We start from the raw sequence: 72,089 nt of genomic DNA, 5'->3' as shown, positions 1-72,089 counted from the left end.
GTGTATAGGTAAAGGGGATCAAGAGGTACAATTTTCCAGGTACAAAATAAACAAAACATGGGATTGTAATGTACCACATAGGGAATGTAATCAGTAATATTGTAACAACTTTGTGTGCTGACAGATGGCAACTGGACTTATTCCAATGATCATTTCAATAATGTATATAAATATCAAATTGCCATATTGTACATCTAAAACAAATACAATACTGTGTGTTAGTTATTCTTCAATAAAAAAGATGAAACCAATTTGAAAAAACTACTGGTCCTTAAATGGGCTGGTTTAACCCATTTACAAATTTTCTCATAATTTATATGTATTTTTATCCTCTTTCTGACATTTTGCTGTTTCTTTGTCTTTTATTTGCTTTATGCAATACTTTTTTACTTTCTTTTTAAAATTCACTCTTTCAAAAAAATAAAATAAAATTTACTCTTTCTATTAAGGAAATCTTGAAAGGTAATCTTATTTTAAATTTTACTATTGGTTGTCTTTAAATTGTTTAAAGAACCATATTTTATATTCCCCGGCTTTTCAAAATCAAGAATTAAACCTTAACTTTAAAATATCTTTATATATGAGAAAGGTACCATAGTTTTATTTTTTCCCTCATTACTTCCCCATCTTTGTTAATACAAGCTTAGATGTAAAACACATGTTATCACTATTGTTTATATAACCTTTTTTCTTTTATTGATAATTTAAATATTTGCTTTGTTATTAACAAATTTTGCAACAATCGCTTAACATAATTAAAATATAGAACTTCTTTCACTGCTCATTTTTGCTAATTCTTCAAAAGCACAATAGTTTCATTCTTATTTATTTTGAATTATCTCTGAGTTCTTTCCTTGTGTCTTTTTTCTTATTGAGGCAAATTAGTATACAGCATGATAGAAGTTTCAAGTGTACAACATTGTAATTTGACATCTGTATAGGCTACAAAGTGATCATCATCCAAAGTCTAGTTCTCAACCATCCTCATACAATTGACCTCCCGGAGTGTTTTCTGTGATTTTTTGCACAGGAAAGATAATTTGTCTGGGCGTGACTTCCTGGATGGTAGGAATGTTATTTCCCTCTGAACTTCAGAAGTTCTGTGGATGCTTCTAGATATGTCTTAACATGTTTGTTTTGCCTAGAATGTAGTGGATTGGTGATCTGCAAACTGAACTTTTTTTTAAGGTTAAAAACATTAAATTTTTTTGTTTGATTATAAATTCTGTTCTGTCTCTTCTAGTATTTCCTAAAAAACATATACAGTTCTTAGGTTTTCTGTGTCTGTTACCCTCTCTTTTATTGCTTCATGATCTCTTTCATTATTTTCATCTTTGTTCTTTTCTCAGATTGGTCTCTGCTTTACTGACATGATTATGTGTGTCATTTCTGTACCACATGACTTCAAGAGCAAGTTTTAATTCTATCATTCATTTTGATTTTACTTCAATCTTTTTCTCTTTCACATTTTCCTTTTCATTTCACCTTACTGTCTCTTTCTCATGACCTGTTCTCTTGTTATGGGTATCTCTTCCTGTTCCATTAAAGCCACTACTTCTTGAATTCTGTTGAAGATTGAAAAAAAATTTCTCTGAAAATTTCTTTTCAATTCCTGTGGCAGATCATTTTCAGAGGCTGTGCTCCCTCTGTGTCTTTAGGATAATATCCTCTATCTCTACCTCTATGTCATTTATCAGAATGCATCATTACTGATTCTTCTTTTCACTTCTCTTAACACAGGATATCTATCTGGACTGGTGCCTTCTTCTGTCCTCTTGAATGTCGGTTTGATTCCCTTCCTAGAGCTACATCTGGAGGGCAAGCTGATGTTCAGAGCCGCTAGCCAATTTCTGGTGTTTAACTTGTTTTCATTTCTTAAGTGTTGACGTTAGCTCTTGCCCTGCTCCCATTGCCTTACTTTCTGGCATGGAAGCTGTAATATTCGGCATACCTGGTTGTCAGAGATCTTTCATTCTTTCTTCTCTCCTGTTGTGTTTTGTTTTCATGGGTACACCTTCCTGGTTGGAATCAGGCACCCCAAATCTTGCTTCCTCATTCAGTCTTGTTGACCAGTTCTTTTCCAGATAGTGGTCCTGATTGTTCTCAAGTAAAAAGCTGATGGCCGAGGGTTGGATATAGAAGGAAAATAACACTCCAGCTTAAAAAGGAGCACTTCCATAATAGAAGAATGTCTGTCTGATTTAATGAGCCAGGTGGCAGACAGTGGGGAAGGTATAATGGGCCTTTCTAACTTCAGACAGGTGGGCTTTCTCTAGGTCTGGTGGCAAGCACAGGTGGGCCACTAATTGCCTTTAAAAAATCCAGGTTCACTGACCTTACAGTTAGTGGGAAGGAGTTGACTGTCAATCTTAATTTTTGGTGGCAGTGTAAATGTTTGCCTGTGTGTGTGTGTGTGTGTGTGTGTGTGTATGTGTGTGTGTGTTTTAGTAAAAGATGCTATATCAGGACTATTAGCCAGATGCCATTTTAAACTGGAAGTCCTGGGGGTCTTTTTATTTTAAAAGCTAATTACCAAGTTGCTTTTATCTACCAACTCCTATGGCATATGTGAGACATAAGTACGTGAAGAGCTGGAAGATGCCCCCTGGAACAAAGTGAGAAGACAGATTTGGGAATTGGGCTTTGTCTCTTACCTCTTTACCTCCCACTTCCTCACTGTCCCTGGTGCCCTATAAACTTCTCTTTGTTCTCACTCCTTCCTTTTCCTTTTCCCAAGCCTGGATTTAAATCTTATAGCCATTCTCTCATGTCCCACTGATACAGGCACCATGTTCATTTCTTTGCTGCCTCCCCAACTCGGGTTTTACTCTTCAGGATCTCCGTAGGTCATGACGAATGGGTACTCCGCTCCTGCAGAAACAGCATATGCTGGGATGGATGTAGCTTTTCTTTCCGCCCTTTACGGAGAGGACCATTGTGTCAGCTCATGCCTCAGTTAGGAAGCGTTTATGGGTAACAGATGGAGGAAAGGCTGTGCTGTTCTCTAACACTCTGCTTCAAGACTGGCCCCACTTTGATGCACAGGTACTGTGTGTTTTGTGGGCAGAGGATTTAGCACCGGCATCCTGCCTGTCCCCCAGGTGTGGTCACTGCTGCTATGATTTCCACCCTGGCAGCATGGCCTGAGCTCCCAATTCATGGGAGGCTGAAGCCAAGGACTGGTTTCCACGTACTGTGTATGAGGTCAGAATGAGTCACCCACATCCCCAGTTTCAAATGCTTTTGTCTTATTGGTCAAAGTGACAAGTTGCTGTAATTGTGCAAGTCAAGCAGATATATAAAAAGACCTCTAAAAAACAAAAATTCAAATCTTGGAAGTAAAGGCACAAGACACCATTAAAATTCCCTTCATGATCCTGATGTTGAGGGCCCAGGTTATTTTCATATTTCAAATATGTTAAGGGTTTAATGTACTGGGGTTCATAGATAAATCCCATATTTAATCTCTCTTCTTTTACATTTCCATATTTTTTATAGCTGTTGCCAGCATGAATATCATCCTCTATAAAAGTGGAGTAATTTCAAGAAATATCATAAAGGTTGTATACTTCCACCATACTTTACCTTTTTATTGGGTTGTTTTGTTACACAAAGTAAAAATGTACTTGCACATTTCCTGTTTTCACTGGAGCAATGAGTGTAAGCATATCAGAATATCAAATAATTTTTCCTAATAATTTTTTTTTGCCTTTCATTGTCTTTAAAGAAGGGATAGGAACACCAAATTCCAAGTATTTTAACCATGGATTATTGCTTGGTTAATACTTTTTCTTTTTTCTTTTTAAAAGTGTACTGTTCACAGAAACATTGTAAATTATGCCTACACAACCGCAAAGAAACAAATCTTCCTAGATAACTAAGATAAGTTGTCTAAATAATACTGTGGTTAGATTGTGTTGTTCACTGTTGTGTGCTCCAGTGCCTTGCACATAGACATATTAAATAATTATTTGGTGAACGACTGACTATCTGGTGTGTTGATAATACAACTTAGATGGCCTCTGATTTCTAATAATCAATAACATGAGACTGAAAAAGTAGGAGTGATCATTTTGCAGGTAGAAGAATACATTTAGACCATAAGAAGTCAGGAGATGCAATTGTGCAGTTTCATCTGTGATATACTTAGTTTTTATGAAAGCAATGGCCTTGCATAGGCGTAGGCAAGGAACCCCATATGTGTATGTGCCAAGGTTTCTTTGGTGCCTAGGCTGGAGGAGGTCTTTGTCCCTAAGGGAGGGGGCATCCCTGGGTACATGGTACTTTCTTGCTCTGTTCCTTTCTTACTCATGGATATAGGCAAGCATGCGAGCAAGTTCATCAATTGACTATTTAGATGTCTGCTTGTTTTACTTGTTTTAAACAAAATGGTGGGTTTGCTAGCAGACATTTTACATTTTTAGTTTGGTTATGAAAATGTCCCTTTCAAAGAAAGACTGAGAACCCTGGAATATGGCAGTAGAAAGCCAAGACACTATGACTCCCCTGAATGTCATCTAGTTGTTGTAAATTCAGAAAATCCAGAGGACCCCATTTTCCTCCTACAAGCCCATAAGAGGCGAGACTGGTGATCTTTCAGCCACAAAATGGAGACAATAAGCAGTTTGTGTGGTTAAAAAAAGGACAATGTAATTCTCAGATCAAATAATATTTTCTGAGTACCAAAAATGATACATCTGTAGGCTACCTTAAATGTGTTATTTATCGGATCTTCACACCAACAGAAAATTGGTAGGGAGTATTATTTTTCTAATTTTAATGGGTGAAGAATTTGAGGCTCCAAGACTTTAATTGACCTTCTTAAAGTCACTGATTGGTAGAGGTGGAACCAGATTTCAGTTTTGCTCATTTCTAGCACTATATTATTCCTTTTGCCCTAATATGATATTAATAATGCTAATAAATTATGCTATCCAACATCTATTGAATCAGGCATAATTTACTTTTTACAATCTCCTTTACTCCACATTATGTCTATAAAGTAAGTGCTATCATCCCATTCTGCAGATGGAAAAACTAAGCTATGGAATCTGCTATCGCATGGGGACACTCTGAAGTGAATGATACAAAACTTGTTCTCAAGGAGTTTATAATCAAATCAGGGCAATAAATTGTGCATGTATAAAAGACAACAATAATGATATGTTTGAATAATACTTTAATCCCAGAAAAGCAGTGTCACAGAGAAGTACAGGATTATAAAATGCATTGGAGATTAAGTACTATAGTGAGCCCTTGAACAATGTCGGGGTGAGGGGTGCCAGCCCTCACATGGTTGAAAATCTGTATAGAACCTTTGGTTCCCCCAGAACTTAACTACTAATAGCCTACTGTTGACTGGAAGCCTTACTGATAACCTCAACAGTCATTTAACACACATTTCATATGTTACGTATATATTAAATACTGTACTCGTACAATAAAGTGAGCTAAAGAAAAGAAAATGTTATTAAGAGCATCATAAGGAAGAAAAAGTCCATTTATAGTACTGTACTTATAAAAAAATCCGTGTATAAGTGGAACCACACAGTTCAAACCCATGTTGTTCAAAAGTCAACCGTACAGGAGTTTAGAGGAAGGTAAGGTGGTTTCTTAAGGCCCACGTGGTCATGAGGACTAGAGAGGGCACCCAGAGTGTGAGCTGCATCTGGAGGGGCTGGTAAAGGGGACCAGGAGGCTCTTCCAGGTGTGAGTCACAGTGAGCAAATCACAGAGCTGCAAATGTGTCTCAGTGGGATGTTGTGAGTCTTATTTCTACCAAAAGGGGTCTACATGAGAGGATACGAAGCTGGAGGCTCGCCCTGATAGGCCCCTGATGAAGCTCTTTTCCCTTAACCTGAGCAGACTCAAAGATGAGCATTGTTTTCAAGCTTTGAACTAAAGTTCTGTAGACTAACATTTATGCCCAGCCTCGCATCTTTCTCAACAAAACAAGCTTAAAACCTTTAGATTGAAAGGTGTCTAGCCCACACCCTGATCATTTTATGCATGGGAGTAGGAAGGCATGAGACAATAGAGAAATCCAATAAGGTCTACAAGGTTATCTAGTCAGGGAACATTCAGAGGAGAACCCCATCATTTGACTCAGCTCAGAGTTCATGGCAAATAATGTTTCTTCATTCATTTCTAGAATATCTGAAGTTTGAAGAATAGAGCATTATGATTATTAATTCTTGTAAATATGGGCTCAGCCTGGAGACCCTGATCTGGCTGGTGGTCATGGTGACAGCAGGGGAGGACATATATGATCACTGACCATGCCCATATAATATTCTACCCTTCATCAACCTTTGAGCCATGTTTGCTGCGATCTTCATGAAAGTGAGTTATGGAATGTGGAATCTTCTGATTTTGTCTGCACTCCTGGGTCCTTTCCCTGTATTCTTTGTCCTATATTCATTGACCATTTAGAGCCATGGTTTCTGTATCCCTCCTTCTATGGAAGAAACATGAAAGTACTGATTTTAGTCATTTGCCTTCTTCAAACAGGTTCTAGCCAATGACAAAAACTTGGTTATCTTAAGGTTGTCACGTAGAGGAACAAAGCAGGAGTGCCATTTTGTTAATGTCAGATATAAATATTTTTATGAACCTTATATGTCTGGATTCATTAGCCATTTAATGAATTTGATGCACAGATGTTCAGGAAATTAGGAGCACTGACTTCATTGGGAAATTATAGCAAGCTTGGTGCCATCCAAGATATCAAAAACATGCTGTTCTTACAGTCTGCCAAGAAATCAGGTATAGTAATGGTCTCTGTGTTATATATAAGCTCACTATTAACACTCAATAAATGTTAATTGTATAATAATAAAAAATATTGAGCATGACTCTCCCTGGTGGAGATCAGGTTTGGACATAAACGGATGCCCTCTGTGTTCAGCATATATATTTCCTTTGGACTTACATTATATACACCTGATGGAAAGTAAAAGAGTTGAGAAAAGCTAATTGATGCCATAGGCTGAGAGTATTGATTTTGAGTCATAAGAACTGAAGTTGGCTTATAAAACTTATCATCAAAACAACTATATCAAATGTCTTGATTTGCTCTGCCAACCCCTGTGTGCTTCACAGGCAGAGTGGATGGAGTAAGTGAAGAGAAAGGGCAGAATCAGGCCAGAATGGCCGTTGAAGTTGAGGCTGTACAGGGAAGTTCACACCTAGTGTGGAGGCTGGCACCATTTGCCTGTGTATTCGTCCTCCAGTTGTGAACTTTGTCGTGTTATGTGCTTTGGGGACAACACTATGGAGGGAGAAGAAAGAGCCCAATAACTGGAAATGTACTTCCTTGGTAGCAGTGTGTTGGTAAATTTTTAAAAAATTGATTTTCTCTCTTAAGGGAAAAAAAAAAAAAAGCCCTAATGTGTAGTGTTTGCCTATTTCCATGGTGTAAATACTCCTACTGTGGCAAATTTCAAGCTACCAGTGTGACAACTGCTTGTACACTTCCTGAAAATTCAGTGCTCAGCCCTTGCAAGCTGGTCCATGTGGTCCAGCAAAACCCTGGTCCTCAGTGTGTAATAATCGTGGTGATGCGTGCTGGGAAGTGATTAAAGAAGCTCTGCAGTAAGTAATCCCCAAGGTCAAGTTCTAATTCTGTACTTACTAGCTCTGTGATATCCAGTCAGCTCTTTAACTTCTCTGATCCTGGGTCTCCTTAGTGGCAAAATGGAATAGTATCTTTTATAAGGTGGATAGCTATATAAAGAAGATAGTAAACGTAAAATGCCCAGCAAGGTTCTTGGCCTGTAAGTGCTCAGAAACAGTAATTGTTATTAATATTATTATATCCCGAGACTAAATGTGACAGCCCCCTAATCTATGCAGAAATATTAGGATTATCAGAGAATATGGAATATTATAGATATCAATTGACCCTGGCATGGGACTTGTGGGAAAATAATATCTTAGTGTCCACCAGATATTTCGTGTAGTAGGCTTGTATACCCGGGTGAAAAAGTGCCTCACAGATAGCCTGGGGAAGGAAAAACATGGGTGCTTGATTTCTGAGAAATAGTAAGAACAATCTGTACATACCATAGGGCATCAAAAATCCCGGCTGCAGTGTGGACGATATTTGTGGCGCCATCTTCCTTGGTGAGGGGTTAGCAGCTTTTTTACCTTTAAAAATGAACAGTCTTTTGAAATAAGGTGGACATAAAGAGGAGTGGGAGGTGTCAAACCATCCGAATGTCCTGCTTCTCACAGGCTCCACGGGCCAGTTTCCTTCTGCAGCTCAGAGAAACGCTGCGCTGAGCATCTGGCAGAGGCCACCCTGCACATCTCTCCCGCCATGGTGCACATCTCCTTCTCATCAGGCAGACAGCAGCTGGAAAAGGGAACTGCAGAGAGGATGAGCCTCTTTCCTAAGGAAGCCAAGGAAATAGGACTCTATTTCTTTATATCCCTCTTTGTCAGCTTCCTTGCCTTCTGAGTCAGGTTGTCGTGTTGAAATTGGTTGAATGACAATTGATGGGGAACACAAGTGTGTAATACTTTGTAAGATAGAAGTGTGGGTCAGGGAGAGAGAGTCTGAGCACTGCCATTTAAATACACTTTCATCTTACAATACACCATTAAACATCCCAGACAATTCTGTGGCTTTCTCCTTCCCACCATTATCTAGAAAAGCTTGTCTGCTGTCACCAAATTCTAACATAAACTGCTCAGGGCTCTGTATTTGCCCATTGCAGTTTACTATTATATCACTAATTCTAATTTGATTCAGATTGAGTGAGCTCTTTCTCTTCATAACACGAAAGCCTTTTGGCAGCCATTAGCTCCATGAGTAGAATCATGAACAATCACACACACAAAGAAACTGCAAATTAGAGCTTATATTCCTTATATCTTCACATGGCTGGCTGAAGTAAGACAACTCCACAAACAATGCATTTTAAAGAACATTTGCAGGGTGAATATATTACAAATATGGCTAGGAAGTGGGCTGCAGTATATCTTCAAAAGTGACTGATTTAAACCCAAACTTAATGTATTTTGGAGACCAGCAATAATTTGACTTGCTGAGTGGATGGAATTTATGGGTATAATGCAGTGCAAATAAAAACATCCTCTTTCAGTCATAAAGGTGTATGCTGTGTCCATGCTGGGAAATATAGCTTGCCTTACCCCTGACTTCTGGAAAGAACTCAGGGGAATAGCTAAGTCAGACCCAATGCCTTTTCTTTGTGGCCTTATGGAAATATCAAGTTTTATTTTTGTATTTAAGAGGGTTTATAGTGCCATCCCTGGATCTGAGCTTTATGTTTGAGAACCAAATAAATAAGAGAAACCTCAGAAACGCACCACTGAGCTCTGAGTTGTTTTCTTCATGAGGTGACCCAGACCAGAGTAAAGGAAAAGCAGAGGGTGGAACTAGGGTGTGGGGACATGGGATGTTCGCATCCGTCCTTCCAAGAGATGACCCAAGGGGAAGACAGATTTGTAAGAAACCCACTGTCAAGGGACTTCTGACTTTGGGGATTTCCTTTCGCTGGCTTGTATGCTTCTGATGTGTGACCTTCAAGAAGAAACCTCTCATGGTATATGTGTGGCCAAATGTCCATGACATGCTGAGTTTGAGGTTGGAATGCAGGAAGTGAGAAATTTCTGTGGCTGAATTGTCATGAAGTAAAACAAAGCCTGCAGACTCCCTGCTCCATACCCTCAGCGGCTGGGAGCATCCAAGGTTGCTCTGCCCTGTAGCCCTCAGCCTGACCTTATACCCACTACACCTCTTTGCCCTTCCTCTCTTCCCTGTGTCCCCAGCACCTCAGCCTTTGCCTCAGTCCACCTGTTCCAGTTCTCTGTGGAATGCATCTCAGAGATGGAACCAGATCAGGTCTGAGAAGGTGGATCACAGGCACGAGAATAGGTCGTCTTTCCTGCCTTAGGTTCTGTCCATTCACGAAGGACCTGTAAGCTCCAGGAGGAAGCTTGACCCTTAGATCTGGTAGGCTGATGGTGTAATGGAATGCAATGTTTTCAGCGGCTAGGGAGATTCACAGAACATCAAAGATTCATGGTTCACATGTTTGTAATGAAGGCAGGAAGAGAAAGTACAGTGTCCTCTCTTAACTTCATCAGTTTCCTAAGAAAAATCATAAGATCTCTGAAGTTGATATTTGTTTTAGAAGTCTGCAACAAAAACATACAGGGGTATATGTATCCTCCCACCTCTTACCTCAACGTTTCCCACTAATCGTGTTGGCCCACCTAATGGGGACAGGTAGAGCGTGGGAGGAGATGCTGGGAATAGATGTAAGACGATGATGAAATCATGACCTATTGAATAGCCATAAGATATGAGGTGTCCCACTGAAAAATGCAGAGTCCAAATTTCTGCTGAAATGTCTGCTTAAAGGTCTTTTTCTGTGTTGTGTATATTATTCCTTTAGTTAATTGCTAAAACAGAAGTTATAGTACCTCCTTTTTGTTAAAATTCATTTGGGATTTCTAGGGCACATCTCAGCAATAGTTTTCCCAAAGGAAAGTTTCAGCTTTAAAAATATATATGTGGTACTGGAGGGATAGAGAAATGGCACTGACTCAAATGCTTCTGGATTTGTTGTTAGTTACGGTTATGATTTTTTACCCAACTGCTAGGCTAGGGAACTGCATGACCTCAGGTGTGTACTGCTGGTTTCTTGGGTCTGTGACCTGTTTGGTTGAATCCTAAGCTGGTTCTGGGGTTCAGAAGACCAAACCTAGGAATGGAAATCCATATTACAGCAAGCTCAAAGAGATTTAATGCAGCGGCATTTGGTTGAAATTTCTTGCCCTGTACCACTAATATTTCTTTTCTTATCCTCTCCTATTGTCCTCTTCCCTACTTCCCCAAGCCTTGGTTATCCAGACTCAGTAGGGTTCTTGGCCTTCAGAGATCCTTTAAGCCTTGGCTAGGATGACATTCGATTTTGGGGGACCCTTAAGATAGCCCAGACTTGGGCAATATATGGGCTGAAGGCGCTGGAAGTCTTCATAAAGGACACAGAAACTACTCACTTGGGGCGGGGCCTTCCTGCTTTCTGGTTTGACACTAAAATTTGACATTTTTAAAATGACTTCTCTCAAGATCTCAGGAGGGAAATGTCCTATTTAAAATATCTCTAGATGATTTTTGCCAGCTAAAGTTTACTTCCCACACTTGATAGGTAGCATATCTCTGTACTTTCCTCTGGGTCTGGCATTCTGTTAGGGTGCTATGCTTTGGGAGTGCATGTCCAGGGGCTGTCTTATAGGGTAACTGGAAGGGAGCTATGGGGACAACAAGAAGGGTGGTAATCAGAAGACCTTGGTTTCTGTCCTATTCTGATGTTCCACTAACGCATGTAACCACTTGATTTTCTCACCTGTAAGATAGGAATGAAGGTAATATCTTCTGTCTTAACCAAACATCATCAAAGTTGGCTCCTGGAGGTAACTTTTGGCTTTCTAGTAACTAAACCCACCTGGGTGGGTTCCAAGAATAAACCTTCTTATTCCAAATCTCCCTGTGAGAGAACAAGATTGTGGATAGCATTTATGTAGTTCTATCCAGTTTATTGTTTCCTTTCTCTGTAAAATAGTAAGAGTTCTCATTTATCGAGCACCTGCTATGTGCCAGGTACCCTCCTATGTCATTTGTTACGAATCATCACAGGGATTCTTCAGGTTGGAGATCACTAACCTGAGTTTACAAGCTCTGAGGGCCAAGGATGCTGTGCTCTCACGTGGGGGTGGTGAAGAGGCTGGAGCCCACCAGAAACATAAGCCTCTTAAGACCTGTGGTTTTCCCACAATAGTACATGGATTCCACTTACCTACCTAAGTTGTTCATCTGTGTATTAGTCTGTTTAAAGCAGTTCTGGTCAAAATATATTCTAAGAGATCAGAAAGCCCCAAATACCACCAAATTATCCTGCAATTTATGCAGACCGTGAAAAAAAATTGCTTTCAATAAAATGTTCTTTCAAATTTAAATAATGTCCTGCAGTTTACAAAACATTTGTACAGAGATGTATAGAATCTCATTGAATTTTCAAAACCCATCAGAAGGGAAGATGTGTTTTTATAATGTATTTAATAGATGAGACTTTCAAAGGCTACTTGCTACAACTTTCTAGAGGTCCGATAACCAGTAGGAGGCAGAGGTCTGGCATGGGCCCAGGTATTCCAGTGTTCTTTTATTGTATCACACAGCTCACATTCACTGGCAGAGAAGGAACAGTGGTTAGGGAGTGATGTCAGCAAAATGGTGGAATAGGAATTTTCTCCTGTATTCCCCCTAAAGAATACTGATTTTGACAATCTTTGTCAGATGATAGTGACTTTTTTGAAGTCCAGGAGTCCACTGGAGAAGTTCCAGCATACCGTCACAACCAAAGTGGGGGAAAAAGTGTGAGGCATTGGGAGAAAGCACATAAACTTGAGCATTCTGCAACACCTTGGGGAAAGCAAACAGAGGACCTGGACTGTCTTTGCTTAAGAATGCCCCCAAAAGAGAAGGAAAAGTATGGTGCAGGCATATCCATAGAAAAGGTGTAAGACAGCTTCAGAATCCCCAGCAGGGCTGACAGAAGAGATATCTCCAGAGCCAGTCAGTAAAGACTAGAAGAGGTAACTGCTTTTTCAAATGCAAAAACAGCAACACACAATTTCAAGGAACATGAAAAATCAAGGAAGCATGACACTATCAAAGGAATATAAAAACTTTCCTGTAACTGATCCCAAAGACTTGGAAATCTGTGGTTTTCCTTATAAGGAATTCAAAATAGTTGTTTTAAGGAAGCTCAATGAACTATGCAAAAACCTGGAAAGATAGTTCAACAAAATTAGAAGGTAATACATTAAAAAATGAGAAGTTTAACAGAGAGATAAAAATAATAACCAAGGACCAAGCAGAAATTCTGGAGCTAAAGAATACAGTTAATAAAATGAAAAATGCAATAGATGGGCACCTGGGTGGCTCTGTCAGTTGAGTGTCTGACTCTTGGTTTCAGCTCAGATCTCAAGTATTGAGAACAAGCCCCATGGGACTCTGTGCTCAGCAGGGAGTCTGGCTGAGATGCTCTCTCTTCCTCTGTTCCTCCCCCCAATCACACTCACACACACACAAAGACACACACACTCTCTCAAATAAATAAATACATCTTAAAAAAAAAGAAAAAAATGAAATAGCATTGTAGACTTGACCAAGTTGAAGAAAATATCTGTGATGTCAAAGACAAGTCATTTGACACTATTCAGTCATTGAAGAAAAAAGAAAAAGGAATGGAATAGAGTAAAGAATCTCCACGAATTATGGGATATCATCAAGTGAAATAATCTAGACATTATTAGAGTCCCAGAAGGAGGAGAGGGAGAAAGGAGCAGAAAGCTTCCTTAAAGAAATTATGGCCGAGAACTTCCCAAATCTGGGGAGGGATTGGGCCATCCAAGTTCATGAAACTCATAGGTGCCCAGAAGGATTCAGCCCCAAATGATCTTCCAAGACACATTATAGTAAAACTGGCTAAAATCAAAGACAAAGAGAATTTTAAAGGCAGCAATAGAAAAAAAGAGTTCTCACATATAAGGGATTTCCCAGCTGAAACTTGCAGGCCAGGAGAGAGAGGGATGATATATTCAAAACTCTGAACGAAAAAACTGCCAACCAAGAATACTTTACACAGCAAAGCTGTGCTTCAGAAATGGAGTCAAAGACTTTCTCAAATAAAAGCTGACGGAGTTCATCACTAGTGGACCTGTCATACAGGGAGTCCTGAAAGGAGTTCTTCAAACAGAAATGAGGGGATGCGAACTAGTAACATGAACATATATTTAAATATAAAACATGCTGGTAAGGGTAACAATGTAATAAATGTCACCCTGTATGTTATGTTAGTACTGGAACACAGTAGTGAGCTAATAACTTAACTTTAGTATAAAGGTTAAATGACAAAATTATTAAAAACAGTAGCTCAATAATTGTTAGTAGACACAAAATATAAAAAAATGTACATTATAATACCAAAAACATAACATGTTGGGGGGTATAAAAGAGTAGAGTTTTGTATGTGATTGAAATTAGGTTGTCATCAGCTTAAAATAGGCTGTTTTAACTACAAAATGTTTTCTGTAAGCCTCTTGGTAACTAGGAAACAAAAACCTATTGTAGATGGACAAAACATAAAGAGCAGGGAATCAGAGCATTCGACTGTAGAAAATCATCAGTTTACAAAGGGAACTAGCAAGAGAGGAAGAAAGAAACAAAGGAAATATAAAAGAATAGGAAAACGATTAAAAAATTGGCACTATCTTACCTGTCAATAATTACCTTAAATGGAAATAAATAAACTCCCCCAATAAAAAGGCATAGAATGGCTGAAATGTCAAAAAAAGGCACCAGACTCGACTATATGCTGCCTACAAGAGACTCAGTTCAGCTTTTGGACACACATAGGCTCAAAGTGAAGGGATGGAAAAAGATAATCTATGCAAACAAAAACTAAAGAAAGTGACTTGCTATACTTATGTTAGAAAAAATAGTCTTTAAGTAAGAAAACTGTAACAAGAGACAAAGAAGGTCATTGTGTAACCTTCTTCCTCTTTCTTTTTAACACAGATGACCTAGTTTGCGTAAGCTGGGAATGGCCCAGGCCCAGAAAGTTGGAGATTCATACACTAAAGCCAGAATTAACCTTCTCATGAACGTTCTTCCATGTTATCTCACTTACAGAGTACAAATTACACACACACACACACACACACACACACTCAGAGATAGAGATAAATGTATTTCAGAATATACCAACACATCTATTAATGAAGGTGTAAATCTTGGCACCTGAGTAATCTCCAGGGTAAAGTAGGAAGGTACATTATTCTAAGTTAGGTATTGTATGGATAATTTACTAATAGTTTTTTTTTTTTAATGGCTCCTCAGTACCTATATGTTGATAGAAAGCAGTATGCCAGGGAAGGCCTTGTTTGGGTGTCTGGCAGAATTGTGTTTATTAAATGGCACTTCGGTGTGGTCACAGAATTTGTATGAAAAGCCTTACAGCTTATTTAGCCTTACAAAACACAGTGGTGTCTTTGCAGCCACTGTGTTGAGGAAGATATTCCTTACCCCATCGTCAAGGTCTGGTTTCTAAGGACCCAAGGGAGAATTCTCTCTGGTCTCTTTACCAGGAGTCATTGGGCCTCTTTTGCACGTCTGCTCTTTGTTTAGCTTTGTTTTCTTTTAATTTCCCAGACATGGAATCATGTGACTGATTATGTTTCCTTTTTTATATAGGTTGGTAGGAAGCTCAGAATCAAACTTAAGGTCCATTTTAAATCCTTTCTATAGCAAAACAGCATATAGATATATAAACAAAAATCGCTAAAAGAGACAAAGGGAGAACATAGATTAAGGAACTAGAGACCACTTCTTTCCTGAACTCCCTGTTCCACATGGCAAATGATCCTTACCACCTACTGCTGAGAGCTGGCCTTACTCAGCTCTTCCCGTTGTGCAGACCAGTATCTGGCATTCAGTAGGTGCTCAGTAAGTACTTGGTCTATGAACAAGGAAAGCTCATTTCCTAAAAGACAATGATTGTCTTCCAGAAGACTAACTTAAAGACTTAGCTGATTGAAAAAGAAATATAACGGGATCCAGACTGATTCAAATACTGTTTTAGACGTTACCTGGACTGATACTTTACACTAATTTTTATTTCTAAGCTATCTAGTTAGGATTTTAAAAAAATCAATAGCTAAGCTTGGAGAATATCCTTTTTCCTTATATGAGGAGGAGCTTCTTTCAAGCAGGTGATGAGTTTGTTATTACCTGACAAGAATCATTCCCCAAGCCATAATTTTTCAATTATGGCAATAAAAAGTTAGTGCTACTATCTATGTATTGAAACAGATTTCATTCATAGACACCTACCCTTCTTTGGCATGGAGCCATGTTATCCAAGTGCTTTCTGAAGTTTTATAACTTCAGCTGCAAAAATTAATTTCCAGTGCCTGTGCTGTGGTCAATGTCACTGCAGTAAACTGGCTGACTGTCTGCCTTGAATTCTGTCTCCGAATGAGGAGGGCTAGAAGTAAATAATTTTATAGAATTGCTTAACTTAAGTTCTTAACAAATCAGTCTAAGAGTAGGGATCATTGGCATGTATTTTTGTTCAGATGAGTGACAGATGGGTAACTCATGATCTTTTTCAACACAATTCGACATTTTTCACATATATATTTGTAAGGAGAACACTTATTTTATGAAAGACATCAGAGAGGCCATGTCTCCTTGTTTCCTCATCTGTAAAAGGACAGGGTTGGATGATACCATAGTGAAGGTTGTTTCCAGAGAAGATTGAATAAAACATCTGTGGACAATAGAAATATTACCTAGAATCAAAGGCTTACAGAAGGATTCTGCATAACAGTGTCCTTATTTTCACTACTCCTTCAACTGAGGTTGGAGAATCCATCCTTTAACAATGACGGGGGATTAAATCCTAACTATTTTTTTTATGGAAATCAGACCTATGTTATTTTTTGCTTTTGTATCTTCAGTTGTTTAGAGACAACCATCTTATCAGCTGGGCCAATAAGATCATTAATGGAAAACAGTGTTGTGCACCAGTAGATCTTTACTCCTTGATCAATAGTTATTTACTTCTGAGGGGTCACAGCTTGGTTAATATAGCAGAATAGTTTTATTGATAGATAACATAACAATGAAAAATAAAGTTTAAAATAGAAGATGAATGAATATAGCACTTTCTTCAGGCATGAATATTATTATTTGAAAACTATAATAGCTGCTAGAATGTTGGAAGGGCAGACAACAAAAGCATTGAATAATTGTCCTAGGACTATAATCAGACTTCCATTATTGACCTCTGTTAATATTCTACTGTAACTGTCTGCTAAATTGGTTCCTTGGGGCTTGAAATATACAGTGATGTTATGAGTTCCTATCGTAAATTGCCACACAGTAAAGTAGCAAGTCTCTGAAATAGTGTTGGCCCTAGTTTGATCAATACTCAATTCAAAGCAGTGCAATAGGCAACTGTTTCCATAGAAACATTGATGTCACAGAGGTTGAACAGCGGCTGTTACAACAAATCATTTCCTTTGAGCAGTTGTAATTGACTATATGTACAGTTGGCTGTCACTTGAGACCATTTACATCAAGCAAGTAACAGAACCACATTAGTTATTCCAGGAGTAAGAGGGTTAGCTCTTCCTTTTGTGACCTTACAAATACCTAGGAGGATATTGCCATAGCAACCAGCAATATAACAGGATGAACATTAAGGTAGCTAGCCTTAATGCAGTAACATTCTTTGGAAGCTGAAAGGTAGTTTTAATAAAGTTTACCTACTCGTTACATTAACACAAATCCTTTGTACCCCACAGTAATGACTTAGTTCCTCTCTCACAGAGATCACCAATAACAGACATTACAGTTCCATTTGCACTTCATTTCCTGTTTCTCACCCTTCATTTTCCCTCAGCATCTAGCTGCTAAGGCAGCACACATGCACACTTGGCAAAATCTTGTTTACTGAATTCAGAGTTGGACCCTGGAGAGGTGCTGAAGTCTGAAGTGATTCAGACTTGAAAAGAGAGATGAGAGAGAGGGACCTTCGACAAAAACTTAAATTTTTACTCTGGCTAACTGATCTCTTGATTTTAAGGACACAAAAGAGAAAAAAACAGATGCGAGCTTAGTTGACCTCTGTTGTGTTCCCTTAAGCTTAAATCACTGGCACAATTGAGTTTTATATTCCAGAATTCTTCACATTATCCCACTACCTTACCAAAGGTTTCCAGGGGTGGCTAGACCCAATGGCACATATATTTCTGGAGAAATTAAGAGGTTTATGTGTGTTTTGGTAGGTCAGTAGGCAGAAAATGGTATCAGTGTGTTATCAAGCTGCCTGTCAAATCAAAGATCATAGGCTAATGGGTGTATTTCTAGAACCATGAGAGTTCTGTTTGCCCAGACAGAGTATCTAGTTTCCTGAAAATCTTGCCAGTATCTCATGTAAGCTTTTACGTAGCAGCTGAAATTACCAAGAATGAGAAGCTGTAATGGCATTAAATTGTGTTCATTGCCATTCGCAATGGTGTCAAGGATAGAGGGTGTTTACGGGTGTGTCAGGGTCTAAAACAGCATTTGCAGGCACAACCTAGAGATCAGACTTTATGTGCAAGCAGGCTGGAAAGAACGTGCACTGCCTGTCTGAGCCATAAGTGCAGGTATGATTAGCAACACTGTCATCTTGGTGTCTCTGGGAAAGAAAAAAATATACACGGTCATCAATGAAGAGAGGAGGCAAAAACCCTTAGAGGAGGTGTTTACTTGGAAAGGATTTTCCAATACAGACCCACAATGATCAGCCTATAGATTTTTGGCCAGGCTGCCCTATCCTCAGGGTGAATCCTCAAAGGTAATAAAATTGAATTGCAATCAGTATTCTTTGATGCTAGCCTGCCACCGACTGTTATTCACCTTGAACTAGAGAGCAACTATTTATAAGATTGTTTAGAGACACAAATCCAGTAAATTACTCTGTTTGGCCTTAAAAGAATGTTTGACTTGAAGCATAGAAATGGCTATAAATCTTACAGGAATAATTTATAAGACAACATAGTGAGTGGTGATCCTCTGGTTACAATGAGTAAAGAAAGACGGTTTGAAAGGAAAAAGTGTTCCCCGTCCCCCGCAACCCCTGCCCGAGGTCAGTGAACTTTTCCAGGGCCCTGGATACAGGAAATTTAGTAATGGCACCTGGATGTCCTGAGAGAGAAGGGAAACAGCTGCCCTTTTGCACGTATGCCCCTTCCTGGAGCAATTTTTTTTCTCATAGTTGGCCATCTTTCCTCTGACAACATGGCTTGGCCAGTGGAAAAGGAGAATGAGTCAACTGTCACTGGGCACCCAGAGGGATCTGTCTGTCAACAGTCAACAGCAGTCAACAGCCCAACAACCTTCCAAAGGCGCCCTAGTCAGAACAGCTGGTTAGGGTGTGAGTGTATGTGTGCGTGTGTGTGTGTGTGTGTGTGTGTGTGAGAGAGAGAGAGAGAGAGAGAGAGAAAGAAGGAAAGGGAGAGGAGAGTGAGGGAGAGAGAGAGAGAGAGAGAGAGAGAGAACAGGAAAGGCACTGTGCATTCTAGCTAAATAGCTAATTCCTAATTAGGTACAAAAACATTTGGGTCAGTCTTGATATATGCAAACGTTCATTGATTAACATATGATGTATTAGAGTAACACATCTTAGTTTTACTGCTAGAAGAGTCTATTATTAGTTCCTAGAGACCATGCATGAAAAAACAATATTGTAAAGTAGAATAAAAAAGAAAGGAAATCATGAGAAATGAATTATCATTTTGGTTTCTCCATTTACTGGTTTAATACCTTCTTCCACATCCCTCAGATAGAGCACCAATGATGTATGCAGTGAAATAGTCAAGGGGTACAAACTTTTCAGTAGGACCCCTTTATCTAAGTTAGAGACTTTAAACCCTGTTTAAATGTGTTGTTTTTGAGTCTAGGGGAATATAAGAAAGCATCCCAAACTCATTACTTTTGTTTTTCATTTTGTATCTCTACAATTTAAAAATTGTTACAAAAAGGAATGAAATATTTCAAGAAGTCTTTTCTCAGACTATATAAGGCTAGTTTCTCCATAAGTTATTTAATTTTTTATTTCCGCAACTCACAGAAGTTCCAAAGTAATATTGCCAGAGTAAACTTGCTGTGAGACTACCTGTTACCCAAGGTTACTCCATTTGTTTTGATTAAGCTTAATAAGGTTAAGATAAAATAGAATAGAACTTTTCCAAGTATAAAGTTTTGGTCAAATAAGGTCCATTAGCGTAAATATTTCTTCAGTGGTTGAATCTTTTATTTCAGGGTTAGTATCCCAAACATCCGTTCTTAGTATGGCTAGAAAAGGTATCAGGGTTGAGTCGGGTCTGTATAGATCCTATATTTCTTTGTTGACTAGATCTCTAAACTGTGTGTGGGGTTGTTGTTGTTGTTGTTGTTGTTTTTGGACAATTTCTTCCCTGTTGTAGAAGTGGAGGGTAGGTGCATAAAGTCATAAAATCTGGTTAACTAGAGATTCCAGGTAACTGGCTTTCTGCTGCTCAAAATGCTGGAAATATTATTATCATCATTAGGCTCAGTGGCACTCCTCTGAGGCAGTGTAAAGTGCCTGATACTAGAATTCTCCAGTGGTAGTATGAGCACAGTGACATGGATGAATATAGTCTTTTGAGTATTTTCTACATAATACTGACTTTACTTTTCTCAGTTTGGCCACTTCAATTTGGGGACTTTTTGGACTAGTTTCAGCCAGTTAGTCTCTGGCCTCCCGTCACTGTTGGGGTCTGCCTCCTCCCCGGCTGGTTCTGACCACTCCTGCCCACCAGCGCTCTCCACGTCATCCCGTGCCTGCCTGAAGATGAGTAAGGGGCTGTGATGTCTCTCAGTTGCTGGCCTTCTGCCAACGGCCATTCTCTGCCGCTGTATCTCTTCTCTGCCATTCACACTACAGCCCATCCCCTATTCTTAAAAGCTGTCTTTCCACCTTGGCTTCCCTGATATTTCTCTTGGTTCTTCCTCTTTCTCTCTGATTCTTCTTCTCTTACCACCATCCCTTACATATGCCTTCCCCAGAAATCAGTCTTTGGTCTTATTCTGACTCTACCTTCTCTGTCTTTTCCCCATAGCTTCTATTCCCAGGCAATGATTCCCTATCCAGTATCCCATCTGTCAGTCTCCCGGGGATTCAGAGACATTTGAATAAAGTCAACAAAGGAGGTAATCCAAGGTGAGGGATTTGGAATCTGTGCTTGGGGGAGGGCTGATGTCCGTGTAGGAGAGAGCATTTGAGGGGAGTAGTGGAGCCTGTGGAGGAAGGCTGAACCTATAGCAGCTTAGAAATCTTCAAATTGCTGGCATTATTACTACACTAGAGGAGTATTAGTAATAGTATTACTATTATTGTTACTACTATTGGAGCAGTAGTAATGCCTATGAAAATGTAAATACCCTTTAAAAGAGTGATATTTTAAAATATTTAGAGGTAATCCCTTAAAAGGATGAACTCACCACTTTCTATGACTAAATACATGTTTGGAGAGCGTGTGAGACGCTGATACTCAGGCAGCACAGAAGGTGGCGCCAGAGAAGGAGCCAGGGAGGTGAAGGAGCAACCTCCCGGACAGCACGGCTGACGCGATGACGTCATCCGCTCAGGTGATCGGCTGCATTCCCCCTCCCCTCCCACACTCTGGCCTGTTTTCAGCAGCCTCCTGTGTGGCTGAGGTAAGGGCCACCTTCCTGTGACATCGCCAGGTCTCCAGTCACAGACCATGGTTTCCTGCAGGAAGACTGGTGATTCTTTCAACAAGCTGATGTTCCGGGTTCTGCTGACAGTGCAGTCCCCCAGACTGGGTTTTCCAGTCCCCACTATGCTATTTGCAAACCTGTCAAGGAGAGACCGGAAAGGGGACTTCCATGTCTTCTCCAGTCCAGACTGAGTCAAATTCTCAGGAGGGAAAATATGATTGGCCCATGTTGGGCCAGTGTCCTCCCTGGCTTCGAAGGGAATTGATAATGTATAAACATGGCTGCTGAGGGTGTACGTTAGAGGGTGAGGCAGGCTGCTCCTAGACAAGGGTGCTCAGTGAGGTCAGAGCAGGTATTTCAAAGGCCCCTTCTACATTGGAGCAAATTAATAAGATAAATAATATCATTTCTATGTTCTTAACTTAATAGCATTGATGCCTAGAACATTATCAAGTATGTGTCATTTTATGCAGTAGTGGTCCTGTATAATACAATTTAAAATGTTTCTAAGGGAGCACACACACAAATTTAATGCCTAAACGGTCTGTGTGACTTGGGCAATTCTCCTGAATTCAGTCAGTCTGATGCTAATGGCTCTCGAACAAGGGCCTCAGCTCAACACCAGCTGAGCTCAGTCTGGCAGGGGCCAGTAGTACCCATCTGTAACCAGGTAAAAGGGCAAGACAAATGGTTCAAAAAAGGCCGAATTCTGAATTTTGCTTAAGGCTATGAGCACTGCTTCCGGTTAATAGAGGTGAATCTAGGGGGTAGTGGTGGGGATGAGAAGATGGTATATTTGGGGGATTTTACATGATATTTACTTCTATTATATTGAAATAAATTCATAATACAGATTTCTACTACTTGCCTGTTTGGGATGTGGAGCAAGATTTTACAGACCAAGGTTTTTAATACCCGGTTTTGTTTTGAGTATAGATGTTTTTGAAGTGTAGCTGGTAATCATGACCAGATAATAACATATCCCAGATGAAACTAACAAAATTGAAGAATGACCTGACGATTTGATTTAAGTCTAAAAGATTTTTACAGCTTGGCCATAAGAATGAGATGTTCTTTCCTTCCTCAAGACTTGTATGCAGCGTCTCTTTGGAAATAGTCCGGTAATCTTCCGGAGCAAAATGAACCTTCGCAGGCCCTATGTCCTCTTTGTGATCTTGTCATAAAAAGAAGAAGAAACACAGCAATGGAAATGTGCAATTTCAGCTAAAAGAAATTTTTGGTTTTGAATATCAGGACAAAGTAAAGAAGGAGATTATGGGAAGGAGGGGGAAGGGAGACCTTGATTTTGTTTGAGGTTTACTAAGCTAGTTTAGCTTTTATTTCTAATTTAATGAGATGGCTTAGGGGTGACTTCTGTCTTTAAGGTTTCAATTACTGAGTTGTCTGTGATTGAAATCTAATACTTATGCAGATGACTGGGAGCTAATTTGCAATATTGGTGCCAGAACAATATTTATAGATACATATAAATGATTAATATGTGATGAATGGTATCCTAATACTTTGCATGTGTTGATCATTTAATCTCCAAAACAACCTTATATGGTAGGGATTGTTTGTATCCCTGTCTTGTCAATGAAGAAACCACAGAGAGGTTAAGTTCATTGCTTGAGGTTGTGCTGGTAATAAGGTTTGGGGTCAGGATTCAAATCCCAGCAGTCTGACTTCAGAGCTGAAACATTTCACCACCATGTTAAACTCCCAGGAACCATTTTGGTTCTGAGAAAGTTGTTTAATCTTTGTGTCTAATTCCTTTGTCTTTAAAGGCCTGCAACAGAACTTCCTGCCTCCCCAGCTCAGAGAAGTGTGCTGAGATTAATAGCAGTGTGTGTCCATTTCAGCCTCTGTGGGTCTCTCCTGTATGCACCAAGCTCCCTTTGAAGTCAATAAAAGCCCTATGTGTGTGTGAAGGGAAGCAGGGCCCTTGGCAGTTGAGGGGATGTGTAAATATTGAGGGAACATAAATAAATCACTTTTATTTTCTTGGAAAATAATCTATATAAACATCAAATCACGTGAAATGCTTTGTATTGTGTGTTTGCAGGTAACATTCTCCCATATGGGAGATTCTCATTTTGAAGTCACAATCTATGGAAAGTGCCCTTAAGGGAATAATTTTTATGTTTCTAGTGTTTGCCTCTCAGGTAAACCACAAATTTCTCAGGGTCAGGAACCAGGTCTGATTCATCTTTATTCTAAAGATTTCCTTATTTTTCCCTCCTTACTCCCTTTGGTACTTGGTACATAGTAGGTGCTCAGTAAAGCCTTGCTGAGGGAATGAAAGTTGGGGGACTTGGATTTTGTATAGTAATTTCTTGGTTAGTTTCATTAGTAGTGAGGGAGATTACATAGAAGAGCAAGAACTGTTTTGGGAGAATTTTGACAAGAGCAATCTTAAAACACTGATTACAAGAGAGAGAGAGAGAGTATGAGGAATCGAGGCTAGATGTGAAAAGAGTTTCTCGACCAGCAGGATTGTAAAAAGTTGGAAATTGTCTTATGGGACAAAGCGCCCATCTTTCTTTACAGATTTTAAATATTAGGTCATTTGGACTGGACTCAGTTCTGTCCAGAAATAAGGGGTTTGAGAGAGGAAATTGTGGTCACCCTTCTGAGCTCAGGTTCTGTGACTAGAGGCATAGAAGCAGCAGAGAAACCATTCACCATGGATGGAGTGCAAAAGAGAGCATCTTGGTAGATACTGTCTGTGCCATAAGAAATTTTTAGTATCAATTGAATTCCAGTTAGACTTTCTCGGATACAGTGATATCTCCCAAGGGGTCCCATAGAAGGTCTGCTCTTCACATGTTAACCAATCCAGTGCATTTCAACATTTGTCAGGTCAAGGAACATAAAAATCTTAGAAGCTAGTAAGAACCTTCTCCCAGGAATTGAGACCCAGAAGAATTTCATCTTTGGCATCCATTGCTCCTAAAGCTTATTATTTTGAGTCCTTGTTTCCTCATTATTCTAAGGAGGACAACATAATCATGGCAATTTCAATTTCAATTCTTAATCATGGCAATTTCAATTTCAATCATGACAGAGAGTATCAGTGACTTCTTTTTTCCTTTTCCAGTCAATTAATCGGTCAGTCAATACTTTTTGTACCTGTTCTGTGAAGGTCATTATGCTACAGTTAAATTCAATATTGAAAGAGTGATGTAAGGGTAAAGAGTGCTTCAGGAATACAAGGATAGGTTAATATTAGAAAACTTGTTAATGAAATAAAGGGAACCCTCACATAAATCTCATAAGGCAGAAAAGTGCTTGGTAAAAATCAATATTTAATCTTAATAAAATCTTTTAGTTATATGGGATTTAGTGATACTACTTTTAAAATGATAAAAAGTGAAGACAAAAGCTAGAAGAATTTGTGTAAAAAGAATAAGACAAGAATGTCTACTTTTACCATTAACATGCAATATTGTTTGGCAGTCCCAGCCAATGCAATCAGACAAGGCAAGGAAATAAGAGGTATAAATATTGGAGATAAAGTAAAAACATTTTTATTTGCAGATAAGAATCAAATAAAAGATTATTAGAATTTTAAAAAGACTATTAGAAAGAAACCCAGAAAAGTGGACAGTTTTAAGTAAACAAACAAAACAATAGCTTTTTAAATTGACCTTTTGTGTTTTTAACTAAAAATTTCAAATTGAATAAAATGAGAAATTCCATTAATAGTAGCAACAAAATAGAAAATTTGTAGAAATTGTAAGAAAAGTACAAGACTTAAATGAACATATATATAAAAATTAACTCTAAGAAATAAAAGACTAGAGTAAATAGAAGTATAAGTATATAAATATAGATTAAAAATGTCATGTTCTTGGAAGCATTCAATATTGTGAAAAAGTAAAAGATTTAATGCAAATGCAATAAAAATCCTAATGGGATTTTTTTGGAAACCCAACAAAAATGATTGTGTAATTCATTGGAAATAATAATACACAAAAATAGCCCAGAAAAAATTTATAAGAGTAATGGGAGAGATGTTCTAAAGGAAATAAAATGTATTTTAAAGATTCACTATTTAGTGTAATTTACTGGCCATAAAAAATAGAGATAAATCAGTGGGCCAGAAGAGTGACTGCAGAACAGATCCAAGTAATCATCAGCCTGAGGTATATTGTAAACATGGAACAGAAGGATAGTTTATTCAAATAAAAGGTATTATGACAGGCTAATTTTGGGTTTTTTTATTTCATACTTTATTCTGTTGTGGAAAGATGAAAGTGCTGGAGTAAAATGTGAATATTTTTATAATTTTCTGATAGAAGGAGAGCTTTTTAATATAATGCCAAAGGCTGAAACCACAAAATTTTGATAGATGTAACTATATAGAAACTTAAAACTTTAGTAGGAAAAAACCCACTCAACTGAGTAAGGGTACCATGCTCCAGGTGTGCACTTATACTGTCCATCTTGTACCAGACCCAGTGCCTAAATTGTCAGAATTTTGTGAGCTAATTGATAAACAGAGCCATCACTAAAAATTAAATTATATATACTTATAGTTTAATGAATTTTACTAAGAACAAAGCTAACAAATACACAAACTTACCTCTTCTTGATTATTTTACTACTTTTGCTATTATCTGTGCTCTTGAGTTTATGTCTATTATATCTGTACAGTTGGAATATAATGTAATCAGTTACAGGGAGGGAAACAACTGGAACCAGAGGCTGGGATGCCACCAGCACCTTCCATCTCTATTCCTGGTTCTGCTCTGGTTCTTGATACAAGTCAGTATCAGCCTCTTTTACTGAACAGCAGCATCTTTACATGATTTGGACATGTTAGCCAGCAACTATGAGACTTCCATTTTTAATCTCACTGCCAGAGAGGCAAAGAGGCGTTGAAACTTGTTATCTTATCTCAAGAGAAAAACAGCCCTGAGAGCACTCTGATTAACCTGTTTGGGGTAAGTGTCATCCCCCAAGCCAGTCAGAATGGCTGGAAGTCTTCTTGATGACTGGCCTAGGGTTGGTTGGGTGGCTGGTCCAAGATCAATGTTAAGTGGGAGGTTACGATCTTTTAGAATAGAGTCACTACTTTTTGAAACACATATTAGGAGCATTTCCTAGAGAAGCATTTTGTTCTGGGCAGGCAAAGAATGAATATCCATGATGCTGAGCTTCTGTTTAAGTTTTATCCAACTTCTAGAGAGATCTTTCCTTGAATTACAGAAGCTTGTGAACCACAAGAAATTGGGTCTTGTATAAGCCCGAAGCCTACATTATTATAAAAGTGATACCAGAGATTTTGAGATACAAAGATGCTTTTGTCTTTTCTTCGAAACCGATGCTCCTCTACTAGTCCTCACTCTCATTGTCAAGTGAATTCATAACCTCTGAAATCCTTTTTTTAAAACAAATCCTTTGTTTTAAAAAAATTATTAATTATTAATAATATTAATTAATTATTAATTATTAATCTAATTAATATTTTGAAAACTGTAAAGAAAATAAAAACTATCACCATTTTTGTATTTACTTTCCCAAATACTTATCACCGATTTGAGTTTAGTGAACATTTATTGCATACTTACTACAGGGTGACACCAAAGGAGGGGGAGAAGTAACCTCTTCCCTCAGAGCCCCCACTTATTGGGAGACTCGGTGTGTGTATATTTGGTCTGTTGGGGGCTGAGATTAGCTCTTGATCATGATGAGAGACAGAAGAACAGCCTCCTTCCTTTGGATTCCCATGAATCTAAGGTTCTGAATGACTTCTTGAAACTGCATCCCTGTCCCTGTGTAAAGAGTCATGACTCCAGTTATGAAATTGAACCCTGGCCCAGAGATCATGGACCTCAGTGCAGTCATCCAACACCTAAAGAATACTAAGCAATGGGCTTAAAAGGAAATCAACGTAATTTCACTGTCTTTCTAGTTTGGTGCTGTGGTGATTTCATAGCCTCTGGTGTTGAGCAGAGGAACCATGATCTCTTTCTCCTGTATTTATTTATGCTCCCTTTATAACCAAAAATCTTTATACAAGGAAACCTTCTGAGTTTGTCACTTAACACTGACAAAGTGGCCATTTAGTTCAGGTTATCGCCAGATGTTCTTAGGACTAAGTTAAAGGCAGTGGTTGGGGATTATGGAAATCCAAGAGCATCTTGAATGATGGTATTTATTATGCTTCCTCTGGATGTCTTGATTTTGGGAAGAAATAGTTGAAAAGTATTGGATGACTTCAGCATTTTATCCAGCTCTGGAAAAAGTTAAAGGAATGTATAGGAGGTGGAGGTCAAGTGGAGAGGTAGTACTCAAGGTGGAAAATTTTAATTTTATGGACATGGTGGAAGTCTCAGGGGCCTGGCAATTTTGGCAAATCCATTCCGGGTTGACACATTCAAGCCAGTTTTCATGAGCCACTGTAGCAAGGCAGGACTGGGGCCTCTTCGCTCTGACTTTGAAAACGGAGACTGCTCCAGGCCAGAGATGTCAGTGTATATAGTTAACTGTTATGGATCTTACAATAAAAATTTGTTGAAGGTCATTAAACACTCATCTCTCTATGTTTATTACTTTAGTCTTTTATTTGTTGGTAGACATGGATCGTTTGATGTCAATTACCACCACACTTGGCATTTTATGCAGTAAAGGTCCTTATGGTTCTTGATGGGTAAATAAACAAGCTAGTGAAAAGCTACAGTGACAGTGGTTCTTCCATTTCTGCGCACTTAACAGCCCGAAGCCAGTGGGAAAAGGTCTCTCTACAGTTGTGTCTTCTGTGAGTGATGCTTTGGGCCTGAATCCACAGCCCTCACCTGTCCCCCTTTGCCCCCCACATGCTCTTCTCCCAGATGCTGCAGGGACTTTGGCAGCTCTGGATGAATTTGGGATTGGGCCTTTTCTTTTCTTTTCTTTTCTTTTTAACTCATCACAAACCACTTGTTTATATGGAATGTCACTTTCTTTAGTCCTGTGTGAAGAGGGAAATCTGTCTTTTTGCTCAGAGTAACAATTGTTTTATACTTATTTTAAGGAAATTTCCTTTCCCTCCTGGTTTTCTCCCTCCTTTCTCCTCTCCCTGCCTCTCTCGTGCTCTCTCTTGCTTTCTTCTTTTTCATGGAGTATTTAATTCAGAGCGACCTTCCTTGTGTTGAATCCATCTGAGAACATTTTTGCTCAGCTTCGCCCTGACTACACACGATTAGCTGTTTTCTCATTTTTCCACAGTAATAAACCAAATATAATATATCAGTTATTCTCTTGGAGTGTGTATCTTATGCCCTTCTTTGTGCTAAATGACCTGATAATGCCCTCATGACAATCCTATAGAATAGGTACTAATGTAATCCTATTTTACAGATGAGGAAACCGAGGCAATCACCTAATCAAGGTCACATGACTAATAAGAGGCAGAACCAGATTCCTAAATCAAGTCTATCAGATTTGCCAGATATGCCCACATGTAAATATGACCATTTTGCTAAAGAGCTCAGGTTCTTTTACCCGCATGCTTGATGTACCAGTTTTTCTGAAAAATAATATTATTATGTATAAATACTCAATTTTCAAATTATGCTACAATGTGCTTAGCTCTAAAATGATACCTACCGTACTCTATTCCTGACTTAATGTTTTGTAAGAATCTTATTCCACTTTAGGTTCATTGCCATGAAACATTAATTATCCTTGTCTTATAAAGGAGGCTGGGTAACAGAAATTTTTGTTTTAAAAAATCCAGGTAAATTCTGCCAAACATTATATGACCAAGAAACGTCTGTTTTTTAAATCAGTACTGTGAAGCTGAAGAGGAAAAAGTTACTCAGAGGAAACCTGACTTTCTCCTCTTTAGCGTCATGGTGATGAAGAAGGAAAAGATCGTTTTTTTCTGAATAACTTTAAAAGAAAACGTAATGAACTTCATGTTGAAGAATAGTTAGTCTGCTGACATTCAGATAATCATTCCTCCCCCTCCCCTTTTTTGGGAACTCCATTTCACAGTGATATTCATTCATTGTACGTTTGGTCATGTAATGATCATAATATGATATAGAGAATCATTAATATTTGTTTTAAAAAGAAAAATAGTCTGGGGAACCAATTTTATTGATTTATTCATTAGATTTATTAGACTCCCACTAGCTAAAAGCTAGCAGTAATCTGTGCTTTCAAATATATAGATTGTTTTGAAGTTATACCAAATAGTGAAAACAAGCTTTCTCTGAAAAGGAAAATGCTTCCAATAAACAAACCCTTCATCCTGGCCTGTGAGAAAGCAGAGGAGTTTCAGGTCTTTACCTAAGAACACTTAGATATATCCTTTGTGACTTCCTCTTGAAAATTAATTGCAGCTTCAGGAAAACAAAACAGGCGAGCCAAACCATGCATGCCTTTGTCTTCGGACCTGGAACATCTCCCCCTTACATTAGCTGTAGCTCTTCCTTCTGTCATCATGTTCTTATTACTCTTCTCTTGAGCACTCACAACACTTAGAGTAGATTGAATTCGGAGAGTTTATAAGGTGCTGACTAACATTGTCGCCTTTTATTTACAGGTGCTTTTGGCATGTTTATTAGAACTAGCCACTTCATGAAAAATACTTTCCTTCTAACATTAAGTATAAAATGTTATTTGTCAACAGGTGATAAATTAATTGTCATATTTAAATTCTTTTTGTGCATTTAGGCATATGAACGTGTCTAATGCATTTCATTTGAAGTATATAAATCTTTAAGTGCACTGTTCCATTACGTGACATAATTCTCTTAACCATTTTACGTACATAAAAAGCTCACGTTCATATTAAATAAGTTTTTTCTTTCCCCAAATGGGAAGGGCTGACCTAATATAGCATGTGCTACACATTTCCTTCCAAAATAGTCCATGACGGCCTGAAGCCAAAGTTTTAAGAAAGTGCCATATAATTGATATTGTAAAAGAGAAATGGTCACCTTGCATCAGTCCTAAATGTGGCAAGAACATCCTTTAAAATGCCAGTGGCCGTAATCTGAAATTTCATACTCATTGGTATCAATCCATGAACAAGTCACCCTTTTGTATCAAACTTTCCTGAAATATAAAATGATCATAATAACCACAGTACTGTAATTGTATAATGATAACAAGGGATATTCTTTAATATCTTAACCTGTAAATAGGAAACATCAAGTTTTAACTAAAATGTATGTTTTATAGTACAGAACATTTCCAGTAGTCACCCTTTCTACTTAAGTTAACATTCCTGGAAAGACAATTTCTGCTTGTTCTCCTTCTAGAAAACTGGACCTTGATTCAGAAGATTCAGGTTCCAGTTCTGACTCACCATCTAGAGTTAAGTGACCTTGGCAAGTCACATAATCTGTTGAAGGTCTAGTCTCCTCTTCTAGGAGAGATTATGTAATATATTCCATATCTTACTCTGCCAGTTCTGGAAGTGTTTATGTATTGTAAAGGGATGTTTAAATGGCAAGTGTTAATTCAGTGTTTCTGACTATCTCATCTTCCAAGAATACTTTGGATGAACTTTCTTCAAGTCTTTAAATAGCAGGGAGTCAGATTCTTTCCTTCTTTGTGTTGTGAAGATTTCATTGAAGCAAATACGATTAGAAACATTTTAAGAAAAGAAAAGTCAGTTCAAGGTCAATGCCCCTTTGTTTAACTCAACAAATTTCAAGTGCAACAAAAGAATTTGGAAAGCTTCTTGGAGTTGAAATAGATTTTGATCCCTATTGTGCCTAAGAAAACTAACTTTGGTCTACAATTATTGATAAAAACAGCAGGATCTAATATAAGCAATGCCTCGTAGGTCCAGAATGTTCAGGTTTGATTAGTGAGACTCAACCTGCAAGGGGAAGAAAATGAGGAATCTCTAGCTGGCATGGTGTTAAGAGCATGTATTTTAGAGCCAGGAGTTTGGTTTCAGTTCTGCTTGGCAATGAATTAACTGCATGCCCTGTGGGTAAGTTGCTTAGAGGAGCTAAGCATCAGCTTGCTTACTTGTAAAATGGTCCAGCATCCAGAGGTGTCAAGAGGATTATTTGAGACAATGTTAGCTAAGTGCAGAACAGAGTCCTGATATGTAGTAACTGCTTACCCTGTATAGGGTAGCTATTTTTATAGATGCCATTCTTAAGGGTCCACAGATGTAAGGGGCTGTACTTGGGACTTTACAGAGCAAAATCAAGATATGGCAGTGAAGGGGCGTTTGGGTGGCTAGTTGGCTTAGTGTCCTAACTCCTGATATCACTCAGGTCTTGATCTTAGGGTTGTGAGCTCCTGCCCCACGCTGGGCTCCACACTGGGTTTGGAACCAATTTAAAAACAACAACAAAAAAGATACGGTATTATAGAAGCTTCACTAATGAGTCATCCCAAACCCCTTGAGGTTCTCCTTGGGACAGGCCTTTGGGACAGAGACTGCTATTAGTTAAGTTAGTCCAAGTGATGGGCATTTATGAAGGCACAAGGCCCCCTGTTTGTAGTGAATTCCACTTGCTACAATTATTTTCCAAACATTGAGCTGCCAGTGTTAATGAAGTATTAAAGAGATCTTTAGCATGTAGAAGTCCCTGCTTTTCACTGAGATGTTCTATTGGAAGGTGAATTTTAGGGTGAGTTGTCATAAACACAAATATTAAGAAATTACAAACATTGCTGAAATAATCTAAATTCTAAAAATGGGCATGGATGGTATATCTGCATTTTATACAAAGTGCCTTCAATGTCCTATAAATTTGTTTATGTACATGGCATACATATAGTACATGTTTTTATAATTGAAGAAGAAGTTCTGTGTGCCAAGTATTAACTTCCTTTTACGAGGAAAAAGAGATTTCTTTTCTTTTCTTTTTTTTTTTTTTTTAGATCTTGTTTACCTGACACAGAGAGAGAGATCACAAGCAGGCAGAGAGGCAGGCAGAGAGAGAGGGAAGCATGCTCCCTGCCAAGCAGAGAGCCCGATGCAGGGCTTGATCCCAGGACCCTGAGATCATGAACTGAGCTGAAGGCAGAGACTTTAACCCACTGAGCCACCCAGGTGCCCCAGAAACAGAGATTTCTAAAAGTTGCAGTAATGTTCTCAAATTCAAATGCGTAAAAATAGGGGAGCCAGAATTTAAATCCAATTCTGTCCAAATAAAAAGCATTCTCATTCATTCTAACTTATAATACCCATAGCTAAAGAATTCACCAAAGCTCAGTGGATGGGCACATGTAGGAAGGAGTCATTCTTTTTTGTTTTGACGCTCTCAGGTGGAATATATAGGCTGTGGATATGGCAAAGAGCCTTAGTAAAGAAAGCCACATTGTATATCAAAGTTATGTTCCAGGAAAATCCAACTTTTATCCAAAAGACATGTAAGGAGCAGTTCTTTACTTAGGAATGAATGAAGTGCAAGGTCTATATTCATTTTCAGTTCACTACCACCCACCATTTACAACCTATCAGCACTGCCCTGTAACATAGTAAATAATACCTAAAAGACTCTACATAAATAGTGAAGAGGTATTTATAATTCTTACCTTAAAAATGTTGATTCTTGGGGCACCTGGGTGGCTTAGTCAGTTAAGCATCTACCTTGGGCCCAGTTGATCCCAGGTTTCTGGGATCAAGCCTCGCATCTGGCTTCCTGCGCAAAGGGGAGTCTGCTTCTCCCTCTCCCTGTCTTTCCTCCCACTTGTGCTGTCTCTGTCTGTCTGTCTCTCTCTCTTTCACATAAATAAAATCTTTTAAAAAGATGTTGACTCTGGGCATGATGGATGAATTTTGCACTAAAGTAATGACTGTGTGTGTAAAGCTATCTTATGCATGGCGTGAATTAGGTAAAAGGACAGGATATAAAGATTTTCCCACCTTCACACTTTCTTCTGCCTTTCTTCTCTTTATCATTCTTCAAGGCAGGCAGGAAGGAATAGTGTCCATCTGTGCACTTACATGGAGAATAGCACATAACACGTTGTCACCTACAACTAAACATTGCTGCTTGATATAGTGTTTACGTAGCTTCACTGTTTCCTTACTTAAAACATATAAATGAATGGTTCAAGTGTGGGACATATAATGTAGACCCTCCTTTGTTCCGTCCACGTTTGTTAATCACACTTCCTTTCTCTTGCCTCTTTCTGCTGTTGCTATCCAGTGTGCCATCTCAGTGTTGCTGCAGTAGCAGTGACAAAAACAACAATAACAACGAACAAAAATAATAACAGCAGCTAATATTTGTTGGACACAGTACAGTGTTCTGAGAACTAAGTACGTTACATGAATTGTCTCCTTCGTGCTTCACAAACTCTAACCACAAGTTGCTATTCCCACTTTAGAGATGAAGGGACTCAGGCTTGGGAAGTATCCAGTCTTAAGTATCTGGTACATTCTGGTTCTTATTAAAATCAAGTACACACTGAATGCAGTTATAAAACTGGGATAGAATGCATGGAGCAGTTACTTGAGGACTCTGAAAAATGGAGAGTGGTTGGCAGGTTGGGGAAGAAGATCAGGAGTTGAACTGCCACTAAACAGGTCATTGTTTTTCTCTCCAGCTGAAGTCATTGCAGCTCCACACCCAGAAGTGGATGCCATGGTGCAGAGAGAGCTTCTGGAGAAATCCTCCACATCTGGTTTGAATAGCAGGAGAGGGAACTTCTAACATTCAGAGAGAATGGGGAAATTAACTTTTTTTTTTTTACACACAAAATCTTTTCTCCATTCACTTGCACCTTAGTCTTCAAGCAATCCTGTAGCAATGTGGGTATGAGAACCAAAACTCTGAGAAAGGGTAACTTTCTTCCCTGATCATTAGAGCTTTGGTCCAAGAGAGTTGTCTAATAGGACCAACCTCTGTTGCTGTGCTCTCAGAGTAACTAAAGCCCCAGTTTTCTGGTCAGAGTACTGAAAGTATGGGAGATTATTTTTTCAGGAGTTCTCACTATGAGAAGCTCCTTGAAAGATCATGAAGAAGATGCTATGGAACGTAAAATAAAAGCATACAATTCTTTATGAACTCCAGGCTCCACCCTGCATGCATGGACCTGGTTCTGATCAGCATGTAGAATACTTTGAGAATAAAGTAATAGATGCTTCTCAGGTCTCATCTGGCCACTGGGGGGTGGGGGTGGGGGTTGTACATGTGGGTTGGATCTGAATAGCATTGTTAAAGCCTAACTTACATCAAAATCTCAACCCAGAGGAAACAGGTTACAGCTTGCAGCCTGAACTTAAGGGGTTGATTGGTAGCTAAAACAAAAATTCAACATTCTCATAGGAATTAAATAAGACCAAGAATTTCACAAGATGATACTGAAAATGTCCAGGTACAATTCAAAATACTTGGCATTCAGGGCACCAGGGAAAATCTCAGTTCACCTGGGGAAAAACAGTCAACAGATGCTGACTCTAAGATGATACTGATGTTAGAATCATCTGTCAAGGACTTCAGAGCAGCTATTATAAAAACCTGCCAATACAGAATTGCAGCACGTTTGAAATGAATAATAAAATGGAGAGTCCTAGCAACGAAATAGATGGCATAAAGAATCATCCAAAGCAAATTTTAGAACTGAAAAATAACAATAATTAAAATAACTGAGTAGCAGAACGGGCCAAATAAAAGAATGAAGATAACAGAGTAAAAAGTCAATGAACTTAACGATAGATCAATAGAAATTATCCAAGCCAAATAACAGAAATAAAAAGGAATAAAAAAAAAAAGTCTTCCAGTTTCAGTTCCAACATGTAAAGAGCTTGGACATCCCCACTCCTATTTTAGAACAAGAAAAAGCTGGAACAGCTAAAAGTTGATGACTTTTCTTGGACTCATCAGACAACTGAGGTCATAGGACTAAGCACAACCCCCAAATCTAAAGTAATAGGTGTATCCAGACAGGCACAGCTGAGATTTGCTTGCCTGAAGCAAAAGCCACTGGAGTCATAAACTGGCAAGATTACTTAGAAGGTAATTTTGACAAATTGCTTGAGGTGGAATGTGAGTAAGTGTGACAGTGCGGAGTTCCTAGGAGGCTTCAGTCTTTCATGGGCTTTACCTTTAGGAGTCCCACCAAGTTCTTACAAAAGATATCTGAAAAAGATCATCATGTGGCTTTGGCAGGAACAGGAAGAATGATCATTACAAAATAAACCCAGAGCCTTCCCTGTAATAAAGGCCCATTCTACAGGGGAAAGCACTTGGCCAAAGACTTACTCCAGTTGGAGAAAGGCACTTCCCTCCACTCCATCTTCTCTCCAGCCTTTCTGTTTCACCTGAGGGAGAAAATTCATAGTCACCAAGGATCAGGGCCACAAGGAAACAGAATGGAATATTTAAGCCAGGGAAGGGAGTAGAAGGCAGGTGGGAAAAAAAGGCAAAAAGGCTACTCCACTGGAGAAGCACTTACAAAGACTGCCATGAGACAAAGTCGACTACATGACAGAGATTTAATTAGAAGATTATAGATGCTCTTCCTCTCCCCTTTTACGCTAAGAGCTTACCACCACACCAGAGGACTCCAGTGTAAGTGAATTACAGCAGCAAGAACTGTAAGACACATACTCTTAGCAAGAGAATTGAGGGACGTTCAAAGGTAAAACAATGACACGAAAGGGATTGAAGCCTCTGGCACCTGTAACTATAGCAAGCATTGAACACAGCTCAATTCATACCTAGATTAACATAAATCCTTGCATAAAGGCCTGTTTTCCTAAGTTCATGTTACTCAGTGCAACATGTCTGCTCTCAACAAAAAATCACAAGGCATGCCAAAAGGTAACATATAACAATATGAAGAGATAAGCATTCATCAGAATAAAACTCAGATATAATGTAGATGTTAGAATGATCAGACAGGGAATTTAAAATCAGTATGATAAGCATATGAAGAGCTCTAGTGATAAAAATAGACAAGATGCAACAATAGATCGGTAATTTAAACAGAGAGATGGAAACTCTAGGAAAATTTTTTAAAAAAAATTCTAGAAATCAAAAGCACTGTATCAGAATGGAGAAGTCTAGGATGGGCTTATCAGTAACAGTGCAGCTAAGAAAAAATTCAATGAATTTGAAGATAGAGCACTAGAAACTTTTGAACTGAAATGCAAAGAGAAAGAAAGAATGAAACAAATAATCTGTAACAGAACAGAACATCCAAGAATTGTGGGATGATATAAAAAGGTATAACACACACATAATTAGTATGGGAATAAAATAGTGGAGCAAAACAAATATTTGGAGTAATAGTGGTGAAACAAACAAACAAACAAAAAACTAATAGATACCAAGACCACTGATCCAGGAAGCACTGGGAGAACAGCAAGCTGGATAAATACCAAAAAACACACACCAGAAATGGCAGAAAACCAAAGACAAGAGAAAATCTCAAAAGATGCTAGAAGGGGAAAATCCCATTTCACCTATAGGAGAACAAGGATAAAAATTACAGTGTACTTCCTATCAGAAATCATACAACCAAATAAAGACTGGAGTGAAATACTTAAAGGGTTGAAAGGAAAACATCACCAACCTAAAATTCTATACCCAGAAAAACTATTCTTCAGAGTGAAAGAGAAATAGAGACTTTGTCAGACTAAAACAAAACAAAACAAACAAACAAACTGAGGGAATTTATCACCAACGGACTTGGTCAACAAAAAATGTTTTAAAAATTTCTTTAAGCAGAAGGAAGATGGGATAGGTCAGAAATTCATATCTAAATAAAGAAAGGGAAGAGTGTCAAAGAAGGAATAAATGAGGATAAATAGAATAAATAAGAATCTTGTTCGTACTCTTAATTGATTTAGAAGACAGATATTTAAGTAAATAATGGTAACAATATTGAGTTATTATAGCATTTGAATAAGAGAAAGCCATGACACCGATGTCATGAGGGATGTAAGGGACAAATTGGGAATTATAAGGTAGCTGAACTACACATGAAATGCTGTAGTGTTTTTTAAAGGTGGATTTTGATTAATTAAAGATTTATATAGTATGTTCTAGGTAAAGTTAATTTTTAAAGCATAATTATGCTGAGATATGTTGAGAAGATATAAAATGGAATCATGTAAAATGCTCAAAACCAGAGAGGGCAGACAGATGGGGGGAAAAGAAGCAAGGAGCAAATGCAATGAATAGAAAATAGTTACAAATATGGCAGATATTAATACAACCACATAAACAATAACTTAAAAAATGAACAGAAAGTCAGACACCTGTAGGACAATAACAAAAGATTTTAGCATTTGTGTTACCAGAGTCTCAGAGAAGAGAAAAATTGTGTTGCTGAATAATTAAGAGAAATAATGACTGAGAATGTCAATTTGGCAAAGGACAAAAACCTACAGATTCAAAAAGCTCAGGAATCCCCAAGTGTGATAAACCCAAGGAAATAAATGTCCACACACATCATAATCAAACTGCTGAAAAGTGAAGACAAATAACAAATATTGGAAGGCAGCCAGAGGAAAATAATGCATTTGTTATGAAGCAAATGTCTATGAAAACACATAGAATGTGTTTCCCATCAGAAGCCAGGAATGACAAAAGAAAGTGGCAGAACATTTCATAATGTGCAAAAATAAAGAACTGTCAGCCCAGAATTCTGTATCAGGTGAAAATATCTTTTAGGAATACAGGTGAAATAAAGATCTTAGAATAAGGCAAGCCGAGAGAATGCATTGCTAGCAGATCTGCTTTAAAAGAATTGCTAATGGACAGGGGGACATAAGGCTGAAAGACACTGGGAACATCAGGAATGAAAAAAGAGCAGTAAAAATGGTAAATATCTGGATAAATATAATAAACTATTTTATCCACTTAAGTTGTTAAAATATCTTCCACCACTGAAAACAGAAATTACAACATTCTGTAGTAAGGTTTTTAAGTATATAAGTGTAGTATGTTAGACAACCGTAACATAAAGTGGAGAGAGCAGAAGCCCATGTGGCGCCAAGTTCCTGTAATGCAGAAGTGGTAAAATACTGATGCTGAGTCAGCTTTGAAAAGTTAGATATGTATATTGTAATCCCCAGAGTAACCTTTAAAACACACAAAGAGATACAGTGGAAAAAAAAGATAAGTTAAAATGAAATACCAAGACTGTTAAAATAATCCAAGAGTACAGGAAAGGTAAACAGGAACAAAAACTGAGGGAACGAATAGAAAACAGGTCATAAAATGGCACATTTAAATCCAGACATACCAATAATGTCAATAGATGTAAATAGTCAAAACACATCAATAAAAAGAAATAATCAGAATGGATGAAAATTACATGATCCAACTGTATGTTATTTATAAGAAACTGACTTCAAATATAATGACAATATAGGTAGGTTAAAAGAAGGAAGAAAAAGGTATACCATTCAAACACTAACTAAATGAAATCTGTTTTTTTTTAAAGATCTATAAAATTGGGATACCTCTAGTAAGATTGCCAAAGAAAAAGAGAAGATAAAAGCTACCAATAACAGGAATGAAATAGGGAATATAATTACAAACCCCACAGACCTTAACAGGTAATAAGGAATGCTACAAACAACTCTAGATACAGAAAGTCATCAACTTTTAGGAGATGAATCAATTTCTCATAAATCACAAATTAGCATGGTTCATCCAAGATGAAATAGATGACCTAAACCTAACTATTCAGTCCTGTAGCTGAATGATTATATTGAACTATAACTATTTAAAGAATTGAATTTGTAGTAAAACAAACAACTAACCTTCCATAAAATAAATCTCCAGGCTCAGATGATTTCGCTGGTCAATTCTACCAAACATTTAAAGAAGAAAGGAAAGCAATTCTACACAGTGAGTTCCAGATAGTAGAAGAGAGAGTAAACTTTCCAAGTTGTTTTACAAGGCCAATATTACCAAGATACTAAAGTCTGATAAATACAGTCCAAAAAAACCTCACTGCAGACCAATACTCCTCATGAACATAGACACAAAAATACTCAGTTAAAAATTAACAAAATGAATCCAGCAATATGTAAAAAGAATAGTAAGTAGTAACGGAGTGGGATTTATCTAGAGATGTAAGGCTGAGACAATATTCAAAATTCAAAACCAATGTAACTCACCATATTAAAAGTTTAAAGAAGAAGCACCTCATGGTCCCATTAATTGGTGCAAAAAAAGCGTGTGACAAAATTCAACCTGCATTCATGACAAAAACTCTGAGCAAACTAGAAATAGAAAGAAACTTTCTCAATTTAATAGAGCGATCTATATGTATAACGATATATAATATCTGTCTGTCTATCTATCTAAACCCTACAGCTAATATATTTCATCATAAAAGACAGAATTCTTTCTCTTTAAGATTGGGGAAAAGGCAAGGATGTTCACTCACACCACTCTTATTAAACATTATCCTGGAGTTCCTAGCTAGTGTAATAAAGCAAGAAAAAAGTAAAAGCCATGCAGATTGGGAAGGAAGAAATAAAACTGCCTCTATTCAAGGACAGCATGTTTGTTCATGTAGAAAATCCCAAGAAATCTGTAGATAAATCCAAGAACTAATGAGTGACTTTAAGAAGGATGCAGCTACAAAGTCAATATATAAAAATTAATTCTATTTCTCTTTATTAACAATGAGCAATTAGAAATAGAAATTTAAAAAACAACACCATTTACAACAGGACAAATATGGTGTAAGTCTAGCAAAATACATGCAGGATCCATATGCTGAAAATTTTAAAATGCTGACAATAAAAATAAAAGAGGACCTAAATAAATGGAGAGACATATGTTTATGGGTTGGAAGGCTCAACATAGTCAAGATGATAATTCTCTCCAGATTGATCTACAGACAGAATGTACTTCCAGTGAAAATTCCAGCAAGAGTAATATAGATATCCATAAACAATTTTAAAAATAAGTGGAAAGGCAAAAGAGGTAAGAAAGCTAAGATGGTTTCAGAAAATAAATACTTTTGGAATAATCCTGCTAGCCAAGTTGAAGATTTCCTCTCAAGCCATAGTCATGAAGATTGGGGCACGGCGAAAGGACGGACACAGCCCTGGAACAAAATGCAGGCACAGAGATAGACCCACTCACACATGAACACATGGTTTCTGACAAATCGAAAGGCAATTAAATGGAGAAAGTATAGTCTTTTCAACAAATGAGGAAAAAAATTGGACATCCATCTCCTCGATAAAGAACCTGAATCTAAGTGAGTAACAGATTTAAGTGTAAAACCTCAAATTATAAAAACTCAGGAAACCTCATGGGAGGAAATATTTGCGAGCTGGGTTAAACAAGTACACCTATCCATGGGGCTCAGAAAAGAATTCCGGCAATATCAAGTCCTGGAGAGGATGGAGAGTGACTAACTCTGTCCTGTGTGGCTGGTGGGAATTTAGAATGTACTCTGGAGAACGGTTTGGGAGGTTCTTAAAGTTAATACACTAATTGTGTAGCCCGGGAATCCCACTTCTGGATATTTACTCTAAAGAATGGAAAGTTAGGTCCACACAAAACCCACCTCCATGCATAATCATCCCAAACTGGAGACAACCCAAATATAGCCCTCGAACAGGAGATGGGCAAAGTGTGGCACAACCACGTAACGGAGTACCACTCAACCCTATACAGGAATGAACCTATTGATACCTGTGGCAGGTGGGTGAATCTCGAAGGCAGTCGCTGAAGGCTGCATGTTGGATAATTCCACTTACATAACGTTCTCGAGAAAATACAGCTGGAGTGATGGAGTAAACCAAATTGAAGGCTGCCAAGGGTTACAGGGAGGGCACGACAGCACAAAGATGCTTTTAGGGGATGGAATTGTCTCCTGATTGTGGTGGTGGTTACCCAAATCTAGACATGTATTCAAATTCATAGAAATCTATGCCAAAAGGTCAACTTTATGATAATTTAGGAAACACACGTTTTAAAAAAGTATTTGAGATTTGTCTGACTCCAGAATTCACATGTTTTAACTGCTGGATAGTAACTGTTACTTAGAAATCTTCAAATGAGTGGTTGGCATCAGTGAACACACATGTTTATTACCAACGCTGAATGAAAGAAACGGTGAACAAGGTGAGCCATGAGAAGGTGGGGACCATCCATATCATCATCACTTCCGTATTTAGATCAGAAGTCCAGGAAGATGGGCCGTGCTTTATCTGGGCTCTGTTTAGCACTTAATGGACAATTGATTTCAAACGTACCCTGACTCTCTCTCCACTTCCTCTCCCTGACTTCTGTCTGGATCCAGCCTCTCACTTCCTCTTACTTGGAATGCTGCAGAAATGTGTTTCCCCATCTCCAAGCCTCCAGGCCTTTGTCAGCCAGACCCATCCCACATGGTGCTGCCAGGGGGACCTTTTTATTATTTATTTATTTATTCATATTTTCAGTGTTCCAGAATTCACTGTTTATGCACCACACCCAGTGCTCCATGCAATACGTGCCCTCCATAATACCGGGGGAGCTTTTAAAATCAGATCTTGCCCAGCACCTGCTTGCTGGATAAACTTCTGAGAGAGTGTAAGGCCTTTTCTCATCTGGTTTTTGCTGCCTTCTCCAGCAACCGCCTCCCATTTGTACCACATCATGTCCCAGCCATATTGAATAATTCAGTGTTTTCTGTACCCTTTTTCACTGCTCTCTGCTTGGTTAACTCCAGCTCATGTTTCGGGATCCAGCTCTCTGAGGCTCCCTGATGCCCAGACCAGCATATCTACCCCTTCTCTGAATTCCCGAGCAGCCCGTGTTCGCCTCTGCCTGGCATTTACCGCCGCAGTGCCTTACAACCATTTTTTTCTCTCTTCTGTTCGCATTAGTCTGTGGGCCTAGATCAAGGATCATGATCGCTTTCCATAGCCCCAGTGCTTAGCACATAGCGAGAACTCAAAAAATATTTATTTATTTAATGAAATTGAACTAAAACCACCCCCATTTTTTTTTTTTGGTAGTAGATAAAGTATAAATGAACAAAGAAATACAAATCAGAGACTGCCCTGTCGATGCTTTATACGAACTCATAATGCTTCATTACAGATAGCCATGATATCAGCACGACCGAGACACTGTTTCCTCCCGTGTGGAAGAGTATGGGCTTGGCGGGGTTTGGGGAAACAAGCACACGGGGAGAAGACAGCAGCTGGCACGGGGAGCGAGAGTCTCTCAGGATCTCTCCTCAGTGGAGAGGAGAAGTGGAGGGTCGTGGGGGTGTGACGTGTCTGCCCATCAGGATTCCAAATAGCTTCTCTTCCCCCGAGCCTGGGCATCAGAACAGGTACTGCAGAGCCCCGGTGCCTGTGGAACCCGGGAGACCCTGACTTCCTCAAAGGGATTCATGTTAGGAGGACACCCTGAATGTAAAAAATAAACCCTGTTTCTGTGATCATGATTTTTTCACGTGTCCGGTTTAGGGGTATTGCGAAGGGGTGAGAGGAGGGTTGTAGGTTGTGCCTGGTGGCAGGGGCAAACCCTGCACACCGCTCACGGGTCTCTGCTTTTGTGTCTTTCTCTAAATAGACTGTTAAATAAAAACCGATTCTCTTTCTGATTTAGAACCCGTACTTTTAAAATGAATTTTTTATTTACATCAGGAATCCATTATCTGGCCTACTCTTCTATCAGCTTTGAGAAAAGTGTGGATCCTGTAAACACCACCACAATCGAGTTACCAAGTGATTTCATTACCCCTTCCCCTCCGATGACCTCAGGCCACCCCTTTGTTTTCAAACCCTTCCCCATCTTCAACCTCCTGCAACCTCTAATCTGCTGTTTGTCCTTGAAGCTTTGCTTTTCGAGAGTACCACGTAAATGGAATTACACAGTGTGAAGCCTTTTGAGACTGGCTTCTCTTACCCTGCCCAGCGCATTTGGGTTCTCCTGCATTGTTGCCTGTAACAGTAGTGTTCAAGGCTGAATTGTGCGCCCCTCCCCGGCTCCTGTCCCGAAATCCTCACCCTAGCACCTCTGCATGGGACACAGATGGGATCCCTTCCTTGAATTCTAACCAAAAGAAATGAAATCCATGACTGTTCAGTACACGTAAGACTTTTGGAAACACAAGAGAGGTTTACATCACAGCAAAGTGAAGAACCTCAAGTTGAATTTCTTCATTTCCTTCTTTTTTTTTTTTTTAAGATTTTATTTATTTATTTGACAGAGAGAGAGATCACAAGTACGCAGAGAGGCAGGCAGAGAGAGAGGGGGAAGCAGGCTCCCCACTGAGCAGAGAGCCCGATGTGGGGCTTGATCCCAGGACCCTGGGATCATGACCTGAACTGAAGGCAGAGGCTTAACCCACTGAGCCACCCAGGCGCCCCTCTTCATTTCCTTCTTTAGAGTCCCTCTGTGCCTCCCACCATCACAGTGACTCCATTGCCAAGCGCCTCATCTCATGTCATCTTCCTGGCCTCTACTGGCTTTGCTTCCTCTTCTTTCTCCGTCCCTCTCTCTGAAGCAAGTTTGACTTCTCTTTTGCCACCTTAGTTCTCGCTGACCCTGGGTCCTCTGGGTTTTGCCATCTCCCTCTCAAAGTTTACCAAGATATGTTCCTAAACAAAGGTCATTTACTCCCTAAGAAAAATTTTGGTGCAAGTCGTTAAGATATATATAGATATATTTTTACTTCCTATCTCAGAGTATAATCATTACAAAATGCTCTGAGATTCTTGCAAGTCTCCTTATCCTTGACAAGACATTTTTTTATTTTTTATTTTTTATTTTCACTAATTGCCAGTGTATCTCATACAGTGGCATACCTCATACATAGGATGCAAATTTGTTTAGTGCAGAGTTCTGCACTATTTGATATGCTTTCTAAAGACTTCTCTGACCAGCCACTCTTCGGCAGAGTGAGGTGGAACGTATGAAAATGTAATCCAATATCTGGAAAACCAAAAAGGAAAAAAGAAAATGTGTCTTTTATATCAGAGAATAAATTTGCCTTTTTGTTCCATATTCCTAATGAATTACACATAGCACTATGAGGACTCTCCACCAGTTTTACTTTGTGAGGGGGAAGAGAGAGTATTCGATCCTGACCTTCAAATCTGTGGAGCAATGCCAGTCAGGCTCTTTCTGGAGCTGGGCCTCTGTGGGTGTCAACAGACCCCCACCCCGGGAGGGGAAGCACTGTTTTTTGGCTGCCTCTTCTCAGTGCCCCGAGCGCCGTGGCGTCTCTCCTCTTACCATGCCTTCTGAGGGCTTCCCATCTGAATACAGGCCAGCAGCCTGTTTAAAAAAGGTCAAGGAGAAGAGAAACAGAAATATGGGTGGAAACATGAGACAGCTGTTTCTGACATGAGAGCTCCCAAAAAGGACAAGTTGACATAGGAAAGGAGAAGACATGTATGTTTTGTTCAAGGGGCAGAAGGAAAGGGAGTGAATGATGGCCCGGAAAGATGATGACTGGGCTCAGGCTGACCTGCTTGACTGCATAAGGAAGGGGTTTCTTGACTGTGAAGATGATACCTTTCAGAAATGAAGAGACAAAGAAGGCTGGATCATTAGGGTCCAGACAACACTGACTTTGCTGTTCCTCTCTTCTCTTTCCCCTTCATCATTCCCTGGAGTTATGAACAAATGCTGTTTTCCTTTAAATGCAGAGCCCGGTGACTCTAAAGGCAGCTGAGTTGCTTACGGCCCTTGGGGAATCATCTGGAAGGCAGGAAGAGAGAGGGGGTGTGGGCAGCACAGGCCTGTGCCCTGCCAGGGCTGCCTTGTGGGTGGCCCAAGGCACTTCTCAGTTCTAGTGGTGAGGGTCTATGCCTACACTCTGGAGTCTCATTGACCACACCTTGCCTCAGTTTACAGAAGAACTGCCTTTGCCTCAGTACACACAGTGAACTTCTCTCTGTGTTGGAAACTCATCTTGGAGACCAGCCATTTGAATAAAAGCCTAATAGCTTTGTTTTCTTCAGGTCAGCAGGTAAAGTCTCACACAAGAGATACCATCTTGTATCTCCTTCCACACAGGGTGTATTAACCCATAGACTAGACAGCAGTTCTTCCCGGTAAGCCAGGGGATTGCGGGAGCACAGCATGAAAGGTGGGAAGACCACTCTGCTTCCACGCCCCATAACTTCCTGTTGCTGTCCTCCTGCTGTGACTTCTCATTTTACCATCTTTCTAACCCAAGAGTAATGTCTTCTTTATTGTCTTTTGTGATTTACTTCCATGTTAGCAATGCCAAAGAAAGCCATTTAGGTTTCCCCTCCCATTTACAGTTCAAGAGATGGACACTTCCATGTTTACATTTCAAGGATAATCACCTACCATTCAAGAATCCAGGTGTTTTTCTGTTTTGTTTTGTATTGTTTTTTTAATTACCCGTTTCTCTCTGGCTGCCTTGATTCCCCTTCAAATTCTACTTCTGTCATATCAGAGCAAACACACTTAGAGCTCTTCAGTTGTTTTAAATAAACTGTGGTGTGTGCTTTCATGTGTTTGAAGGGTTCGTTCCGGTGAATCCCAGCTGCCCATTCATCCACAAACTGATCAGTCTTTTTTAGCTTCTTGAATTTCCGTTCCCTTTATTTTTGAACATGGACAGCTTTCGTGTTGGTTTTAGCAGTTCTTTCAAAGTCTGACATGCAAGCTGAAGAAATCTTAAGAACCTAGAAAGAACATAGCAAGATGCCCAGTGTGGAGGCCACAGTAAGAGTTCATTTCCAACAACTGATTAGACAAACAAAACTTGCTGTGTTGTAATAGCGGGATAGCTAACGTCGGCCAGCTCACCAGCCCACTGGTATTAGTGACTCACAGGATTTGTTACTACTCAGGCTATCAACATGTTCAAGGGGCTCTGGCCACCAATGAAGGAAAGTGCTCATCTCCTTTTTCTTCTTTCCTGGCTATTAATACAGCTCAGTTAAGTACTGCATCGGTGAAAGAGCATTAGACCACCCAGATTAAAGTGAAACCTTGTCAAGTATTTGCAGGAGAATCTCAAATTTCTAGAGGTATGCAGACCACAGGGAAGGCAATGATATGAAACCGTACAATTAAAATAAGATTTTGAGCTCTGGGCTTCTTTAGACACGAGAGAGCCTTTTTGGAGCAGCTTCACTTAGAAACAGGATCATCAGAGAGTCTCTTGCTATAGAAAACTAGTACCTCAAGAGGCCTGAGCAACCATTTTTATTCCAGTAGATTTTATCTGGGTTATGATTTTTTTTGGAGAATCTCAGAAAAGCTATAAAGCTGAAGCCCAAAAATATGTATAGGTGCAAACACCAATAACATTTGGTCTGGGATTTCAGGGGTTCGTGGGTATCATCAAACCCATTAGTGGATCCCCTGGGGGAATCTAGATGATCCAGACTAAGAACCCCTAATCTGGTCTAAAACCAAAGGAGGCAACTGAAACCCAAGAGGATTAGTGACCCATCCTGGATTCTTCAGTGTTGTCCTTTGTTGTTGTGGTTCTCCTCCTTTCCCTTTCTTTGTGTTGCTTGTATATACATTTTTTCTTCACTAAACTGATATGGGTGCAGAAAAGGTGTTCTTTTATTCTATGTCTCTTCTCAAGTGATGGGTGATAGGACATCTGCTCACTGTCTCTCTGCTTCATTTAATTGATGTGGCACCAAAACTCCATCAAAGGGCCAATATAACAGGTCTGCTTTGCTACAAAGGAAGTTAGCTGTGGTGTTAGAAATTACCAATATTCTGCAGATGTCAAGAAAAATCGCAAAAGGTCCTGATGTCAAGAAAAACCGCAGAAGGTCCTGGGGGTTGTGTGTGGCAAAGGTCAAGCCATTCTCTGCTCTGTTGCCTTAATGGGTAGCTAGAATCTAGGAATACTTATGTCAGGTTGACTCTGAAGTGGTTTGGCCCTTGTTTGGAAACTTCTGGCACACCTAACCCCTTATTACTGTAACACCCTTTTATAAACATTTAATGTTGGGAAATGACCCATTTTGATCAAAAAGCTTCCTTGTCCTTCTCTTGCCCAGTAACGAGTAGCAATATAAATAGCACTTTAGCAATCCCCTGATGTTATTAATGCCAGACAACCCAGGAAATAAACAGTATATGTGAGCATTCTAAATGCTGCTCAAGTTCTTTTAGAAGTTCTAAAAGAATTTGAGCAGCTCAGGGAAGAAACTTGGAGAATTGCACATTTTACTCCTCATGCTCTTTAAGAAATTAAGAATAGCAGTAAGTATTTGCAATCTTGATCTGTAAAAACAATGCATTTTCTAAGTAATTATCTTATAAATCGCATCAGACTCTTTAGAGCCAGCTGAGACATAGCCATCCGGCTCTCTTCCCCAGCAAGCTTTGTTTCCCTCATGGCTTTCTTTTTCTATTCTTTTCTTTTCTGGTTTTTTTTTTTTTTTTTTTTTTTTTTTTTTTTTTTTTTTTTTCATTTCATTATGGACCCTCTGAAAGATCCTCATACAAAAGTGAACAGCATGTTCTTTATGTCTTGGTAAAATGCTCTTAAGTAAATAATGGTTGTTCTGACTTCTATCCTTTTTAGTCCTAACTTGATGTTTGAAGAACAAAAGTGGAGGTTGCATTGAGGTCTCATGAGAATGGGTATAGATGAAAAATGACCAGAAGAAGAGCTTGTAATTTAAGGTGGCATCATGGTTATGCCTTGGCAGGTAAGCACCCAGCTTCAAAGGTTTCTGTTTTAAAACATAATAAAAATCAAAAACAATTGCTTAAGGAGGCTGAGTAAATAATTTGCCATTTGTGAGCAGCATCTCCAAAACGATAGGACCGTGAGGACTACCTTCCTTGGAAAAGTTTCTAACCATTTAAATCACCATCCTGGTGTTACTACTACCTGAATCACCTTCGGGAGTCAGCTACACACCTGTGATCTGCTGGTAATTTGGTGAAGGAAGCGGCCCTCCCGTGTTGCTTTTAAGTAGTTCTGGTGTAGTAAGCCATGTGCACCATTTTGGACGTGCAAAGATACGGTGGCAAGCTAAAGTTGCAGCTCTGAGCTTAATGCCCAGCTGACAAAGCCAATAGCAGGAATTGTGCAGTGTTTTAGCACCTCAGTATGGTGTACTTAAAGACGCAAGGCTAGGCATGCAGACAATAGATGCCAGTAGTACTTGGAAGGCAATTCAGCAGTTCGACTTAAAAATGAGGTAAATGATGCATGTTTGGAAGAGCAAGAAATGGTAGCTGTCTTGTTTAAACTAAATGTTTAAGCCACGACATGGCCATTGGAATAATAATCTCTTGGAAAGCAATATTTAAATGTATCCATCATCATTTAGGTTTTAGACACACAGTTAAATATTATTGATCATTTGCAATTGTGTGCATCCATGTGTACATATATTAAACTGAAAAGTAACAGTAGCATGGAAAGTGTAGAAGATGAAGTATAAAAATAGTACTTGAGTTTCTAATTACCAGTTTTTAATTAAGAAAGCCACAAGCAAATTATAAACATCCACTTTATAGCATTGCAATCTTAGAGGCTTACTCTCATGAATATGGTAATTTTTAATTTTATGCCCTCTTGAGATGTCTTGTTAAAAACATTTTATTGGTGATCCTAAAATTCAGTAAATTTGAAGCCCTTGGCACCTTGTAGATTGTTAAAGTTCCTCCAAAAAATGTCAGCAATAAATATTTGGCAAATATAAAGAATATGCACATTTTCCCAAGTGGGTGGTTGGGCTTTTTTTTTTTTTTTTTTTTTTTTTGTAGTTCTTATAGTCAAGTGATGACACTGCAGTTCAGAATGTGAAGGCTTATTGATATTTTCTTCCAGCAACTTACTGGGTTGCTGGGAACATACTGCTCCCCCAGAGCTATTTTTATGTGGGCACCTGGAAGTGGTGGCTTACTTGCTCCAGCTTGCAGAGCTGTTTTGGACAATCAGGTGTACATATGAGCAAGTGGTCTTTATTTAGAGCAATTAAAATTCTCACATTCTCCTCTCTTGACATGCAATTACTAGGGCTCTGCTGTTCCCACTAATTGCTCTTGCTGGGGACATTGGTGAGAAGCCAATGATTTTGATGGGTAGCGGATTATCATTTTTACTTTGCTACCTGAGAAAAAAATCATTTGCAAAATCCCATGTGTAATTAGCAAGACTCATGATTAATTGTCCTGCAAAATTAGCTTCACTGTTGCTTTTATTTTACTGCTTCAAATATTAATTAATGTTAACTCCTTTCCTTCAGTTCCAGCTTTTGAATATTCAACATGGCTTTGAAACATTATCAAGGTTTCTACTTGCATTAGCATGCTAGAGCTTTGATTTCAGGAATAAGTATTCTGATTTAAAAGATCACACTTGGGTCATAAATAATTTTTATAGGAGGACAAACAAAGCATCAGAGCACCATGGGAAGGCATTCATGCACTAACTGAAAGTAAATTGTTTCAATAATGATTCATTCCCTCGTGCTTTTGGGGGGAAACATCAGCAGATATGCAAACCACTGCATTGTGTGGGGGGAAAACTATTCCCCAATGACAAGCAAGCTACACTGGCATTTTTCTACCTGTAAATATGTGGTGGGTGAGGCTCATGGTCTTGGGAAGGAAGCCTAGCCTCTCCAGTTTAAAGGAACCATGGACGTTATCCTGTCCAAAGATACCCAGTCCTTGGCTGGGGTTGGGAGGGCACAAAAATAGCTGCAATTTTTGTGAAAATTACAGATTCCTTAGGTCCCATTTCAGACCTAATGAATCCGACCACATGGCATTGAGCCGGGCTGTGTGTGTTTTTTCAAAATTCTCCAGGACATCTTGGTGAATGTCTAGATTTGGATACCACTGATTTAGCTGAATCACCTAGATGTCTGAATTCCCTTGGTAACATCTGGGCCAAGTGATGCTTGAATACTGCCAGTGTTGGTGAACTCACTGTGTTACTTTTGAAAATAGTTTTGTTCTGTGTCGATTCCTTCTGTTCTGTTGTTAACTGTAGTTTTTGATTTTGTAGGGTGAGATTCCAAATGCCTCCTGCCTGTGTGCCTGGGCAGTTCTCTGTGAAATGCTTGGAATTAGACTGATGGGATCTGTCACCCTGACATCGTCAAGGTTACACATTACATCTAGATTTTGGGGAAAGAAACCAATGCTTCCCCTTTCCTGGTCAAAAACTTTGGGCCGTCTGGTGCAGGGAGGGCACTGTGTCCAAAGGGCCCTAGCATTTGACTGCCAAGATCGATATGAGTCCAGCTGCCCCTCTACCTCCTGCCTGCTCCATCTCTCCAGTCCCCCAGCCCTGGAGCACCAGCTCTTGCAGATCTTGGGCGAACAGATCTTGGGCGGCAGGTTCTGCCTGGCGTCTCTGAAAGCTTTTATTAAGCAGGAGCCTGCAGGTGCTAGCAGGGAAGATCTCCCATTTCTCCTCACACTGAGCACATTTTTTTCCCAGACACGGGAATCAAGGGAGGGCACTTGCAATGGGCAGCAGAAAAGGGGGAGGCTTGGGGTTGAGGATGGCCTGTTCAGACTGTCATCCTCAGAGAGCTTCCTGAAATATACCCAAACAGCTCAGAAGGGATCCCGTGGAAACTGGTACTCCCAGCTGCTGTGTGACCTTGTGGAAGTCACTTAACCTCTCAATACTTAGTTTCCTCATCACAAATGGAAGTAATAACAGCACCCCTCTCTCAGAGGGTTCCAATGAGACTTTTGCATATTAAAATTAGGGGTGCTTGGAACAGTACCTGGTACATAGTGAAGCTTAAATAACTGATTGCTAAACAAATAACACTGACCGTTGCTGCATGCATTCACAGGTAAAAATACACTTTTAAATCCCCAGGTACTACCTCCTGATACATTTTAGAAATGTAACTCATGAAGATAAGGTCACTGGATGAAGGATCTAACAAAATCCAGTCTTTGCTCATAGTCTAAGATGGCAGAAGTTCCCATTTAAATTTATTTTTGTGACCTGGAAAACTTTCAAAGATACAGATAGAGATCAGATCTGGGCCTGGAATCCTAGGCATTCCTTTTTAGCCAGAGTGGTTCAGGAGTCCTCTTTGCCCCCTTTAAAGTTGGCCTCACCAAGGCCAACTTTGGGAGGGAAGGTGGACTCTGTATGGATGGTGCGAGAAGCACTGCAGTCACCATGAATACAGATTTTGTTCCCATTTTCCCGCCCCTCACCCCGCTTCACCGTGATTCACTGTCCCTTAACTTAGAAGCCAAACGAGTGCTAGACCCTGTCAGAATTGCTCATGGCTTGTTCCCAGCATGTGGCACAGAAGAGTCAGGACAGGTTTATTGAATGGCCAAGTGTAAGTGAAGGTGAGTCCGAGGATGGCCCTGACCTCGCAATGACCACGGGCAGCCGACCAGGGCAGGGGCTCAGGCTAGACCGCTGACGCAGTTTCACATCCAAATGGCAGAAGACAACCTGACAAATTTTCTGCTGTGGGAACTTTCTCATAGGGAGTTTTCCACTTCCACAGGGGACGGGGTGATTTTTTTTCTGATTCTCATTAGCTCATGTTCCCAAGAAGTGATGAGGAAGTATGTAGTAGCCTCATTCAGAAGGAATCCAGGGTTGCTGAGCAGTGATGTCTCTACAGAACTGCCCCGGGGAAATGGACCCAGCCCAGGTCAGGGGTGGCGGATGCCCGTGCAGGTGAGATCTGCAGGGGCATCCCCTCGTGGCGAATGGGCTCGTGGCCGCACAGCTGCTTCGACTGCTTATCTACATGGCCCCCTTCCCGTCTGGTTTTCCACTGGGTCTCCGGGTGTGTCCTCTGGGTACTCGCTCCTCGCACCAGGCTGGCTTCCTGGTGTCACCTCCAGTCCTAGGAGACAGGACTGAGGTTGACATGGAATCCACAGAGTCTTTTTTCATTTAAAAGCAGAGTGAGAAAATGTCTTCTTTAGTCATCTCTGGTCTATCTTACTTTTTTTTTATTTTTTATTTTATTTTTATTTATTTATTTGACAGAGAGAGAGATCACAAGTATGCAGAGAGGCAGGCAGAGAGAGAGGGGGAACGCATGCTCTTGCAGAGAGCCAGATCTGGGCCTCGATCCCGGACCCTGAGATCATGAACTGAGCCGAAGACAGAGGCTTTAACCAACTGAGCCACCCAGGCGCCCTCGATCTCACATTTAAAACACACAGCTTAACATTATTTATTTCTGTATTATTGATAAAGCCCATGGAGCCACTCACTGTTGGCAGATGTTTAAATGCCGGACTGTGGAAGACAGGGTTCGAGAAAAGTGTGGTGATTCCCATTTCTGCCTCATTACCTTTGTAGATGAATCGAATATGCCATCATGTGACTGGATTTTTATTGCAGATGATACGGTGGGAAAGAGGAGAGGGAGTATCTCTTAATGATTTTGATACCACTGACTTCTAACTCTGAGGCCAACAGTTTAAAAGAAAAAGAAAAAAACTTGGAGAATGAGTCCAAAGCTTCTTTTGGCCCTTCTGAGACTTTTATTCCTTCTGAAGCCAACTTGGACCTTAGAAATATTTATTATTGGTATTTCTAATGAAGAACAACCCTTTATAGAAGCCAGTCGCCCACAGTAACTTTAGCGGTATGGGAGAAGCATCCGCCTCTTCCCTAGGAGCTGACATGGGGTCAAGGTTACCTCTGGTTGGGAATATCTGGCATATGACATATTTGCAGGTAGGCTGTTTAGTTTTAAAATGGCTTTGACATCATATTTACTGCTAGGTTAAAGTACCATAGACCAGTTGTTAATATGAGAAATACGGCTGGAGACTGCTCTAACATCACACTAACGGGAAGTTAAGACCTGCAGGAACACTACATAAATAGTGTTCCTCCTGTATTATGTTAATTCTTAGAATAACCTCACAGCAACATTTCATTGTGACATTTGCATCTCTATCCCCTCGTGAAGTCTTAGGTTGCTTCATCAGGCACAGAAATATGTTCTTCTTGCCTGTGGCTGCCAAAGTAAATAGAAATCAATGGAAGGCGGCAAAAGTGCTGAAGTCATTCCAATAAGGGAAGTGTTGTTAATTTAAATTTTGCACTTGACATTGGTAAGGACTAATAGCAGAAAATAATGTCCTACGCTGACTTCTAAAGTCATTTTGGTCATCACTTATCCCATGTTTCTTTGTTGTTGCAAAAACAGTGTTATAAATAAGAAACACTTCTAATTGTGATCTATCATGAAAATAAGGGGAAAAAACAGAAGTTTTATACATCTGAGTGATAGTAAGTCCTTGGAACACTTAGACACAAAAGGGATCTTGTGATCTTGCCTGTGGACTGAGTGACCTCTGTGCGTGCGAGGACACGTATGCATGTGTACATGTTTCAGAAACTTCAAAAAGCACCTCCCGCTGCTTTAAAAACCAGGCAAATATGTTTGAGGCCTGGTGGTAATTTAAACTAGGAAGATATACACAGAGCTGAAGGTGGCTACACAGGAAATTAGAAAAGTCTTGACTCCTCTGAGCAAAATGAATGTGCCATTGTATCACTGAATAATTGGTGGGGTGGGTCTGTGATGTTGATGCTAAGCAGGTGTCCATAAATCAGAATAAATGTTTGTAATTAATTGTTATTGGTGTTAATAAGAAAAGGTTTTAAATAAGCTAACTTGCTTTTCCCTCGGTGAAATCTCTGGGAGTTTAAGGCTTGTCATTTCAATCCTAAGTGGGTCAAAAGTCTGAAGTATTCTTGAAGTTTTCACGCTAGACCAGTAGAATACTGTGACCTGGCATTGGTGATCTTCTCTTCTTCTTCAGTGGAACTCCTGACTTTAAACACAAAGCTGATTCCCGCTCTGAGTTGTAGGATCCCACATGCGGTTGGAACGCCTACTTCAAACGTGTATGAAAGGAAACACCCAGTTTGTCAATTCTTGGGGTGGAAGTTTTAGATTGAGTTGTTCTGTCATGTCTGCCTGCTCCACTGTGGATCCATCTGACTTTACACCTGACTCAAAGATCAGCCTTGTTAGGTGAACCCAGAACATCTGCTCTCTCTCCATCTTTTTCCTTTCAAAGCCATCTGTTAAAGAGTAACAGAACCCTCTAGATTCATTTCTCAGACTTGTGGGAAAAGCTGGGGCAGGGACTTTGTGTCCCACCACACCTCCCCAAGCCTGATGGTGAGGAATGTTCTTATTTAATCCATATACTTTTCTATGAAAGAACAACCCTAGAAGAAAAGACAGGCTCTGCATTTGCCAAACGGCTGGGAAAAGAGGCCACAGCACAGAAATAGTCATTCCTAGCATTTAAAATCTGCTATGTGTTCTTTCTCAGACTGCAACCTGGAGCAAGGAGACGGGGGGAAGAAGGAGGCTGGAATCATGTTGAGGACGAAATCGAGATATGGAATCCATAGTGGGATTGTGGCATTGGTTGACATAAAAGAGAATGCTAAGGCTAATGGCCACAGATGAAATTCAGAGGCCTAGCAAATGCAAGGAGGCATTTATTCCAAACTCAGCAAAAGAGTAGTAGCATATTTTGGAGACTAGGGTAGCAGTCAGGGAATGTTTTCCAGTTAATCTGCATCTAGGATTGTGGCATGGGCAGGATGGGTTGAAAGGAAGCAGATTGTTTGCTCTATTTCTACTGTACCCTGTTTTTTTGTGCTCCTCCGCATGTCACCATCATCAGTAAGCTGGAGGAAATCTGGTCTGTGGTTACATCAACCATACGACCATTAGATGGGTGTTCGACGAGCTAAGAGGATCCAGCCCGAGTGGTTGCCCAAGACTGTGTCAGCATGACCCAGAAGGCCGAGGAAAGTGAGGTTTATGAGTATTAGGCAGAGTCCACTCTTGTTTAAATGTTTGAAGAATTATCTTAATGATGGAAAAGAGAGATAGGAGGGGAAACTCATTAAACTTGCCTAATATGAGATGTAGCTGGGCTGGCTCTATGCAAGCATGGCAGAACATTTTAGAGGTCATAATACACTTTTTAAAAAATGATCTAGCAGCATAGCACTAAAACCATGCATTCTGTTAACTTTTTTTAAAATACTTTTATTGTGAAAGACAGTAAGGTACAAGCTAGTAGCTTTGTCAGCAGTGCTCATTGCTTTTCAAGAGCATGCCCATGGGTTCTATGGGACACAAAGGGCATGGAGAGAGGCTCTGAGGATCTGTTTTTCCACTCCTGACCTGAACGCACTGAGGCTATGTTAGAAGCTTCCTTCCTCTGATGGCCCAGTTAGGCACTGAGCCTGGGCCGAGGTGAAGGTCTACCAGATGGCTTGGTTCTGTTCTGGAGATTTTGCCTTTCTGGAAACATCTGAAAGAGTGAAATGCCACATCTCCAATTTCTAGCAACATACTCATCTGCCATCCTTTGGCCTGGAAGCTTAAGCACAAAGACCACTTGTAGCCAGACTTCAGAGTGATCTGTCTCTAAGGAATACCTTTCATATTGTACTCTTCAGTTTTGCAATTCTTCTTAAGCTACTGTAAATTCTCAGCATAAATCTGCAGAAAGACTTCACCCTGCACGTCAAATCCTTACGAGGCTCCGTTTTCCCTCTCAGTTTAGTCTCCTTTCTAAAAGCCAAAGGCAGACAGAGGCAAACCAAGAAATCCAGACACTGCACCAATGGGTTAAATCCTATGTCAAAGGTACAACTATAACATATTACAAGCTTTTCATCACATAATACCTCACTCAGAGAAAAAATATTTGGGGCGGCTTTTCTAATTCATCTTGCTGGTGTTAAATGAGCACATCTCCGGTGTTCCTGTCTTTCTGCTTCAATTAAAGCAATCATGCCTGCTCTTTTAGGAAAATATTAAGGGTTTATTACCTCTTTGTTTCACTGCTGGTGTTCAATTTCTCCTCTTGGTCTCTCCTTTCCAATACATCTATCTATCTATCTATCTTCTTTCCTTCCTTCCTCTCTCTCTCTTTCCTTCCTTCCTTCTTTTTAATTCTTTATCTGCTCTGCATCTCAGCACAAAATATGGTTTAGGTTATTGTTTGATAAGATGGCTGCTGGTAAGATATAACTTGTTTAGTAAATACCAACAAGTGTTTTTGTTTGTTTCCTGTGTATTTGATACATTGGGCGGGTGGGAGTGGACAAAGGAAGTACGAGATGGGTTGTGTTCCCCGTGGGGAGAGGAGATATCAATACTCATAACATCTAGAAAACAATTCTCTGTCAGTATAAAGCCAGATGTTTGATTTCTATATGGCTAGGTAATCAGGAAGTTTAAAGCAAGCAAACAAATAAACAAAAAAACAAACAAAAAAACCCAGTCCCTTTTAGTTAAGACAGTCTTTCTGGAGGGAAGTATAACACATTTTCTAGCACAAGAAAAGGGAAAGCATTTGAGATTGAGCGAATGGCCTGAGCACACAAGAAGAAGGACCAAGAAACATGGATAGGGTACAGATGGGGCTCATCTGACCAAAGGGGAGGAACTTCTTTGCTGGGAAAGTCAGATGTGGATGCTACTTATGGAAACCTTCCACTACAGGGCTGAGGGGCACAGATTTGAGGCAGTGGTACTGGAGGTTCTTAATATAGACAGAAATGCATGGAAGGAAGAATATGTGGATTTATCTAGCAATAGTGTGCGAGACTCCCTGGAAGAGAAGATAGCAAGGGAACAGAATCGTAGGTATTGGACCAGATGTCCATTAACATTCCTTCTGATCCACTTCAGAGAAAATAATTACATGATTTTGTGCAAAAAAAGAGAGACAGACAGACAGACTTAATTGAAAATATCTAAGAAGAGGTGACATCTAAGTTGGTTTCATGGAGATGGTTGGAAGAAACATTTCACACAGCAAGAACAGCGTAAATAAAGGCATAGAAGGATTGGAAAGTATGGGGCCATATGGAGAATCGCTAGAAGTTCAGTTTGGGGGTGTGGGTGCAAAAAGGAACCATATGTTAATGTCGGGAGGAGTCTGGATGTTGGAGCCAAGTTGTAATTAATCAGATATAATTTCATCCACTTGCCCTCCTATTCTCCATGATAGGAGCCCTCTTTCCAATGTTTATTTTATGTCTAGTCTATTTTGAACGTGGAGGCTCGCTCAGAGGAAACTCACCTTCTCCCAAGAGAACCATGCCATTGGAGAACAATTCTAATAACTAGAAAACTCATTTTCATGTTGATATGAAACTAGTCTTTCAATATATTGCTTCTGTGGGTCTCCCTTCTGTTCTTTGAGGCTTACAGGAGAAACCTGAGTGCCAGGTGCCAGGCTAAGGAGTTCGAGCTTAAATCTGTGAGCAGTGTATTCTCACAACAACGGTGCAGGAAAGAGAGCCAAGCTGGGGAGAACATTTGGAGACAAAAAGGAAGACAGTGTAAAGGGAGAGCTGGTAAGATCTCTAAAGCAAATGCCTAACTCAGGTATTGAGCAAACCAGGGGATTGTCTTGGGGATTCAGTTTCTCATCTAAAAAAAAATGAGGAGCGTTGAACATGTTACTTCAAGGGATACTTCCAATCCTACTCTCTTGTGATTCTGGGCTTTTGGAATTTAAAGAGATATTTACAAGTGTAGGAAGAGTTTGTGTGATTGTAGGTAAAAACAGACAGGGCCCAGAAGGGGAATGGAAAAGTGTTGAATCTAAGAAAGTTCCAGAGAAGACTCAGAAGGCCAAGATGACCGCTTGGCTGTTAGGCCAAAGGGAAAACAAGAATTAACTATAATTCAACTCCTGGGTTATGGGGCAGGGTGTTTCTAAGAGAGGGAGAAGAAGAGAAAGTCGAACCATGGAGGATATTCTAAACATGAAACAGGGGCACCTGGGTGGCTCAGTGGGTTAAACATCTGCCTTTGGCTCAGGTCATGATCTCAGAGTCCTGGGATGGAGCCCCGCATCAGGCTCTCTGCTCAGCGGGGAGCCTGCTTCCTCCTCTCTCTCTGCCTGCCTCTCTGCCTACTTGTGATCTCTCTCTGTCAAATAAATAAATAAAATATTTAAAAAATAAATAAACATGAGAACAGGAGAAGCCAATGAAAGGGAAGGATGGTGGTCGTGGTGGAGATGGGAGGGAGGGACAGAAATTGGGATGTGTTTTGGGGGTAGAGTTGATGGGATATAGTGATGGATTGGATAGAAGAAGAAGGAATATATTATGCTTAAATCTTGAAGTCACATTAGTTGATGGAAATTAATAGAACAAATTTAGATCTCTATCTCCAACTCAGTTTGACTAAATGATTATCAGTGGAACCCTACTATGTGTGTTCCAGATTCATTCATTTGATAGACATTTGTGGAGCACCTACTATGCCCATGTACTATGCACAGTGATACTTATAAAATCTGGGGCAAGACAGGCACAGTCCTCTCAGAGGGCTTAGAGTTGTGGGAGGCAGAAAACTATCAAATAATCACCCTGTGATTGCATGACTGTACATCATAAGAAGTGTCAAGAGAGAAAGGGTAAGTACATAGTAGTTTTGAACTTAAGAATGGATGGATCTAATCCAGCTTGAATAATCAGTAGGGCTTCCCTGGGAAGATGACATTTGAGCTAACTGAGAGATGATGGCAAAGAGAACATCACACCCAAAGTCCTGTGGAAGGAAGAAACGTTATGATTCAAGAACAGAAAGAAAGTCATTGTGGCTGGAGCCCAGAGAATAAGCAGGAGAGTGGTGATGGGTGGTCAGCCAATGGTCAGATCATACAAGGCCTCATAGACTTTTGTACAGATTTTGGTCTTTGTTCCAAGGGTGATGAGAAGAAAGTAACATTGATTAGGTTTTTAAAAAACCTCCTTGGCTACAGAGTTGAGAATAGCTTCAAAGAGGATCTTCACATTTAGAGTTTCTAGGTGAATGCTTCAGTTGGCTAAAGCCTGAGTCACATGAGCTGCCTTGGGGTGGGGGTGGAGCACAGAACAAAACTGGGGTTCCATTAGAAGGCAAGGAGAGGAAAGTGCACATAGAAGTGTGATGGATTATGGCCTCTTTCCATGTCAGCCCATCTGGAAAGACTACATTTTTCCCAATGGCTATATAACATTCACCTGCATTGCTAGGTCATTCTTTAATACCACCTCCCTAAGAGTGGACATTTAGGTTGCTCCAATTTTTTCCTATTATACTACAAATTGGAACATTCTCGAACATTTATCTTAGTTCTTTTGAGATGCACAGAAATAAAAATTCCCAGTCAGAGTGTACAAACATTTTAAATTTGAGGGTAAATTTTCCTGAAAAATGCAAGTAGTATTTCAAGGTATGATCATGAGTTAGCATAAAATACCAGGGTTAGGAAGTCAGGAGTTAACAGTAGCCAGTGAGGAGCTGGTACGGTGATGCAGGGAGTTCCTCATGACGAGTTCCTGATCTCCCATGATGGGCTCTATCAGTGTTTGCATCAAAGCCATTAATCCCCAGAGGGACAGCAATAGTCTTTTGGCCAACACATCTTCTTGAATAGTAAATCCCTGAACTTCTGGTGCAGAGATAACCAGGAGGAGTAGGTGCCTTCTGACAAACTGGCTGCTGAGAGCTACAACCCCAGGCATGTTCTCCTTAATCCCTCCATCCTTCTTGACCTGCTCTTCTGTTTGATTTCCACAACAGCACACTCCACTGTTTCTCCTCTTCCTTCATGGGCCATTGTGTGAGCTTCAGTTTTTTCTTTACCTTGAATATTGATGCTTCTCAGATTTGAATCTGGTCCCTCTTCTTGTGCATCTTCAAACCCTCTCCTTAGACAATCTCATTTCTTCCCATGTTCAGTATCTTTAAATGCTAGCAATTCCCCAATTTTTATTTCCTCTGAGTTTCAAAATCATATATGTGCTGATCTAACTTTCCAAATGGAATACTTAATTTTTATTTCCAGTTTATGCCCGCCCTCATCCAGTCTTTCCCGTATGGGCGTATGGATAAAAGGCACTTCCATCCAACCAACTACTCAAAGGAAGAACCTTAAAGTTATTTTGGATTCTGTCCTTTTCCTCTCCTCTCAATACAGTCTGCTAACAAGCCTTGCTGAATCCACGTCCACATCGAATCAGTCCACTTTTCTTCTTTTTACTTTCCTACCTTAGTCCACCATCTCTTCTCACTTAAACATCTGCACTCTCATCAATTCTTCATGTAGCAGGTAGATTTTTTGCACATGTAAATCAGATTGGTCACTTCCCTCCTTAAGCAGTACTCCAGGCTTTCTGAGGGCTTTAGGACAAAAATGTGAATGAGTTCCCCTTGTCCACAAGGCTCTGCATCACCTGGCTGGGGCCGTTCAGCCACCTCTCCCACCCCCTGCCCTCTCCGAGGGCTTCACCACCGTTTCCCTTTCAGCAATCTGACCATGCCAAGTTTCTGCCCATTTCAGGACCCGTTCACCTGCCAGGAATTTCTTTCCCCAGTCTTTGTTTAGCCAGCTCCTTTGCCTCCCTCATGTCTGAACATAAGTGTTCTCCTCAGATAAGCATTCCTTGGCCCCCTATGGAACATGGATCTCCTGTATTTGGCCTCTAGCTCAGACTTTTGTTTCCTTCACACCGGTCATTACAGCTTGCCATTTAATTTTTTTTTTTTAAGATTTATTTATTATTTATTTATTTTTTTTAACAGATAGATCACAAGTAGGCAGAGAGACAGGCAGAGAGAGAGAAGAGGAAGCACCTGAGCTGAAGACAGAGGCTTTAACCCACTGAGCCACCCAGGCACCCCTGCCATTTAATTTTGACTCATTGTTTGCCTTTTCTGCTCTAGAATGAAAATACTGTGGAAGATGGCACATGGATGTCTTGTCCACTATGGATTTCTCAGTATTCATAGGAGGAGTATTTGTTGGATAATTGAAAGAGTCCAAGTCATTGTTCTTATTCCAAAACAAAAGTCTCATTTCTCTATGGCAATGAATCACTTGCTCTTTGCTATATATCATGTATAGAATATGACAGTTGATTTTCCTACTTTTACTCTTCTCTTTAAGTCTCCAAAGAGAGAACATCCCCTTTACCCACCTTGGCTGTGAATTACCCATTATCTTTTGGGCTTCACCAAATCAGAGGCTATAAAATTCAACCAGATCTTTTCCCCCACACAACATAGAAAAACTACATTTCAAATGCTTTGTTGTACCCTGAATTCATTTTTATTGAGTGTATTTTCTTTGACTCTGGCTCTATATATGCTTTACCATGAACACATTATTGACTTAGCTTGAGGGAGATGTACAAAAGTCTTCAAAGCCTAGCAAAAAAGAAAGCAGAATTAGCATTTGTGGAGTGATGTTCCCATGGAAGCAGAGTGGAAGTTGGCCCTTTACCAGCCTTGAGGAAATGAGACAGTCCTATTTCTGGAGCTCTACATGTTCTTTCCCTGTAGCAAGAACAGTCCTTTCTCACTTGATTGCTGATGAGTACATTCACTGCTGCCATCCCTCCCACCATTTCAAGACTGGTCAAGCAGTAGGTGTCTGATGAATTAATCATGAGCTGTCAGCTATTGGCTCTTTGAGGCATTGAAATCTACTAAATTGAGTAGTTGGCAGGACAGCAAATAACAAGGGCTCTGTGACTTGTGGCTTGACCTCGTCCCACTTCTGGGGTCTCTTTTTCTTAACCTGTAAACCAAAGGTTTGTATGTTTACCCTGGACTCATGGACTCTCTCTCTCTTTTTCTCTTTGCCCACACACATGGATAGGGATGCGAGAAGAGAGGCAAAATCCATTGTGATCTCAAAGACGTTTTGAAGGTACTGTGCTTACAAAAGAACTGTATGAAACCTTTCCAAACACAATAAATCTAGATTTTAAATTTTATCTTTTGGCACAATGTGGACTCCCACCTCAGTTTCAACAGGCTGTAAAATGTCATTTTCCTCCAAAACCAAAGTTCCATTGTTAGTTAGACGTATGAGGGCTTTGATTAGCCTGATGTCATTGCACATTAAAACATTTGAAAAAAAATTTTTTGTCTTAACAATGGCCTGGCATATTACAAACTATTGTCATTAAAATAGTCTGATATTGGAGTAGGTCAGATAAGTAGATCAAACAGGACAGCCTGAAAATGGAGCCATACATATGCTAAAATTTAGTTTGTGGCAGAGATTACATTAGTAATCAATGAAGGAGTAGATGGAGCCATCTCATGGGAGAAAATAAGATGAGAGTCCAGTTTTATTCCATGCACAAATATAAATTCCAAATGGATTAAGTGCCCAAGGTATAAATCACATAACTCTAAACCCACGTGAAAAAAAGCCTACCCTTGACGTAAGAGAGGTTTTCTTTAACAGGATACCAAGAAAACCATACACTATAGCGAAAAAGGTACTGAAATTTGACTATAGCAAAATTTAACTCTTTGATTTGGCAACAGACAAACAAAACCCATTATAAACAGAATTTGAATACAATTGAACAGAACAAATGACACTTTTAGGAAAAGTTTTTATTTAAATTCCAGTCAACTAACATATAGTGTTAAATGAGTTTCAGGTGTACAGCATAGTGATTCAACACTTCCATACAACACCGGGTGCTCATCATAGCAATTGCCCTCCTCAATCCCCATCACCTCTTTGACCCATCCCCCACCCACTTCTCCTCTGGTAGTCATCAGTTTGTTCTCCGTAGTTTATTTCTTGGTCTCTCTCTCTTTTTCCCTTTTTCTCATTTGTTTTATTTCTTAAGTTCCACATATGAGTGAAATCATTTGGTGTTTGTCTTTCTCTGACTGACTTATCTCAGCATTATAATCTCTAGCTCCATTCCTGTCATGGCATATGGCAAGATTTCATTTTTTATGACTGAATAGTATTCCATTCATCTATATTGCTTCTTTTTTTTTTTCTTTAAGATTTTATTTATTTATTTGACAGAGAGAGATCACAAGTAGGCAGAGAGGCAGGCAGAGAGAGAGAGAGGAGGAAACAGGCTCCCTGCTGAGCAGAAAGCCTGATGCAGGACTCGATCCCAGGACCCTGAAATCATGACCTGAGCCGAAGGCAGCGGCTTAACCCACTGAGCCACCCAGGTGCCCTATATTGCTTCTTTATCTGTTCATCGATCAATTGGACGCCTGGGCTGCTTCCATGTCTTGGCCATTGTAAACAATGCTGCTATAAACATAAGGGTGCAGGTATCCCTCTGAATTAGTGTTTTTGTATTCTTTGGGTAAATACTTAGTAGTTGAATGCTGGATCATTGGTTAGTTCTGTTTTTAACTTTTTGAGGAAATTCCATACCATTTTCTACAGTGACTGCACCAGTTGGTATTTCCACCAAGAGTGCAAGAGGGTTCCTTTTTCTCCACATCCTTGCCAGCATCTATTGTTTCTTGTGTTTTTGATTTTAGGAAAAGCACTTAGTTTTAACTTCAGATGATTTATTGTGTAGTCATTTGTACATGTATGAAATAATATATGTATAAAAAAGTCGCTGAAGTACAACTTTTAACAACAAGAAATTCAAAGTAGCCTAATTGTCATTTGGTAGGAAATTGGTTAAATAAATTCTGATCCATTAATACAAAGGAAGATTCTGCATTAATAAAAAGAAAAGAAGTATAAACTAATAGAGAATGATCTTTAAGTGAAAAAAGCAAGATGCAGAACTACTGTTACTGGAGAGGAACATAGAAACTATTTTTTGCAAATGTATAGAACTTTTGGAAGGTACACTAGCACATTGGTTTTCTCCAAGAAGGCAAACTGAATGGAAGAGGAGAGAATAGATGAGAGAGAGAAAAATTTTCACTATGTACTCATGCATCTTACCCTATGAATATATTACCAATTTAAAAAAGATTTATCTGTGATATATATAATATGCAAAAGACTACTATGCACAGAACTTGTAGGATCCTTATAAACTGGTAATGAAAATCAAATAATCTAATAGAAAAATAAGCAAAGGATATGATAAGAGAAAACTGTTATTGACAATAAACCCGTGAAGATAGTTAAGCCTATGAATAGTCATGGAAATGAGAAATAATTATAACCAATACTTAGCCATTATTTTTAAACTGTCAAATTGGAAAAAAGGTTACATGTCCAGTAGTGTCATATATTGGCCAGAATGCAGAGGAAGTGGTCCCATCTCCTGATTTACTGATGTAAATCAGTATAGTCACTTTGGGAGTCAATGGCGGCACATAAGTGAAACGGTGCATAACATAGTCCCATAGATTCTACTACTGAGTGTATTTCCTTTGAAAACCCTTGAGGTGTGTACAAAGGGACATGTACAGGAATGTTTGTTGCAGCCTTCTAGAAAATGGTGAAAAACTGGAGAGAACCTAAATATCTCTCAATAGTGGATTTAAAAATATGATGTATACATCATGAACAGGGGTTAATTAACTAGATCTGCATATTTTAACTCAGATCGCCCAAAACCTAATGTTAAATAGGAAGAAAAAACAAATTGCAGAAAATATAAAGAATGACATCATTTATCTAAATACAAAATACATATAGAAGGTAATACTATTTGCTTCCTGCATGTGTATGTGTATAAGACATATATATTTTTAATAGGCTGGAAAGGTCCACACCAACTCACGAAAGTGGTTTCTCTTGGGTGTGTGTGGGGGTTGGTGAACTTGTTGAGGTTGAAGGGGACGCAGTTTGGAATCTGAAACATTATTTCGGAAAGTATCAGATGTTAACAGTTATTAACTTTGGTAAGTATGAATGTAAGAGTTTAACTTCGTGTATCTTTTTAAAAAGATTTCATTTATTTATTTGAGAGAGAAAGAGATCACAAGCAGGAGGTTTGGGAAGAGGGAGAAGCAAACTCCCTGCTGAGCAGGGAGCCTAATGCAGGACTTGAGCCTAGGACCCTGGGATCATGACCTGAGCTGAAGGCAGACACTTAACTGACTGACCCACCTCTTTGCGTCTTTTAAATTTCTCAAAAAGAAAAAAAAAAAAAAAAGTAGGGTGAGTGCAGACTTTGTCAGGGGAAAAGAATACTATAGTTTCCCTTTGAGCTTAGGAGAACCCAAGCAATACACCTTTCCCTTTATGAGAGAAAGAAATCCAGAGTGAATGCTTGGTTTCTTCTGGAAGAAACTTTTGCTGATGATGGCTTCTTTCCTCCCAACTTTTCACCCAGCTCTACACCAGAGACAACACCAAGAGCACTCCTAGGAAGGGCAGCTACTTCTAATTCTGGAAGGTTGGTTAAGGGCCAGTCTGCCCAAGTGAGATTGTATTTGAGAATAATTTTCCATGAACATGGTTTATAGGTTTTAAATTCTACATTGTGTGTACATTATTACTATTATATATTATTAGAAAGCCTGCTGTACATGGGATATAGAAATAATAGAAAGTGGCTTAAGATGTGGAACCCCAATTCCAAAGATTATATGCTTTTCAAATGACATTCTGAAGGACCGAACAATCCTCCCAAATTTCTCCAAAAGAAAGAAAAATGCCAAAAACTCTTCAGAAATTTTTCAGAAGAGACAATATTTCACTGTGACCAGCTATCAGTAGGCATATTTGGTAGTCACAGGTCTTCTGCTTTCAAGGGCTCTTTCTGTTGTACCTATGAATGAGACTGACCTTAATCAGCAGGAAAAGGACCTCCTAACTCATGTGATACAATGTGGGTTGGGAGTGGGAGCAACTTGAGTGGTAGGGTGCAAGGGCCATTGTCTGGGCCCCATGACAGGAGGTTGAACCCATGTGGACAAGAGGTCCACAGAGTCCTCTTGGGAGAGCAGATTTTGGGGTCCTTGGGCATTAAATAGTATCTTTTTTACATTTTGATAGAATAGTAGTAACTTATTGCACCAGTTGACTGCCTCTGAACTCTGTGGTCATTCCTTCCGTGACAGTGGTAGAACTACATATCCATTCAGTACTTCAGAAAGGAGACTTGCTTGTTTTGACACCCTTGTTTCTGTGAAAGAGAAAGGAACCAGGTTGGAAGGGAGAGTCATGAGTTGGCAGAATTAGTTAAGAATAACAACAGCACCAGCGTGCATCACTTGGGAGAGGTAAAGAAAGCACTGATGAAATGCTGGAATTCACGGGGGAATGTTAGCCCAGCTCTTCCTCCCTTAGCTTGGACAGCATCTGTCTCATTTCTGTGCCTTCTGCGTATTTGAAGGAAGCTTGCCCCCACCTGCCAATCACTTAACTTCCTATGATGCCCCATACTAAAAAAGAAAAAAAAAAGTATGTTATTAAACATAGGGATTCCTATTTGTAGAAACAAGTTTTGCTTTTTACTTAAGCCTTGATTTATTGTCTTTGGTTGTTTTGGGTAAGGGTGATGGCTGATTTTTAACAAGAAGATAAACTTACAGATGGAAATTCTTTCAAGCCATAAATACCACTCACTTGCCTGGTCCAGGGAAGTTCAAATAAAGACCCTGGGATTTAGCAGCTGCTGAATGTTTTCCTTCTTTTCCCATTGGCCAAGAAAAAAGAAGAAGGTGTGCCCTGCTGTCAGTGGTATAGGCGCCAGGCCCTGACCCAGGTCTGGATACGTAAACCATTCAGAGCTCCTCTCGTGGAGAAAGGAGGCAGAACATGACAAATTGGTCTATGCCAGTTGACCTCTCAAGGGGAAGCATAACTTTGCACCATGATCTCGGATGGTTTCCTTATCTGTTTTATTTAGTATAAACACTGTCCTTCTTGAGTCCTCCCTGATTCTTCAAGCAGGCTCCAAGGATTAATTCTGGGGCATTGGCTGAATTCACCACCTCTGCTCTGCTCCCCAGTATTGTTTCCATCTTCTTCTTTCTTGGTCTCATGTGGATCTGGGAAGATATTAACTCTGAGGGCTGGTGCAGCGTCTTGATCTCCTTTGGGGTCTGCCACTGTAGGGAGCACAGCATGGACTCCTAGGAGGTAAGCAGTACATGCTTATCAGATGGTTAATTCAATAGTCTTGTGCTGCATCCACATGAAACACATGGGGGAGCTTGACACAGTACACAGTCAACACACACTGCACTGGCTTCGCCCCAGACCCACTGGACCGGGATGTCTGGGCACGGATCCCCAGCCCTGGAGCATTTGTAAAGCTCTGCAGGTGATTCTCGTGCAGGGAGAAAGTTGAGAGCTACTGGATTAATTAGACTGCTGCTTTAATTGGCTACATTCTGTTGTCTTCCAAGTTTAGAAGAAAACTATACGTATTCCTTTGAGAAACAAATATCCCAATGGCTGGGAAGATGCTAATGCTGTTTTGTAGGGAGAGGAGAACAAGAAGGGCTGGCCAACCTCTGTGGTCCTTGATGAGCCCCTCGGATGCTCTGTGCCTCAGTTTCCTCCTCGGTAAATTAGAAAGATGAACACTCTCTCTTAAGATTGTTGTAAAAATTAAATGACCCGACCTATGTACAACTCTTAGAGAACATTATCTGAAAATCCAGAATGAGGAACAGGGTGACGTGTCTGTGGTTACTGTTGTTCTCCTCTTTGGTTAATGACTCCAGTCTCCTCCTAGACTAAGCTCCCAGGACTGTTTTTGGCTCCAGCCTCCCCTGTGCTCCCTCTGTCTCATCTCTTAGCAAGTCTTGGTCCTCCTGTCTGCCTCTTCCTTTTCATTCCCACTGCCCCAAATCCAGTCCTCAGGCTCCTTCCTCTTTCTCCTGAATCACGGCTCCCAAATAGCCCCAAGGTCAAGTTGTGATCTTGGTGCTGCCAATCTGAAAACTCAGCCTAGTTCCTCATTGTTACAAAAATCCAAACACAAGCTGTGTGCCTGGGGTGGTTTAGTTAACTCTTCCCAATCCTGCTTTTCCTCACATGTAACTAGAGATCGATCACATTCTACTCAGTAGGGTTGTTGTAAGAATAGAATGAGAAAATTCCTGTGAATAAAGCATTTAGAAATCTATGTGGCACATAACAAGGGCCCCATAAATGCTAGCTACTTCTATTACTATTATTACTTAAAAATTGCCTGCCAGCAGCTCTCTGGCCATCCTAGGTGCTGGCCTTATAGAAGTTCTTGCTGCTCCCAGACCACACTCTGCATCAGGCCTCTTCTCCCACTGTCCTTACCTTAGGAATGCCCATGACCCCTCTCCAAGTGCCTGGATCCTGTCAATCTTTAAAGGATGTAAATCACTCCATCTTCAGACTTTGTTTAAAAGTCTTTCTTTGAAGAGAGGCTTTCTCAAACTTTAATGGACATCAGATTCACCTGGAAAGCTTCTTAAAACTCTAATTGCTGGGCCCAACCCTGGAGATCCTAATTCCATAGGTCCAGAGTAGGGTCCAAGAACTCACATTGCTAACAAGTTCCTGGGGGCTACTAGTCTGCTTGGTCTGAGGTCCACGCTTTGAGCAGCACTGTTTTAGGGCCCTGAACACTTTATGACTTCTGTTTCAGTTATTTGAGTACAAATTCCTTCTTCAAGGAGATTAAGTTCTCAGTGAAAGGGCCCAAATCTACCTTCCCTTCTATCCAGAGGAGACCTGGGCTGGGACTTGAAGGGTGGAGAGCACTGCAAATGAGAAACCCACAGCCAGGACTAGACAGTGATCTGGGGGTAGCAGGAGGAGGGAGGTGAGGGTGACTGGGTGGGTTACTAAACTATAGTAGGAAAGCAGTCTCGAGAGAGGTGTCAGGCTGGATTTCAGCAGGTATGGGGAAGAGCCTTGAAAGGGAGGCAGAGGAGTGTACATTTTGACCTCTGATCTGGGAAATGCAAGGGCTGAACTGCCTGGTGTGATGACAGTTCCTTCCCCTTGGTCGTGAGCTGCTGCAGAGCTTGGCTGGGCTCTGTATTCCTAGCAATGTGCACATCCTAGGTGCACAAGAGATGTTTGCTCTCCTAGCTCCCAAAGTCTATCATTCTGTGAGTGACTCTTATCCACGAAAACATGGACTGAGGCTCAAGGCAAGCCAAGCGATCCTGCATACCTGGGCTAAACCAGAACCTTGAGGGCCTTGTGACTGGTCCCAACTCCCACAAATTCTGGCCCATTCCTTCTCTGAAAACCATTTGTGGTGGTCTGGAAGTTGCTTGACCAAGGATCCAGAATCATCACTGCCTCTAGAAATTGGATTCTTTTCTCATTTTCTGCATAAGCTTTGTTTAAGGAGATAATCATGAATGAGAAAGGAGGAAGTGGCCTCCCAAAAACAACAGACCTGGGTTCTGTGAGAAGTCCTTGATATTGTTCTGCAGGTTTTCTGCCATGCTTGCCTCACAGGGTACTGATGAGGTTAAATAATTAATGTATGTGATGTACTTTGTAAGCTCTAAAGCACTGCAGGAGTATAATTAATTATGTTTATAATTACAGGTAATGTAATTATAATTGTAATTACTTTGTGGGTGGAAGCAGAATATATATAAATCCCATGCCCGTTCTCTAGTAGGATATCCTTGGTGGATATCCTTGGTGAGATCATCAGTTTGTTGAGCTTGACTCACTTTCTCTAACTTTATTTTCAGCATTGAGACGTATGTAAAACTTTGGCTTGAGTTCAGTTATGTTTTAGAAAATGGGGGAAAAAATTGCATAGACTGAGGATGGGAGACCCAATACCTCAAGGCAATATTCCTTAGCACTTAGCTATCAGGGAGATAAGTTTAAGGCAACTTTTTATTAATTTGCCTAGATACAACAATGATACTTGCACAGATACTGTAGTTAATCAGACATATACACATATAGTATATATATGTGTATATTCATGCGTTACTCCAAGTACCAGTTCCTTCCAGAAATCCACTAAAATCTAATAAAATCTAAGATGGTCATGCATTTGTTTGATCTCTGTATCAAGCAATGCTTACTAAGTCAAAAGTGTAATCTGTTATACGATATTATTTGCTTGGCAAAATGAATAAACTTGAAAGAAGCACCAGGTAACAACTTCCTTCCGTTAACATGCTCCATCTTACAAAAGGTTGGTGTTTTGGCCCCTGTTTTGCAGCAGTGTCTGTGCACTCCAGGGCTAGGAATTCTCATACCCTGTCAGTGAAACCTGTACTGTTAAGAAATAAGAATAGTAGAGCCATTGTTGGTGTTTTTCCCCATTTGAAAAGTCAGTACAATGGCAAGATATTTAACAGGAAAAATTCTCCTGGTACGTTCCTCCTTGAAATGGCAGGCTTCCACCCGAGAAGCTAACCATTGCATTTTGGAGTCTCTGACCTTCTGCTCCTGTTCCTATGCACTGTTAATTGTTGTTAATTTCTAACACCTCATTAATTATTTCCATTAAAGATGTGGAAGAGGGAAATGCCCTTCACTCATGGGTGGTCACACGAATAAACCATTAATAATTACAAAAAACTGTGTTACTTTAAAAGTGAAAAGTGAATTTGAGCCAGGTGCATGCAGGTTTCAGGGTTTCTGATGGTCCGGCTGGGACACTTTGAAATCTGGCCACTTGGAGTGTAGTCATGGTTGAGGAAGAAGATGAGTCTCCTTTCACTTCCTGGATCACTAGAACATTTGGCCTCTAGAACATGCTGTACTTTCCAGAGAACTTTCCTTACAACTTTTTCTTCCTTTGCAAAAGAAGCCTGGAGGCAGAACAGTTTTCTCCGGTGTGACAGCCCAAGTGGATGACATAGTCAGGACTTAGCGTGGCGTTCCTGACTCCCACTCCCATCCAGCTGGCCAGACCACTCAGGGTGGTCAGTGCTGGTGCCGTCTGACTTCCCCTCCCGCCTCAGGCTTTCATGGAGATGGAGCCGTGGCCGCTTCACTGACATTGGGCTTCCAATCTCTTCCCCTCCCCCCCCACCCCAGCCTGGATTGCCATTTAGTGTTGAGATTTTTATTTGGTGCTTGTCTTAAAAGCGTAGGTAAAAGAATCTTCCCAGAAGCTTATAGGTGTGTTGAGAATTAAATAATATAGTGGGAAAAAGGCATCAGATGTGCTCTCTAGGTGTGACTATCCAGCAGAAAATGTTAAGGTAGAGACAGAAGATTTGGGAGTTGTAGATGAAGACTTATTTTATGTCAGTAGTGACATCCAGACCCCTTGGATTCGATAGTGAAAAGGTAGATTGCGGTAAGGACCACGTTTTTGAACATAAGGAGTCAGTAGAATTCCTCCCAGTTGCACTCCTTGTTTTCCTAATAAGATAATGGAGATCCAGAGAGAATCAGGAGACACTTTAGCTATGAAGATGGGAAATATGAGAACTGGATTTCCTGGTTTCCTGCTGTGATTCTGGTCTTCATCTGGACTGATCTCAAGAACAGGGCAATATCTCTTCTTTCCCTTCTTCTTCCCCTTTCCCTCTCTTCTTCTCGTCTTCCTCCCATGCGAGTGTACTGGGGAGATCCGAGCAGACAACTTTCTACTTCTGGAATAAACTGAAAACTATACCGGGTGGCTTGAGGTATCAGATAACTTCATGGACAAAAGGCCACGTTGGAAGTCTATAAACATTGGCCTGATTTTCAGAAACCATTTAACCTTTGGGCCCCCATTTCTTCTTATCTGTAAAATGAGGCACTTATATTTTAACTCTGAAGTCTTATTATACCAGTGGGATTCTAAGGTCTAAATTCCCCTGTAATTTTCTTCCTATTGTTTTACCCATTCCTCTTAATTGCTGTACAATAGTCTAATGTTCTGTGGTTGACACCATTCCACATTTTATTTATTCCCTCTTCTATTAATGGGCACTTAGTTTGTTGGGTGCTTTTTCCCCCCCATTGGAAGTAATGCTGCAATAAACGTTTTTGTACCGATCTCTTTATATATATGTGTGTGTGAAAATTTCTCCAGATTTTCAAATTTACCGGACGCTGCTGAGTTAGCCTCCAAAGTGGTTATACCAGTTTACCCATCTTCACTCCCTCCACCTCTGTTCCCACAATGGCTGTTGTCCCCTTATCATATCTAAAACCAGCTAGCAGGACACGAGTTCCTTTTCTGGTGGATG

The sequence above is a fragment of the Mustela erminea genome, chromosome 8 (genome assembly GCF_009829155.1).
Source record: "Mustela erminea isolate mMusErm1 chromosome 8, mMusErm1.Pri, whole genome shotgun sequence".
Lineage (NCBI taxonomy): Eukaryota > Metazoa > Chordata > Mammalia > Carnivora > Mustelidae > Mustela > Mustela erminea.
Note: the sequence above shows the minus strand (reverse complement) of the source record.